The following is a 61,035-nucleotide window of genomic DNA, read 5'->3' as shown; positions in this document are numbered from 1 at the left end:
CACTGCTAAAATTTTTAAGAAATTTCATTCTCTAGGGAAATAGGAGAAAATGGCCTACAATCCAGTGATCACATTAATCAATAGTGAGAAAGATCAGGGAGAATCTCCCTCACTCAGGAGAGAAAAGCTGCTGAGTACATGCTTTGAACAGGTTTTAACTCAAATTCTTGATCTCTGTTAGGTATTCCAAAGTTCATAGACTCATAGAATATCCTGACTTGGAAGGGACCCACAAGGACCGTCAAGTCCAGCTCCTGGACTTGGAAGGGACCCACAAGGACCGTCAAGTCCAGCTATGCACAGTGATTCAAAGGCACCTACTCCACAGCAGGTACTGTAAAGCACAGCACACTTTTATTAGAGCCAAGAGATCATGCAGGGGTTAGCACTCCATGTGCACGTCTGACTGGGGTTCATTTTGCACAGGCTTTTATACTTCACAATTCTGGCATCCGCCCTTGTTTGTTTTCTTATCTAAAAGCTGCAGCTTTAAGGGTTGGGGTCTTACATAGCGTGTGGTTTCTTTATCCTAGGGCTATAAACACAGTGCATAGCCCCTATCTAACACATTCATCACATTCACCTAACTGCTGTTATGCTTTTCTATAACAGTGCTTTATTGATTACATTCTTCTATCTATGAAAACAAACCCTATGACTTTGCATTTTTCTGACTTTTTGTGACAGCCAACATGCCTCTCCTTTCTTACCACTTTAGCCTGCTAGGGCTAGACCTCTGTTTGCAAAAGTGGTTACAGTCAGATGCAGCAGTTACACTTAAATCTTTTGCTAATTCCTACCTATGCTGAAGTGCTTATGTCACTTATGTCAGTTGAGGCCTGTGTTTCAACAGGCCCACCCCAAGAGTCACACCATGTGCCTGGGCACACTGTCCAAATGCTCCTTGAACTCTGTCAGGCCGATGCTGTGACCATTCCCTGGGGAGCCTGTTCCAGTGCCCAGCCCTGCCCCCTGGGTGAGGAACCTTTTTCTAATGTCCAGCCTGAACCTCCCCTGACACAGCTTCAGGCCATTCCCTCAGGTCCTGTCACTGGGCATGAAAGTGAAGAGATCAGTGCTTGCCCCTCCTTTTCCCCTCACAAGTGTGATAGATGAGTAATGATTAACTCTCAATTAATGGACAAATATAATGTATATAGGTTATAAAAAGTTTTATAGATTTTTAGTCATGTTTTACTCCCTCACGTGGTTATCAAGGGACAGCTGGAGTTGGGACATCTGGGAGGGCCAGCTTGTCACTATGGTGACTTCTGACCTCCAATCAGGATTTGAGGACAAGATCTCCACCTCTGGACAGCGAAGAAGGGGTTGATGGACAGAACTCTGGGAGGGGTTACAGGGTTAAAAAGGGAAAACCTCCATTGTGAGGGGGCTGAGCACGTGGCGAGGGAAATCTTTTGCTCACGTGACCTTTTTTTCGCTATTCAGTCTTCTGTTGTATTTTTGATAAGGTTTAATAAACTTTCCTAAACTATGAAAAGTGAGTAGCTATTTCTCATACAAGGAAGCTGCAGACTGCAATGGGGTCTCCCCTCAGTCTCCTCCTCTCCTGGCTGAACAAACCAAGTGACCTCAGCTGCTCCTCATAAGGCTTCCCCTCAAGGCTCTTCACCATCCCTATGGCCCTCCTTGGATGCTCTCTAATAGTTTATTGTCTTTCCTGTATGGTGGCACCCAGAACTGCACGTGGGACTCAAGGTGAGGTCACACCAGCTCAAAGCAGAGCAGCACAGTCCCCCTGCCCTCAGCCAGAGAACACTGTGAGAGATAAACACTGTGAGAGATAGTTTTGAAAGCTTTACTGAAATCCAGAAAAATTACATCAGCTGGCTTGCCTTGATCAACTAGGTGGGTTACCTTGTCATAAAAAGAAAATAAGTTTGCCAAGCAGGACTTTCTCCTCATGAACCCCAGCTGGCTGTGATTGATGACTGCCTTGTCCCATTTTGTGGGGGTGGGTGTGTGTGTGAGCAGAGAGTACTTTTAGGCCAAAATCACTGCTAATGCAAAAACAACCAACAAAAAACAAGAACCACAATATTTAGGTATATATTGACCTCATGTGCCTTTGATCTGTTATCTACCTGACCTAAATGTACCTACTACCATTATCTAAAGCCATTATAGAGTTGCCAGTTCCATCAGGTGTATAGTGTATACAGACATGTGTAAAATTGCATCTCATAGTGTTGATTTTCCAGGTTTTACTAAAAAACCCAAATTCAAATGGATTATGATGCTCTGTCTCCTTGACTAACTACTTATTTTTTAACTAATAATTTATGTTATTCCACAGTAGCCATCTGATTTCCTTTTTCCTGCGCTGCAGAAGAAATGCATACTTTGAAAATCAAATAGGCCAGAGAGTAAGAAAATAAACGTATTCCTTAAATGTAGTGTAGGTAACATGCTCTCAGTCTCAGCCTAAAATTATCTCAGGGAAATGTGTTTGGTTGGAGTTTTTTTTTATCTGAAACCTTATCCTAATCATCTCCTCTCAACTTGGTCCTTGATAAATTAATCAAACCATAATCTTATATCAGATTGTCAAGTGCTGATGTCAGTGCCATTTAAACATTTCCTCTGCATTGTCACTGTCTCTTGATTTATTCTTTCTCTGCACTAAAGCAGCATTTTTCTGCAGGGTTGGTGCAAAGGTTTTATTGACCTTTTAAAGGATTTGGCACAATTTGACCAATAATTTTAGAGCCAGAATGACCTACTGGGTAATTAAGTTATTTGGGTTTAGTCTAAAGAAAATTTTCTAATAAATGTTTCCCCATTTGTACATACACAGGGCAGAAAAATGTGAATTGGGAAATGAACACAAGTACTTCAACTAGCATCTGCTTTCCCTTTTTTTCCTTTTTTTTCAGTCCTTAGTGTAGGTTTCTTTATAGAAGGATAGAAGCTTAATCAGAATTTGCAGTCTATGTGGAGCTCTCATTAAGATAGAGAAAAGGCATTTTTGTTCCAAAGGGCCTCTCCAAGAGAGAGGGAAGTTTAACATCAGATGTTTTTGCAAAGCACAAGAATTGCGTTCCTCCCACATTACCTTTGAACAAGAAGTTTCTGATTTCTTCTGCCTCTTCCTGCAAGTGCAGGATGAATTTAGAGGGGCCAAGTATTCTAGAGTGTCAGCTCTGTCCAGTTATCTCACAAATAAAATTACTTGGCCTTAGGTCAGTGTGGAAAATTTGCATCATCAAGTAGCCTTTTCAGAAATATAAATAGAGTAAAAGTCTTTCCCAGTGATACTGATACAAACCCTCTGGATGAGATATGGACATGGTGCACTGGGGTCCAAACATTCCTTGGTTAAAAATTTTATGACTTGACTCTTTTATTTTACAAGTATGTATTCCCTTCACACTAGTTACTGTAGCATTAGCAGGGTGTCTGCATTAGCTTGGCTTGGAGCAGTAATGCAGTTTTCAGCCAAACCAAGAGCTGCCTAAGGTTGATTAAGTTCTCAGGGTAGTTTTGAAGCATACTCTCTGAATGCCTTTCAGAGAAAATTAAACTGTGCCCTGTGCTTCAAATAAGCTTAATGGGGGCATTGTTTTTGGCTTTGTTCTGTCTGAACCCACCCAGTCATGAGACCAGCTAGCTTGCGCTTAAGACTTATTTACCACTGCTGGGCTCTGAAACCCTAGAAAGCCCCATGACATGCTGAGGAGCTCATATGCTATATAAAGAGGTCAGTGCTCTGTGCAGTGTGCTCATTTACACTGTGTTTATCATTCTTTTAAAATCAGCTTTTAAAGTAACCTTACACTCATAAGAGTCCAGGAAAACAAATAGACATTGATGATATATTTTAATCACTTAAGCCAAATACTGACATTTTGTTGTCATAATTCCACTCCTGTTTAAATGAAACTTTCCCAGTCTCCCATATCTTAGCATAGTTTGTCACAAATGACATGCAGCCGATTTCACTCAAGTCTTTTACAGATGATTTAGATTGACACTGCTGAGAAGAGCAGCACTCCTACTTCCATCTCTCCCCTGCCTCAGCCTCACTTCCACAGCCAGAAGTGAATTCTATCAGAAAACATATCTGGATTAATACTGTCCTCTTGGGTCTGGGGGTTTTGTTGTAGTTGAGGCATGTGTTGTGTGTTTTCTATATTTGGTTTAGTCTGGATCAGTTTTCCAAAGTTTTGTTTTAGATGTTGTGCTGTGGGGTTTTTGTTTTGGGGTTTGGGTTTTTTTCAATATTTTCAGATTATAAATCAGTTAGTGGAAACATGAAATGCAATTTACATTCTTGAAAAAGAGTTATTTTATAATGGTTCTGTGTGAAAGGAGAACTGAAGGCGAGGTTATTGCAGTCCAATTTAAGGTAATTCCACATTACTAACAGCATGTATTAGCAGCAAGAGATTAAGAAAAGAGTTTGCACTTAGTTCAAGCCATGATTTTACTGAAAATGTAGGTCATGCTAAATTTTCCACATAATTAAACAAAATTAATAAAACTGATTAAGATATGTTCCAAGCAGCTTTGAATAGCATGCTGATAAAATGGGATTTGTTTTGGAACTCCCTGGAATTGCAAGAATATGAGAGACTACTAGACTACTTAGGTGGAATTGGGAAACAAAGTTTTCTCAGACAAAAAAAAAAAATCTTTTTTCTTTTAACAGAACAGCAATGGCAATCTTTGCAAACTGTGTGATCTTTATTAAACTAAAATTCTTGCCTATTCAGGAGAAGAGGAAGTTGAAAGCATCCATAAAGGAAAATGGTAGAGTAGTTAATTTTGTGCTGAATAACAAAGTAAGTGCCATACTTATTTCTGAGATTTCAGAAGGAAAATACCAAGTGGTGCAAGTGTTGTAGAGTTTTGCCTTCACGCAGAGAAACAAGAACTGTAGAGATTGTATCTTGATTCAATATTTAAATTAAAATATTCCATTTACATTTTTAATGCATGTGATGCTGTAGTAGTGAAATGTTATATAAAGAAATGAAGAGCAATATTCTTTCTCCACAAAAGAACCAGGGAAGGTTTTTTCCCCTGGCTAAAATTGCCATGCTGTTGTTCTTCTCTCATTGTTGGAGAGGGGAAACTCTGAATAAAAAACACATTACTGAATTGGGTTTTAGTTGTGTTATTGTTAATGTAAGAATTTGGAGTCTGCAGACTCTTATGTCCATGTACCAGGTAATTCTATGAAAGGCCTGGATAATTTAGTTATTGAATCAGTAAACAACATAAGCCTAAATGATGTTAGTTAATTCTTGTTACTCTGTGAGGGTCAATATGTAAAGACTGTTAGAAGTAATTTTTTCCCAGCAAACATGTATCTTGTGTTTCAGACTGGGATTGGTAACTACACTTTTGATACTTCTGTACTTCAGCAAATCCATGGATTCATAGGATTGTTTAGGATTGATTACTGTGTGATTTTTTTAACTGAGTTTTTTTTCCTTCAATTTAAATGCTATTTCTCTCGTAAATTTATCATAAGTGGGAAGAGTTAGTGAAAGCTGTTTTATTGTATTCTTACAGATAGATGCATTGAGATTCAGAATCTTAACTCTGCCAAGTCTACTGCTAAACCATATCCCTAAGTGTCACATCTGCACATCTTCTAAATACTTGCAGGGATGGTGACTCAAGCACTTCCCATGCAGTCTGCTCCAATCCTTGTTTCAGAGACTTTTATCTCAAATTTTGCTTTAGAGTCAGAACACTAAAACCATGCAGTACTTCCCTAGGGCAGATGATTTTTCTATTTTATAGCAATTTACACAATTCTTAGGATCCCTTTCATGAGATAAATCAAGTAAGAAGATCATGTAAGAAGATAGTCACAGAAGGCAGAGCATGCAGCAGGTTTCAACCATCCTTCAGTCAGCCATTCTCTTGTAATGGAAAAATAGTTGTAATTATAGTCCTTGTTGCATTATCAGGTGACATGTAATTAATGCACAGCTACTGCTGAAGGCCTGTGGATATTACAGCTGTTATTAAGAGTAACTGCCTATCCACCCCTTTGTTAAGCCTATGGCTCATTTAATCTCCCTTTCCCACATACCTCAATTCTTTTACTTTGCTGTCTAAATGTTGAAGAGGATAATCTTCATTCATGTAATTTGAGTTCCAATGACCTAACAAACAACTATGGCTTCAGAACAAAAAGAAAATCACCGTTTAAGGCAAGAATTTTGTTAAAACTGAAGGCAAAATTATGTTAAATTTGAAGAGCTTTGCCAGTAGAATGTTTCCCAATTCTGGAATGACTTTGCTTAAATCTTATTCCATGAAACTCACTTTTGATGCTCTTCCTCAATTTCTATATGGCAGAAGAGTATTCCTTTCACTTTTAGATGCAGAAATAATGCATATTTATCTGGGTTCTATTGAGTATGGAGTACATTAGCAATATTGTATAAATGTACTTAGAAACCATAATGACTACCTTGCATAAACCAGCAAAGGCATGAGGAAATGCTGTTTGTGGTAAATGCTTTTTACGACATGCAATTGTTTTGATATTAAGATTCCTGACATATTTAGGTAGGTGAAATTTGATAAGTATTTGGTAAATAATGTTCAATCATTGATAACTTTTACAAGAACTGAACCACAGAGACATAAAAGATTCTGAATCTCAATGCATCTATCTGTAAGAATACAACAAAACAGCTTTCACTAACTCTTCCCACTTTGATTAATTTATGAGAGAAATAGCATTTAAATTGAAGGAAAAAAAACTCAGTTAAAAAATCACACAATAATCAAGAAGTGGGATGCTGATCAGTTAGATTAACCTTTCATTTTGTCCCAAAGGCATTTGAGAGACAGAGACTAGTTCTTGGATCAATATTGAACTGCAGTAAGACATTGCTATGCAGCCTCTTATGTCAACATTTTACTAGCAATTGCCTGTAGTTCATGTAAATTAAAGAGCATTTTGCCTTTTTCGTCTTGCCTTGAGAGGACAAAATAATAGAACATTCATTACTATCATTTCATCTGTAGGTTTCACTTTATAAATAAGACTTCTACTGTATGTTTTAGGATCATGTGGTGCACTGAAACATTTAATAAGAAATTTATTATCTTCTTTATGTTATTTCATCAATACATTAAAGCTGGCAATGTGAATCAACACAATGTTGTTCTCTTTCAATCTGATTTATATTCCATTTTATTTTAGGGAGGTTATTTTACTGTCTCTTAACTCTGTTTGAGGTACTTTGCAAGTAGCCCAGGATGAGGGCAGAATAATATCCAACTGTTAAATACTGTTTTCCTATTCTAGTTGCAATAATATATTACATGGATATTGCACTAACAAAAGTTAAAATTTTATTTCAGTGTGGAATGAAATGATCCATTTTCAGTATTTGTTGCTTTATGCTCTTTCTGCAATTTTGCAATAGCTTTCAGTTTAAAGGTGAGCAAAGCAGAAAGTATTTTACTCCAAGTTAAAAATGCACCTGGATGAGGGACATGGTGATGAGGCACTATAAAAATGCTGATGGAGTTCTATCAAGTTAGATGTCACCAAACTGAAATAGAGTACATAGTTTCCAAACAGTTGTTGTCTAGAAAAGAGGACCTGTGGTGGATAACTTTTCTATATTGCTTGTGAACCCTGTGCTACACACCATTTCTGAACATACTTACTAGATAAATTGACAGGATACTTTGCATAACTGGCAAATTCACAGGCTGTAAGTTTAAAACAAATTAATTTATTGGAATCTTATTATTTGAGTAACACTTGTGGGGGAATTTGGTTCTTCCATCAGGAAGACCAGTTGCTCTCTAAATGGTGATGCTGTAAATCATTGTGAGGGCATCTTCAGCTGGATCAAAGGAGAATCAGGGAACTGTTATAATCATCCTCAGCTGACCCTAAATACTCCACCATATATATAATAAATTTCTCTTTATTAATCTTCACCCATATGCAAAAATATATCTGAGCTGTTGTAACTACATGCATAGACTGTTCTGTGTACCCTTTCCTTTCCTGCATATGCTAGAACAGTTTCCAGAGATTATTTATATTACCAATCCATGTACATCTTGGTCTCCTCCTTTGCCTACAGCATAAACTGCTCAGGGGAGTTCCTTGGACTGCCTGGATTGACAGAGCAAGAAGTCAGCCAGCATATCTAGACAGGTAACACCTGGCTGAAGCACAGCTGGTCTGCCTAGGGCAGTCTCCAAGGAACTCCCCCTAAGCTCCTGTGTCAGTTCCTTAATTTTTAAGCTGGGTAGGAGTTCAGTCAGTCAGAAGGTCAGTTACTGAGCAGTTACTGTGCTGCAAGTCAGTCCATTGCCTCATCTTTTTAGAAACTAGTGAGGAAGTGCTCAGCCTGCTGGGGAGGCCTGGCAGCTGCTCTGGGCAGGCAGGACCCAGACAGGAAGGTCAGAGCAGGTGGCTGTCACTGCTGGTGAGAGCAGCCACCGTCAGTCTCTTTGGCCTCCTCGTGGTGGCTCGTCTGCAGGTCCAGATCAAAGCAGGAACCTGAGTCCATGAGGATCTGGGACAGAACCAGGGAGGTGCAAGGCTGGATGCACACATATTGGCAACATAGTTCAGCTGAGAGACTGTGGGTAAGAGCCCAGGCTCAAAGGCACATGAGCAAAGGAGAGATAGGAATTTTCAGTCTTCTCACAGCTGTGCTGACAAGGCTGGCACTCAGCCCAAGCCATCAGGCCCTCTGGAGAGGTCACAGTCAGAACTCTAACAGCTACATCATTTTTGTAAGTACAGAGCAAACAGAAATTTCCCTCTTTTAATGCAATTACAATATAAACTCCATAGATCCTGCCAGAGGATTTATTTTTGGCAAAGGATATCCGGAAGTCTTGCCTTGCTGACAATCAAATAAAACCATTCCAGGCTACAATTGGAATGGAAGTGGTACAAGAGAGCAATGACACAGAGTCATTGTCATTTTACATTTACAATGTCATTTACAGTATGCAAGTAAGAATTTATTTTTCTGTTTGTATATTGACTTGCCCCTTGAGTTTCATAAATGCTTATCAGAACTCTTTTTTGAGCACTTGTTTGAAGCTAACATAATAAAAAGTAATTTGTCATTTGTTTGCAGATGTTACCAAATTAGTGGTTACCATGTGACATCTGTGTAGCATCTGATTAACAGATTTCCTACAGGCATAATTACCAACAGCAGTTGCAATCCTGCCACAGTATGTTTCAAGAGAAGCAAAGGAAGTACTTGTACATAAATCATCAAATGGTCTTTAAATAATTCAAATATGAGATTCTGAAGAAAGACCTTGTAAAGCTTAGAGAGCTATTCTGAACTCATGATCCCACAGATAGCCTACAGCTCAGCAGTGCACAACACAGAAATGAAGTGTTATCTTTGTGTTCTGAACCTCATAAATAAATGTGGGCTATTGATATAGGATTCATTTCAATAATTCTTCCCGAGTGTATATTTCAAAAAATAGCTTTTTAATCTTTCATAACTTTTTATTTAGCCTACGCATTACCAAATGCAAATCTTTCAAATCCTGTAAAAACTGGTCTTCAGGACAGACTGGGAAATGCATTCCCTCTGGAAAGTGGGAAATGTTTATTTTATGGCAAGGATAATAGGCTTTGTAGCCCAGGTAGAGTATGCTACTTATTGTCCTTTTCCACAACTCAGCCCTGAAAAAATAATAAAAATAATCTATTTGCTAAGCTATTTTTTAGTAAAAATGCTATTTAGTATTCAGTTAAATAAAAATTTTTTAAAAAGGGGGATGTGAAATACAAAGCTGTGTTTCATGTCAGGTACAAACAGGCGATGTGTGTATTTATGAATGCGAAATGTGTGGACCCCAACAGTGGGAGAGCTGTGAATTCTAATAATAACTGAGGAAAATAAAGCATGGAAAAAGGCCTTTGAACATATCTTTTGTTTGCAATTAACCCTGGTTGATTTAGGAGCATTGGAATTAAGGTGTTAAGGATGTTGCTTTTTGCTTGCATTTAATCCATAAAGAGCTCTGCAATAATAACCTTTTGAAGTATAATTTTAGAATATTACTTGTATCCTTGAAACTATAGCTTTAGAATATATATATAGGAAATATGCTTATCTCACGCCTTATGGAAGCAGAGAAAAACAGTTTGAAAAAGGAAGATGACCATCACCTCAAGGATTTATGGTTTTGACCAAGGGAAGCTGGACATCACTGTTGTTAGATTTATAGCCTCTGCAATTAAAAGGTGGACCCACATCTGGGGAGCTGGACTCCACCAGATGGGATTCGTCTTTCTTCTTTTGGAAACTGGACCGCCACCATCTGGGATCCTCCTTTTGAGATACATCCTGAGCAACTAAGATCACAATAGTGTATAGAATTGTGATGTAATAATTTGGAAATAGAAACTGTTGAAAAAACTGATGAGTACCCCTATAAATACCTGTAACCATCAATTATCGGTGTGCAGTTGGAGGGAAAACTTCCCCCACTGTACCCAGCGCTGTATTGCTCATATTTTACCATATTAAATAATAAATTGATTGCTGCTTGAATATTGGCCTAGTCAAGCTTCTTATTCATAACAGGGATGCAATTCAATCTCTAAATGAAGACAAGTCCTGAAACTGAGTAGAAATAGTTTTTATTCTTAGAGATGTATAGTCAAAAAAATACATAAAATTCTTTGGTCAGTGAAAGGCTTGGCTCTATTTTTAAGTCTGTCTTCTGCCTGTGTGTAATCAAGTGACTGTTGTCAAGAAGCTTTCTGCAGTAGCATACACACATTCTGTCCTCTTTAAAAGACCTCCTTGGCTGAACTGTAAACCATGAGGAATACCTAGGATGATAAAAGGTTTCTGGAAATGTATTTGTGGTTTGGTTTTGGCTTTGGTTAGACAACCTAAGTTAGCTGTTACAAGTAAAATATCAATAACCCCAGAATAAGTTGCTATTCTAACCTGAAAATAGGCTAATAAAAGTTAGCCAAGCAGGCTAACTTGGTTTTTAGTACATATTCCCTAAGAACACATTCTGTCAAGTCACAAATCTTTTCCAATCCTGCAACATCATTCCACAATCTCCTCCCCTTTCAACTACATCCTGCCCCAAGCAGTCTCAGCAGGCTGGAGCTGTGGCTTCACCAAATCTGTCACATGTGTCTCTGCACAAGGATCTCTATTCAGGGGGGTTTCAGTGCCAAAGCAGCCTCATAAAAGCACATAATGATTTTTGTACCATTATAGACATACTGCAGTAGTGACTCCTTTTATGGGCAATAGCTTGACACCTTGAGATCTGCCAGTGTATCAAATGACCTTTAGAAGGCCATGTTTTCCTCTTCTTCTGGAAGAGATTTGATTAATGATTTAGAGATTAAAATTCTACAGCTCCTTATATATTTCTGGAGATGTCTATTTTACAAGCACTGATGAATATTTTACCTTCACTTCTAAAGTATAAATAGAAGTTCTAATTGTGGCATGCTGATTGATATTTGGTAGTGAAAAGCAGCATCACACTGAAAGTGTTCATGTTTTAATCACAACTTAAATATTGCACAAAAAATACTAATTTCAGGTAGTGATGTTACAGCCTTACACCAATTAAAACTGTAAATCTATTGAAGCTAAATATATCTCTCCTTTGGAGGATAAAGCTGCTGTTTATGGATTTGACACTTTTATCAATGGAAAACTCATCACTGGAGAGATAAAGTATTATTGTACTTTGCCTTTGATGTAGTTCCTTCAATCTCAAGATCTGAAAACACTTAATTAGTAATGAAGATGTACAATGCTAATCTTAATTTCTCTCACGTCTTTTGTTGTTGCCACTTAGCAGAATTTCAATGTAGTCATGTCATTTAAGAGAATATTGGCTAAGTTTTCTGTCTATAGAGATTAAATTATTTATTTTGGAAAAATCTTTCATAGGTTAAAGAGTGGTGAATCAAAAGAATAGGTAATATCAAAAAGCTATTAGTCAGGGTGATGGAGCTTAGCAAATGGACCAAGATTCACCAGTATGTTCAATATCATGGCTTAGTGCCTGCCAGAAAATTTACAATTGTCCAGTTACAGATTCCTTGCTGAGTCATATCTTTATTGGGAAGAGGACTTATTTAGACCACACATTTGATACTATTCATCGGGTTTTGCCAGAAATGAAGGAATTATGAAAAGTTTGATATTTCGTATTATTATTGTCAATTCATTATCAATTCAATGCTTCATCAAAACAAATAGTAGTTTCTGGTTTAGCTTTTAGTTTCAGTGCCCCTAAACACTAATTAGATTATTGTTTTAGAAAACATGGACTTTAATGAGATCATTAAATCTTGTTTCTGGCTTTTGTTTTGGGGTTTTCTTATGATATTTTTGTAATAAGTGTTGGAAGTTAATCTTCATGTTCTGCAGTTGTGATCTAATCACCTATGTCACTGCACTGAGTTTTCAGAATGGCTGTAGCTCCTTTCATGTGCCAGCTTCTGTATCACTATGGCAACAGGACAAAGCATTGAATGAAAACACGCAGGTTTGTTAAAACACAGTCTTAAAATAACCTCTTGTTAAGAAGCAAAAGTTCCATGCCTGGAGGAATGTAGTTACAAGAGGCTTAAATAAGCTTATGATTGTTTTGCTTTCAATTTCTCCTCTTTTGTCTGAGGATAATTGTTTGTAATAATTCTTGTCATAAAGCAACTTAACCATGAACTTAGGCTTGCTGTGATTGGTAGAAGGCCTTGTAACTATCTCCAAGGATGCATTTGCTCCTGTAGGACTTGGAAAGTTCATTTGTGTTGGCACAATTCTTTTGAGTTATCTGCTGTGTCTGTGCTGCTGTTTCTCCTTTGGCCTGCACCTCTGTCTGCAAAATGGGAGGCGATTCTAACACATCATGTGGTATCTTAGGTCTTTTTGTATCTTGAGTGCATTATTTAACCTAGGAAATTGCTTTTTGTAATGCTATTGCAAAAGTAAAACTAAGAAGCAAGATCTGCAAATGAAAGCTAAAAAATAAAAAAAAAAAAAAGAAAAAAAGACATGCAGTTTTACCAGTGATGTTTGGAACAGTTAGCCAGGGAAAATTATGAACTCGCCTTCTTTGAAATCCAGTCCGGCTGGCTGTTATAAAGCTTTGCTTTAGAAAATAAATGTAATGTGTTAAAGAGGAGATCATGCCAAATCACCTCTTGAAATTTTCTAACCTTTTAAGCTATGAATATCCATAATGAATCAATGTGGTTATTCTTTGGGTAGCCTAGGAACAAAAATTTGTCTTAACAAGTTTGGTATTCCCCACTTTTGTTTAAGGAGTTTAAAAGGACAGAAAACATAGCTCCTTCTCATGGATATGTCATGGCATGCAGATTAAACATCAACTCTCCTGGAGTGGGTCTTTTTCTTTTCTCTTTATTTAGTGGATTTTCCATACCCATTTCCATGCCCATGGATATGGGTATTGACATACCATTCAATATTAAAAACATACATAGCTGTACAGATAAAGGTAAATTAATTTCACTTAGTAGCCATGCTTCTGCTTTGGACGTTCTGTTGTGTATTTTAAATGGAAGTTTTATACTAGAAAACACTTCTGTCTCATCTCTTTGGCTTTACCATTCATTCTGCAAGCAGCTTGGTTCTCTGTTCTTAGCTGAAAATTTCTGTTGTGCTTGGAGCCTTTCTGGTTTATCTTCTTATCTAAAAACTCATTGGGGAGAGTGAGTGATATTTTAAAGAACATAAAATGTAAATGGAAACTGCACCTTGTAGACTTTCTATAACCTCTTTGGGAACAGGCCTTAGGAACTACCTCTGTTAAATCTACTGCTGTCATTCTCTTGTCGTTACAAAACAAGTAATATTCACTATCTTGTTATTAAATAAATATTTAAGTGCTTTTTTTCCTCTTCTAGAAGACAAACTGCCAAGCTGTAATTAAATTAGTTAACGAGGCTTTGTTCTAAATATCTAGGTTTCTCAGTTGTACCTGCCTCAAAAGTGGGTAGAGAAGCATCCCAACAAAATGAGAGATATAATGCATAACCTGTACTGTTCATAATGTAATAATGAATATGCTAAAACATAGTTTTGGTCAATCTCTAAATGAAGACATTGTTTAGAACAGCTTAGTTTTGATGAGGATTTCACACCATGGAAGGGAATGCATTTTGATTAATTTTCCTAAGCTGAGCATTCTCCAGAAATTAATTTTCTTTTGAGTCACACAGAATCTTTTGGAGTTTTTTTATCCTTTGCCTCATACAAGTAAAAAATTTCAACACAGTGTCCAATCATTTCTGTTAAATCACAGTTTTTTCCCAACTGTTGTGCTGCTGTTTGTATTTCCTAGAAATGTGACTACAGTGTTTGATACAGATGTTGCATTTGGAGCAGTGGAAGTGAACAAACAAGTCACAGCTGAGGCTGGAACTAAGAGGCATCTATGAGTCATGTAATTGCTATACTAATTAAATATAAACAAATTATTAAACCATTACATTTTTAGGACTGTATTTACAATTTATGCATAAATATTTATAGAATCTGTCAGTATTTATTCTAAGGCATTTGGCCTTCCTAGATTTTGCATTCTGCTGTAGCTGCTGCTGCTGCAGTGATTTTTCTCAAAGGTATTTGAATCTTTTTCACTAAAATGTGAAAAGGCCATAGGTGGCACTTCTAGCACTCTGAATCACCCACAAACAGAATCCAGGTACGGCTGTGTTACAGAAAAGCTCATTTTCACCACTGGAAAACATTAATAAAAGGTTAGGTAGGAAAGGAGAGATCAATTCAACCCCTCTTACTTTCTCTCACAGAAACCCCTTGCCTGAGAAATACCCCTAAAACTCAAGAGAGTATCTTAAAATTTGTGATTCCAGGTTATTATTGTCCCACATGTTTATGAAGTCCCTGACACTTTTAGTTCTTTTCAGCTCCTTTTTTATATATTTTTTTCCTTACATAAGATAAAATGCTGCAGAGGTAAAAGGCAAAGTCTTCACATGACTAATCTGTCCATCTGCTGTTGAAATTGATTAAAATAAGGAAGATGACAGATAATATTTTCTTTCCAACCATGATGTCTTTTCCTTTTCTTCCTTTTCATCAGTGTTGCTTAGTTCAAATGTATTAGTTTGGGGATTTCTTTCTGCAATAATACAGCAACTCCCTCAAGGAAAGGAGAAAGAAAGTGATTCCTATTTATGCAAACCTTTCCTTCCCTAGTGGAAACACTTCCATTCTTCAGGCATTTCATTGTTCCATTCTTGAAAACCTTTGTTTTTTATAGCATCTCTGTTCTTAGCAAGGACAGTATGCACTTCTGATTTACATATTCTTTTTAATTCTAGTACTTCTCAAAAACTGATGGTGGCAGTGATGACTAAAAGATTATATCTGTGATTTTTTTAAGATTTAGAATCAGTGCTGTTTGCAGAAGAGTAAATTGGATAAGAACATAAAACCACGAAATTCCTCTTTCAGTTTTTCATGTGATACCTGGGATATAGGTAAAGGACAGGTAATTTTCACTTTTCAGGCATTAGAAGTAAATTACACATATATTTGTTAAAACTCTAAAATATAGATGTATTCTGCTCTTATTCCAAAATAAGAATAATGAAGATGTTTGGGTATACTTGTAATGAAATAATATTTGTCCACTGCCCTGATGATTCTGCTTCTCCTCCTGTAAGCTTGCATGCTTCTGTTTCAACCAGAGTTTGAAACAGCATTTGAAAAGCAGCTGTCCAATGAAATTATTATTTTAATATATTGCTCAAATTCTATGGCAGGTTCAGCTCTACACCAAGCAAAGCCAATTGCCTTACATGTTTTGGAATTTTATTTTTTTTTTCAGAGAAAGAATGAATACAGTCAAAATCGGCTTGAAATAGAAGTTCTTCTTGAAATACAGTTCCTCTATTTACTTTTTACCGAAGAGCCAGCTGTTACTTTCTTGTCATGGCCTAATTTTATGCATATTGTTATTATCAAACCAGCAAAACACACTGAACCACAACCAGGAATGTGTAGCAGTTTGTAATACTTCTATTCTGATATTCCAGTCATAAATCTTAAGCTTGTGTTTCCATATCATCGCTCCATGCTTAATATTTTAATGGTCTTAAAATCAGTCTTTACTCACAGATTTCACAGAATTTTCTTCATTTTTAATGAACATCATGCATGATTTGGCATTACTGAAGGGTTTTACTTCAGTAAGTAAATCAGTTTGGTAATATTCTAAAGAATGCTTTGTATGAAATGCTTATCATTGCAAGACTCTAACATGCAACTTTTTTTTTTCTTTAGGCCAGCTTTTAATATTTAGTCTAATAAAATTAGACTGTTAATTTAATTTAGTCTATTTGAAGTAAATTTGTCCTAATAACAAGCACAGTCACATCTGAATATAATTTCCCCCTAAATATATCTTTTGGAGTCTTATACCTCTCATTGCTTGCTCATAGCAGAAATTACTTGTTTTTTTCTGAAATCTGTAATTTGTAACTGAAGGCTGCACTTTGATCAAAGAACATTTGGTGAAAAGGAAAATGCTTTTGCTACCAAAATGCTTTTGCAACAAAAACGTTGTTTTTACCAACAAAGGATCAGATGTAGACTACTTAGGGCAGGAGGAGGTTTTGTTTAGTGCTATGTTTCATCTGCGCCAGAAGTAGATGAGAACCTAAGCAAACACAAACTGCAAAATTCCCAACAGCCCATTACCAAGGTTAGTGTGAAACCCAGGAGCATGTTTGACAAACCACTAATGTGAATTCTCTCCCTAGCAGTGGTTGCATGGTGAAACAATTAACTGGCATTAGGCAAATGCTGGCTTAAAGGCCTTTGCAGAAAGTACCTTTATTGTGGTCAAGAAATCATTTAAACAGTAATGTTGCTTCCCTTTTCTTCTTCCATGGTTCCAAATGGAAATGAAAAGCTACTGCCATTGATTGCTACTGTTCTTGTGCTAGAGTTCACAAGATGCACAAAGGAATTGAAAGGGATAGTTTTCAAAACACTAATGAAATTGGAAGATTCATCTAATTGAAGGTGCGCATTTAAAAAATATCTATAAATCCTCCCAACAGACAAAAACTAGTATCATGATGAAGATTCAATGGCTATATTAAAGAATATTATAACCTATATATAATAGATTCCTTGTGCTGAAAGAGGAAAATGTATACACTTCATACTTTACTGGGCATGTAGGAAAAGGATACAGAAACAGTCAGGAGAGCCCTGGAGATCTTCCTTCCTCTTTTGAGGAATTATATTACTCATTCTGCATCAGATGATATTTTATACGTGCTGGATAAGCATACTATAGAAAATTTTGTCTTTAAAATAATTATCATTAGAAGAAATTATTTTTTCCTGCTCCTTTGGTGGACTTATAGGATTTTATTATAATGATACTTCATTTCTACTCACAGTGGTGTTCATTGGGCTTTTGTGCTGATGAAGAAAGCAATACAGTTGGTAAGAAGGCAATCTCCATCTATTTGCTATCAAGCTGAACTTGGGAAAGACTGGGATTCAAGGAGATAATAGATATCAACTTTATCTAATATGAATTACCTTCTGCATAAAGTATTTAATGCCATCATTCTTTAAGATAATAACAGAGTTAGCTTCTAAATATTAACTTTCAAAGTCACACACTTTAAGGTATGGAAACAAATGGTCTTACAGTTATTAAGTGTTGTTTTTACATATATGTCATATTTTACTTACCTGTAACTGTTTAAAATACCTTAATATTTAATTTTTCATGCTAATTTCTGGTTTGTTGTACATTGTAAAGTACTTTTATAATATCTTTGTTTTGATTTCTTCTAAAATCTCATGTACTTAGATGGCACAGTAAAGAAAGCATAATGTAGCAATTCAGTGAAGTGTGGCAGATGTTTTGGCAGATACTAGAGTGTGATTAACAAGGAACTAATACATATCTTTATAACATATCAGTGTTCTTAATTGGGTGGTTTTGTAATTCCTACAGTGTGCCTCGAAATGCAAACAGCAGAATAGATATTTTTCTACTGCACTGCTTTTCTTACTGATCATAGATTTATTTGTGAATACATAGTTTTGTTAGGAGGAAAGAGTTCTCTCTTTCTTTCCTGTTGTTACTCTGTATTCTGATTTTATGCTGATTAATTAATTTTATTTTATACCAAACCAAACACTGTAGCCTAATAACAAAACCAGACTAACATTTATTTTAATTTAATGGGCTTTTCATAGGTGTTTAATGAATACACTACATATTATAAATTAAGGAGCTGCACAGAAGAACAACACTTTGGTACCTTGTGATCTGATGAAATGTAGTTGGAGACAGCACAATGACTTGCACTGAGGGATCAAGTGGGTATGGGGCATACTCCACACTTGTTTGTCAATCCTTTGAAAATATTCAGAAGCAGGGGATTCAACAGTACCATAGTAATGTCTGATACTGCCCTTGCAAATGAAGAATGCTGCCCAGCAGTTACACAGAACTAAGAGGTTACTAAGCAAAACTGCAGAACCTTTTCCATAGAGGTTTTCCTGAGAATTTAAACAAACAGGCTAAGGGTGGAGTAGATACACTTGACCATGTAGAGGACCTTGCCAGGAGGGATATCCCAATGTCTTTCTGTTTCTAAGGTGCTCTGAATCCTTCTTCTCAAGATGGAAGACACTGGCTCTTTTTAGTAAAAATACAAAGGAAATATTTGTACTACACTATGAGAAGAGCCAGGGTATGGCTATCTTAAAAACTAGAGAGATTCCTTAATAGAGACCATGATAAACTAGCTTCCAAATCTGCTGTTCAGTCTTTGCATGGTCAATTGCTCCATTACTAGAATTTCCTTAGAAAGAAAGTGCTGGCAAAAATAGGAAGAATGTTTTTTTCTTCAGTACATCTGTCACTCTTGCAGCAATACATCCCACATGGGTGTGTGTGTTTGGAAGATACATATTCACACTAAAAGCTGAGTTTTGGGTCAGTGATGTATGTTCCCTAAGGATCTGTTTCTGAGATCCAATTCTGTCACAGACACATTTTACGAAAAATCCTTTCCTTAGGATTTTTTCTCCTGAGAAGCTGAGAGGCCTCAGGAACAAAGTGTAGACAATGGTTATCTGCTGCTGTGGAATGCAACAGGTGCATCTGTGATTGGTCTCATGTGCTTGTTTCTAATTAATGGCCAATCACAGTCAGCTGCCTTGGACTCTCTGTCCGAGACACAAGCTTTTGTTAGGATTCATTCCTTTTTCTATTCTTAGCTAGCCTTCTGATGAAATCCTTTCTTCTATTCTTTTAGTATAGTTTTAGTATAATATATATCATAAAATAAGAAATCAAGCCTTCTGAAACATGGAGTCAACATTCTCGTCTCTTCCCTCATCCTAACACCCCTGCGAACACAGTCACAGCAATACACTGACACTCTGGCTCTAGCAAAAGGCAGTGGAATAAGCAAATAGCGCATGATTTATTTGCTTTTTCTTACAAGACTTCTATTTCCTTCCTCCTACATGTTACATAAAAAAGCTACACTTGCCAAGTGCTTTAACATGTAAAATACTATGAAATTAAAAGCAGTTATTTTCCTTAGTAAAAAACCCTATCAATGCCACAGCAGGACCTTGTCCTGAGATGTCCATGTACATCTTTCTTGTGCATTTCTCCAAAACCTCATCCAGCTGAGGGCAAAGAATACCTTAAATCCAACAAGTCGAAGTGGAAGATGCTGCATTTGAATTGGGGCGATCCCAAGCACGGGAGAAGAACTCACTGAGAGCAGCCCTGCTGAGAAGGACTTGGGGGTGCTGGAGGATGAGAGGCTGGCCATGAGCTGTCAGTGTGCTCCCACAGCCCAGAGAGCCAAACGTGTCCTGGGCTGCATCCATGGTGGGCAGCAGGGCCTGGGAGGGGATTCTGCCCCTCTGCTCTGCTCAGAGCCCACCTGCAGGGCTGCACCAGCTCTGGGGCACCAGCACGGGGAGGACAGGGACCTGCTGGAGTTGGTACAGAGGAGGGGCACTGGGATGATGAAAGGGATGGAGGAAGACAGGCTGAGGGCCTTGGGATTGTTCAGCCTGGAGAAGGCCCCAGAGAGAGCTCGTAGCACCTTCCCGTACCTAAAGGGGAATTACAAAAACGAGGAAGAGTGACGGGCAAATAGCGATAGGGCAAGGGGGGGGGGGATGCTTTTAAACCACAGAGAAGAGATTTAGATTAGACGTTAGGAAGGAATTCTTCCCTGTGAGGGCGGTGAGGCACTGGCACAGGCTGCCCAGAGAAGCTGTGGATGCCCCACGACTGGAAGTGCCCAAGGCCACAGAGAAGCCGCGGCTGCCCCATGCCCGGAGGTGCCCGCGGCCAGGTCGGACGTGGCTGGGAGCCCGCCGTTCCCATGGGAGCTGTCCCGGTCTCTATCCCTGGGCGGAGCCGTCCCCAGCCACGGCCGAGGCTGCACCGGGACGCTCCCTCAGGCCCCTCCCAAACCCCGCCCAGCGGCGGCCGCGCGAAGGGCACGCGGCCCTGTGCGTCACAGGCTGCGCGCGCGGCCATTGGCTGTGGCGGCCGCTGCCCCGCCCCCCGCGCCCGGCCGCGGATGTCGCAGCCGCTTTGCGCCCTTGTCGTTCGAAACTCGGCCCAAGATGGCGGCGGCGGCGGCGGCGGCCGGGAGGGGGGCCGAGGCGGCGGCGGCGGCGGCGGCGGCGGCCAGGCTGGAGGGGGCGGAGGGAGAGGAGGAGACGGCGGCGGCGGCCGCGGCGGCCGAGGATGGGGAGGGCGGGGAGGAAGACGGCGACAGGGCGGGCAAAGCGGGCAAAGCGACGGGCTCTGCGGCAGCAGGCGGCGGGGAGGCTGGCGGCGGCGAGAGCGAGGAGGATGAGGAGGAGGACGGGGAGGACGTGTTCGAGGTGGAGAAGATCCTGGACGTGAAGAACGAGGGGGTGAGTGCGCGGCTCGCTGACACCGGGCCGCGAGGGGCACGTGAAAAGGGTAATCCCGATGGGGGTGCAGTGTGAACCGCCCTGTGCACGGCTCTGCAAGCAGGCTTTCTGTGCCTTGCTCCGGATTCTGTGCCCTCAGCCAAAGATAGGTCTTTACTAAGTTGTTGGATTTTGTCTGCATTATTAAACTGCTCTTGGCTCTAGACGCTGAACTGCGGTACTGTTTTGGTGTGAAATGTTTTAGCGCAGAGATGGGCAGGGTTGGATAGAACTGTGAGCTTAGAGGTGTTTTCAGGGTATGTTGCCAGGGACCATGGTGAAAGACAAAACGGGGAAAGACCTCCTGAAATAAGAGAGTCTTCTCCCAATTGAAATAATAAGCTGTAGTCATCTTGCATTGTTTAAAATGAAATACCAGGCCGTGATTTGTTTCTTTGAAAGCAACCTACACTGGTTGAAGTTCTTTTAAAATTTTCCTAAATCTCAAATAGAAAAAATAACTAACACAGGGGTTTTCTTAAATTATTTTGTGCCTGGAAGATTTTTATTTTAACTAATTGATGCTTTTTAATTTTAGGCTTCAGTCTATGACATTATAAAAATCTGTCAATTTCATGTAAAAGATCAGAGTCTTGAAACCCTTAGTCTGGAGAACCTTCAGATCAGCATTTTCTTCGATACTTCTGATGTTATTAAATTGTACCTTAGCTGAAGTATGTTGATGTCTTAAGATTATGTTGTGCTTTCATAGTAGTACAGTATTTATAGAAGTGAATTGTTGGTCAACATAAGTTAGGCTTGAAAACAAGAGGATTCCCTTTTTTTTTCTTTGTTTTTTTAAATTCTTTTCTTTCCACCCACCTCCAAGTGATGGAACCTGAAGTCTCTAGGTGGTTGTGGTGGTGAGACATTAAAGAGTACTGGGATACATCAAGTACCATCTCTTAAAAATGTCATTGGCACGTGGTGGTAACAGGGTGTCTCTTTTCCCTCCCCTCCAAGCAGCCCATTCTGCAGCACATCTGAGCTCTGTGTGTCTGAGTTTTCCAGGCTGGATCAGCTCCAGCGTGTGGGTGTAGCCAGCACATGGTGATTGTGGCTTTGTGGCCTGAGCTCCAAGCTCATCAGGTGCCCTCTCAGTTGCTCTGCTGCAGGGGCTGTGCTCCTGGGCTCCACAGAGGGAGCCAGCCACTGGGCAGCGTGGCATGGGGTGCTGTGTGTCACGGAACAGAAGTGTCAGAGCTGGAGAGCCCTGCATGGAGGTGCTCTCCCACACACAGTACTGGTGTTGTTGGGCCTGGCATCCCATCATCCCTGGTGATGGGATGAGGGACAGCACCCCTGGGTTGGGATTGGGCTGGGGAGTTATACCTGTGCATAAATAAAACATTAACATGACCTACTTAAGAGAGCAAGCAGTGAAAGTTTGGAAATGTAGTCTCTCAGTGTATCTATAAAGCTTTTCGTTCTGCGCCTCAGTCATACTCCAACAACAGGCTCTGGTGCAAATTGTGATGTTCCCCAGTGGAAGTGGGAAATTGTAACTGTGCTGTTTAATGACATGGTAGTATCCTTTCCATACAAGTTGGTTCTAGCTCATCACTAGTTCTCACAGAAGCTAGAGCAGTATAAAAATGCTTGGAAGCATTCAGTTTTTTCTAAGTGGTAACAGAAGGGAAAAAAAACTAATAGTGAGAGAGTGTTGATAGGTGAGTGTAAGACTGTGCCTCTTAAGTGGGAGAATCACTCTTCTGCCTTCACTTAAGCTGAATTTTGTAAAACTATCCTAAGCTGCGTTTTTCTGTCACTCTCCATGTACAGGATATAGTCATTCAGCAGCCAAATGGTTTGCATTTGCATTAGACTTCATGTAACTTTCTCAATTAATGAAAAAAGGACTTGTAGCTTATTTAGTACCTGAGTTACAAGGATGTTCCTAACTGCAGCTAGCAGAAGTCCTGCATCTGAAAGGGAATAACCCTGTGCCAGCAGAGAGGTGAGAGTCCAGCTGGCTACAACACAGATTTGCAGGAAAGAAGCTGAGAGTCCCCACAGGCAAGTAAGGTGAGCATGAGTCAGCAGTTCTTGCAGCAAAGGAGGCCAGCAGCATCCAGGAGTGTAGCCAGAAGATCAAGAGATGCTTCATTCTCTCTTCTCAGACTGCTGAGAAGCATCCTGAGTAGCATGTGAAGTTCTGAGCTCCCCAGGATAGAAAGACATATACATACCAGAGAGGAGGGTAATGAAAACAGGAAGCTGAGAGCTGGATTTGCTTTGCCATAAGAAGAAAAGAATCAGGGGACATCAGAGTAATATCTGTATCTGACAGGAGGATGTGGAGAGGACAGAATCAGATCTTTCCTGGGGGTGCACAGGGCTGGAAGACAGGGACACCTGCATAGATACACTGACTGGGCAGACACCTGAGCAGCCTGATGGAGGCAGTCCTGCTTTGAGAGGGCATTTTACTTGTTAGTTCTGGAAATCCTTTATAACCTAACACACTCTGTGACTGTAATGAGGAAGTTACTGGTTGCTTATTTTGTAAGTAACCCCAATAGAAGAAAGAGGAGAGGGAATATGATTTTGGGAATTTAACTCCTAAATCAAGAGAGATGGGTTAAGCTAAATTCTAAGAGAAATGTTAAAACTAAGGTGTTTGAATACAGGCTATTTATTTATTTAGATGTCTGTGAAGCAAAATACAGAAGATTATAAATAGAGTTGGTCAGTTGGTTGCTGAAGTTTAGTGGCATGTTTATACACTTGGTCAAAGGTTAATTATGCTCAGGCAAAAATTTATGCATAGACATTTAACAGTAAGTGCCAATTGGCAATTCTTCCTGAAGCTTTTTTTCTCCAGGCTTGGTTAGTGCTGTAAGGTCTTTCAGAGCATTATCAGTCCATGTTTGAAAGTGAGAGGTACTATTTTGCCTCTCCAAAGGTGCTTTCCTAAGTACATTTACTAAAAAAATAATTTTTTAATGGTAAAGAACTTCATAATTTAGTAGAAAAAACTAGATAGAGACTGCAAGGTGCAGCATTTTATCCCTCAGTGAATTTCAATAATGTTGAAACAATTGGTCTCAGATTTTTGTATGTAATCTACCAAATTCTTTGTAACTAACTCCACTGAGATGCACACACTCAGATTTTTGTCTAGGTTTAACTTGATTTCATTACTGGGGGTTTTTTTCCTTATTGTTGGTATTTCAGTTTATCAGAAATAGAATTGATTACAAATATAGCATAAATTATAAATTTCGATATGGAACTTGATGAGTGGTGGTAATTCATTAGAAGTGTTAAGGATTTATTTCAAGTTATTCAGCAAAGAGAAAACCGTCAATCTTGAAATTTTTATGGAAGAAATATTAAAACTTGAAAAAAAATCGTTTCATAAGTGTCAGAAAACCCATTTTGATAAACTGACTGGGAATTTATGATATGTACATTGTAGCTGTGGTTCTGAACAAATGTTAGATACTGGAAGTATTTTGGATAAAACTGTTCCAACTACAGAAATACTGATTTGTGTATTCACAAAATTGTATATCCACTGACATCCTCAGGAACTGACTAGCTGATGCAATACTATGCTATATTGTATTAATGCTGTGGGTTTTTCTTACAGGGTAAAACTCTCTATAAAGTCCGGTGGAAAGGATACACCTCTGATGATGATACCTGGGAACCAGAGGCTCACTTGGAAGACTGCAAAGAAGTGCTTCTTGAATTCAGAAAAAAGATTGTGGATAATAAGCCTAAATCTGTCAAAAAAGAAATACAGGTGTGTTTCAACTTCAGTATCTTACCCTGGAGACATAATCCTTATCTAGACTCTACTAATGAGAGGAGGGGAGAAGGGAATGCATTTGAAACGTGGAATTAAAAAAAATCTCATCCATAACTTCTTTGTTTCTTGTGAAATTTAATATTGTTGCTCTTCTCTGACAATTGTCTTGTCACTGAGGCGGGGCACAGTGTTCAATCATCCTCCTGCTTTCTGTAGGAGATCAGTGAGTTTGAACATGGAATCATTTGGTAAGATATCAGTTTGGTAGGAGAGGAATACAGAAAGATTAGATTCCAGACGGCAGAATATAGCTTTTTCTTTTCTTCTTTTTAACAGCTCAGTTAGCCTGAAAAAGCAGTATAAGGATCCTTTTTGAAAACTAGTACCCTAGTTCTGGTAAACCTGTAGGTAAATCCTACAAAATCAAATAAATTGTTTTTGATGTAAAATAGCTCAGATTTGTTCTGTTCTAGAATATGGTTGTTGGATGTGTAATTGGTTTACTTGAATTGTTTGTGTATTGATTCTCATCCAAGCAGTTAGTAGTGTAATTTAGGTAAGTAAGCTAGAATTGTATTATCACATTTTGCAGTTTGGCAATGAGGAATGATCTTGGCAGGGATCAAAAGATAAAAGTGCTTAAAAATTTATTTTTCCCAAGCACAACCACTACCATTTTTGTATACTTTGTACCAAAATGATAGTTTATTGGGGAAGGAAAAACTTTTAATTTTTTTTCTTTACCTTTTAGAAACCACCTCTAAATGATGATATATTTGAAGCAGAGTCTGACAGCGACTGGCAAAGTGAAACAAAAGGTGATGTTTCACCAAAGAAGAAAAAGAAGAAGTCAAAAGAGGGAGAGGATAGAGGTTCAGATGACCCGAAGAAGAAAAAATCTAAGTCTCCAAAAGTCAAGGAAAAACCCAGAACAGAATGTGAAAATTCCTCAGATATTTTGGTTTTAGATTCAAAGCCAAAAAAAAGGACTTTAGAAACTAAGGAGGATTCAAAGGACCCAAAGAAGCAAAGGAAAGAAGATACTAAAGAAATCAAGAAAAAGAAGGGAGAAGATTTAAAAATAAAATCTAAAGAAGATTCTAAAGAAAATAAAAAATCGCAGAAGGAGAAGCAAGGAGATGTTCAGTTGGACTCAGAATCAAGTCCTGTGGATGATTCAATTTCTCAAGGAACTTATAATGAAAATTCAAACATAAATTCTGAAAATAAAGATGAGAAACAAAAGGTAATAAGTGGAGAAGAGAGATTGGAACAAGAAATTGATGAAAAAGATGGCATTCCTGATAAATATCTTGATGGATCATCAAGTAATGAAGATGATGGTAGTGATACTAGGGCTAAAAGAAAGAAGAAGAAAGTTCAGAAAGCAGAAGACTGTAGAGAAGAGGATGGAAAAGTAGAAATTCAGGATAGTCATTTAGAGAAGAAGAGCATGCACAAAAAGCAAACAGGTCAAGAAAAAGTACCAGGAGAGTTGGAGAAAGTGTCACCTGCTCCTTCACCAGTGCAGAAGGGTGTGAAATTGAGCGCCGATGAAAGGGTGTGCAGGCCCATGGATTCCCCTGGGGAGGTAAGCACGGTTAGCATGGGGGCTGGGGGTAAAATCAGTCATCTTCAAGGTACACATACCTCAAACCATGACTGTTCATGATGGCAAAGAGAAAAGTACAAATTGGAAAGGTACTGAGCTGCATGAGCTTAAAGAAACACCCACTGCACAGTATATAACAGAGACTGGGAAATTTCTGGATTCTGAACACTCTAAGCGGGGGGGAATGCTTTAGGAAAGGAGAGCACAAATGTGAAAGGATAAATGTCTCCCGTTTACTGTGTCTTCTTAGAATGAAATTTCCTGTTCTTGCAAGGCATGCTGTTATTTTTAGCTTTGTTCGTGCCCACCTTCAAGAGTTTCCCCATCTGACTTTTTTCTACTTGTGTAGTAAGGCAGAACAGCATTGAGCAACACTTGCTCTCTCTCAGACACTGGCCATTCCATCAGGGATTACCCGTGGTGACACCTGCCTGAGAGCTGGAATGCTGAAATCACTTCTAAAGCCCACGTCTGTGGGATCGGCAGAAGAAATGCAGCACTCAATATGAGTGATCAGCAAGTCTCCAAGTTTATTGATAGTTCACACATATTTATATTGGTGTTAATGAAGCTTATACATACTGCAAAGCTGAGCTCATTATTGGTTAATTACTCATCGGGCAACCACGCCTTCTTCTATATTCTTATAGTTATTTTGTCATTACTTCTACATTCTTGTGGTTATTCTACTGAAACTATCTCCTTATTTCTGGCAAAAGATCCTCTCCCCCATCCTAATGTTGCAGCAAGGTCGCATCAGTGATTGGACACTGACTGCTGACTCCTAGGCTTGCTTTCTTCTATCTTAATCAGCGGTATCATGTCGACGTGACCTTTCTCAGCTAGCCAACTGTCCACAAAGCTCTCCACACAGGTCTCCCAAATAATTGTGTAACAAGCTTGTCTTGTTAGAATTCTGGAGTGCTTACAGGAAATGTTTCGTTTCATATTAAATTTCATTTCATATTAAATAGAAATAGAAATGCTATACCTATTGTAAGAAATAAGCTAAGCAAATACCAGGATATTTATTGTTCCTTGTTCAATACAGTAGTGCTTTAAGAAAAACAGTATTGTAAAGGCAAAAGAAGAAAATTAGGACCAAAATAAGTATTTTTTGTAATGTTTCTGGGAGTATAATTTCTTTCATCTGCTTCAGCCTGTTCTAATACAGTTTGCAGTTCATAAAATGTTGTCTGCTCAGAGCAGCCATATTCTGATTTAACAGGATTGCAATCAAAACACATTGATACTTACTGGACTATATGCCACTTCTGAGACCATAATTCCATGGTGGAAAGTTACTTCTGCAGGTTCAGCAGTGGTCCTCTGCTTGTGATTGTTCTGTGTATGGAGTAGGTCACCTTAAATAAGTTATTTTGGGGATAGAGAATTATGTGTCATATTCTCAGAGTAGAGCTACACCGAAGAGCGTGTTTGCAGGATCTTAGTGTTGAAAGTTCTGGAAAACAAGGAATTACTGTGAGGCATAGGCCAGTTTCAGAAGGCTATTTAATTAGTTGAAGTGATATGGTCCTTTATTACCCAAATGGTTTACTTACAGTTCATGGCTATAGTGTTTGTGAGAGAGAGATAAGAATAGAAAAACTCTTTGGAATTCTGTTCTATTTACCAGTAGTGTAAAAATCCTGTCACCTTGACTATGACTAAATGAATAGCAGAGGACAGTGGGTTTGCCGTGGCTCTTCAGTCAGCATTCTCAGTGAGTTATCTCTGTGCTTTTCTCGTGGTCGTGCTCCAAGGAAGGTCATGCTCTGAGGTACCAGCAAAGTAGGGAAGGTGTTCTGCTCTTTGCTTCTGAGTGTAGAAGGCTTAAACAGTGTTTCCTGTAACTGGTTAGTTATTATCTGGAGCAGCTGTGGACTTGCATGGGTAGGTTTGGTGGAGAGTTCTGCAGGGTATTTTTTGTTCACTAAATTGTTGGCCCAGACAAGATGATACCTTTCAAAGAAAGTCATCACATGTATTTCCTGTCTTTCCTTATGTAACTCAGCTTATGGAGCACCAGTCATGTCAATTTATAACACAGTATTTTCTGTTTGGGGTCAGTCTGCATGCTGACCCATTCCTTCCATTTCAATTGCCTCCAAAAAAAAAAGGGTATGTTCTGCATCTGATCAGCATTAGAAATCTGGAGTAGAATACTGATTTTAACTGGAATAGAATACTGATTTTAACAGCCCCACTGTAGCACATATCTGGTAGTCCCTTTAGTAAGTTATGGATTTCCTCTTAAAGACTGAGCATCTGGCAGGATGAACAGCTGCCTGTGTTTGCATTAATCGCGTCAGTGATTAAAAGCCAAAGTTTGTGGAGGGAAGGGGGGTGGTGAGGAAAGCAATTAAATGTCTCAGCTCTGCTAATACATAATGATACACCAAATTAATCTGGTTTAATTAAGGTTTTTGCTCTGCCACATGGTAGCATATATGTAAATTTTTGTGAGGACTTCTTTTGGGGCAGTTTTTCAGAAAGACAGTGCTACTCTCTTTGCCAGTAAGTGTCAGAGACTGATACAAAGCCATGCCAAGGAGCCTTGTCCAACCTACTCTGCAGTGAATTTGGTGAGTGGAGAGAGAGGATTACAGAAGGAGAAAGGCAAACTTTGATAGAGAAAGCTGGGTTCCATTTTGGCAAATTTGATCATATATCTACATCTATAGTAAGTTTCTTCTGTGATATTAGATACTGCTAAGCTCAGACTTCTGCACGGATATAATGACTTTGGGTGGATTTTACTGAGTGTCTGTTTTCACAAATAACTGTTGCCATAACATTCTGTCTGTGTAAATTGCAAAGCTTGGAACCTTTTCTGTCCAACTGTCAAGTTTTCTCAGTTGAGGTTCAACTCAATGATATCATAATGCTTCAAATACGGTGCTACCAAATTGTTAAATGCTCTGAAATAATTACATTCTATTCAGGTTTACTATTTGGAACGAACAAAAAGTTTCTAATTTTGAATTTCCTTAAAAATGCTGATTTTGTCATATTTGCAGCTCTTCCATAAGGCAACTTGAATGGCTGGGATGCAGTAAAATTATGAATTGAAGTTACTATGTTCAGGAAATAATACCTCCACTGTTAGGGAAGAAGCCTTCACAGACTTAACTCCTGACTCACCTGTTTAATTCTTAGGAATGTCTACAAGTCTGTTGCATATAGGTTTCAGTAGTTTTAATTGTAAATATACTTTATTGTTGGAGTGGTGAAAGGAGTTAATTTTCCATTTTTTTTCTGCACCACTAAAATTTGGTCTTTGCTTTCAATTTTAGGAAAAAGAAGTAAAGAAAACTGAAATTAAAGAAAAATCTCAAAAAAAGGAGTCTGAAAAAGAAGAAAAAACCAGAAAAGAACAGAAGGTCCTAAAAAGTAAGTGCTAACTTCTTGAAACAGAGAAGGGAATGACCATTCAGGGCATTCTCTTCTTATTTCTATAAGGCAGATATTGTGTAATTTTGCAACACACACACACACAGACACACACCAGAAATAAGGAACTCTGTGTTTATTTTAGGAAGCAAAAGTCTTGTGGTCTATGGCTTTGCTAATACATGCTTCACGAGAATGTTAATATATGCTTCATGTATGAAGCACAAAAGTATATAGAAGTCTCTGACATTTTTGTAGACAAGTTAATTTTGCCCTTTTTAATTTAAGATTGACAACTGTGCTCCTCTAGCATGTAATAGTAGCTTTTTTTAGAGGAATTCATCCAACCATTGGCTATTTTCAGAAGTGTTCTGACAATATTATGAGTGTATCCTTTTTATACTTAAGAAAATTAGTAGGGGCTCCATCAGACAAACATCTTGCCTCTTGCTTCAGCCACAGAGACAAGTTATGTTATACAACCCTAGATAATTAGATACACAACAAAGAATGTCTAGGTTCTGTTTCTGTTCCTAATAGTATAATGGATTATTAGTATTACTGCTCTTCATCTCAGAACAGCTCTGGATTACTTTTTTCAGGATAAATTCTTTCACTAGAGAAGCACCTTTTTCTGAAAGTGGCATAGATGCTTACAGTGTTTAGGAAAAGTAGTAAGAAGCAGAATGAGTAATGATTTTTTTCTGTGCAGCGCTTGTCCTTTGTGTGGTAATCACAGATACTGAACCATACTTCAGAAATAGTATTTATGCAGAATTCTAAGCAGCATTTATTAAAAGGAATGTGGTACCATGTGTAAAGCAGCCAGAAATCAGACTTGCCAGCATAGGTGGAGGTGGACTAGCCCTCCCTGACTTCTGTCTTATGCTAAGCTTGCTACTGTGCTCCAATACCTTACAGAAAGAGAACAGGTCTTTTCTAAATTGATGCTGGTCATTTACTTAAATTTTGTTATGTGATAGTCCTTAGTGGCTCAACTAGTCACTCTTGGTAACTGTCTTAATATTCTAGGATTTAAGGTGATCAAAAGTGCATTTGAGTTGTTAATGTAGCTTCAGAAGAAAAAAAAATTAATATTATGAGAATAACTGCAAAAGAAAGGAATCTTTGCTAGAATGGAAATCCATAAAAGAATTAAAAGAGCAAGGTGTACAAGGAAAAGAGAAATAAAAGGGATGAAGCAAAGAGATGTACTTGCATTGCTGCAGAAGGTGATTGAGAAGTAGTTGATGGGGGTCAAATGGAGAACACTGGTAGTTAAGATTTTCTCCATTCCTGCTTGCATCCCAAGTGCTCCAGTTCTTGTCTCTGCAGGAGGCTGAAATGAAGTTTTCTTTTGAAACTCACTGGTACCTTTTCAGTGTGTTTCCAGTGCTTCTGCTACTACAGTGATGGAGTGTTCACCTTCCCATAATCACTGCACCCTTATTTATTACCACAAATTGGCAGTTTCTTTCAAGTAAAAGCTTTTTGTTTGTTTGTAATGTAGCCTTTGCTGCTGAGAACCATTCCATGCTGACTGCCAGGGTTTATTTGAATGAAAAGTAGCAGTAGCTGTTTGTTAAGCTGCTGATCATTGAAGCAAGGGCAAGCATTCATTAGCTTGAAAATTTACAATTTATTGCTTATTTTACTTTTTTTTTTTTTAATTCCACAAAATTAAATACATGATAGATGGCAAGCAGCAAGTCCTGAGTTTGGGTATGGACATGCAGTTAGAATGGCTGACACTAGAAGAATTCCAGAAGCATCTTGATGGAAAAGATGAGAATCATGTATCAACAGAACCAATATCAAGTGGTGAGTATTTTCTGGCAAGAAGGGGTATTTCTTAGCTGACATTTCAAAGGGAAATATCCTATAACAACACTGAACTTATTTTCTAGCTCTCCTCAGAGATGCTGTTAAAAGTGGAGACTACATGACGGTGAAAATGGCGCTTTCTTCAAATGAGGAATATAATTTGGATCAAGAGGTAATTTTTGTGCAGTAGAAGTATTGGAAGACAGTAGGAGGGAAGAATACAAATTTTGATTTATTTGAAAAGCTTTCCCCTCTTATGTTGTAGCAGATTTCCATCTCACCTAAGTAAAAAAAGCATAGGGGGTTAAAAAGGAGCACAGACTTGGAAGTTTCAGTATTTGTTATCCATTTCTTCTAAGAAAAAATGAAGTTTGATAGAACCATCCCAGTAGCTTTCCAGCTAACTTGCCCAGTGTACTTAACTGACTAAATGTGGAACTTTGCATGCTATTAGGAACAATAACCATCAGTACAAGTGGCTGAACTGTGTAAAACATTGAAAACTCTGAAAAGCCCCAAAACCTGCAAGGTGTTTGACGTACTGGCACCACTTCATAATTAGTTTTCTGCCAGTTTGTTATCAGCTATGTTCTTACTTGGTTTACTTTCAAGATCTATTTTCCTGTTGAATAGGACTGCAGTTCCATTTTTGAGTTTTAAAATCTCCAGTATTGGTATTTTCACTGGTGATCTTGTGTAGTTGTGTTATGCAGCATTTTGAGAACTCAGCATTATGCTGAGTCTTCTGAGGTGTCGTAGGGAAGATGAGAAATAAACTACTGAGGCCAGCATGTGTTCTGTGAGTTGTAAGGTCTGGTGGAAAATGCAGGAAGGAGTGAGGAGACTGGCTGGTTAGAGTGTCTTTGTACTTACACTCTGATAAAAGCAAAAGGCAGTGTTGTGAGAGCAGCTGACTTGAGCCATAGTGGTTTTTCTCCATGGGTGCTGACAGTCTTGCTGTCTTCCCCACCCTCAAATACCTTACAGCCTTTCTTCCTGGTTCATTTTGGTTTTTCTGCTTCTTGTTCTGATCCTCAGAATGTTATGGATTTTGCAGATTATAGAGCTGAGAGTGTGAGACCTGCAGACCAGAGAAGTGGGAGGTGATAGTTTGCTGATATCTGGCAGCCATGTATGTGTGAATTCTTCTGCCAGGAGGGAAATCTTTGTGAAACATGTTGATGCACTTGAAATTTTTGTCTTGCAACTTTGTTTCTGTAATGAAAATGATTTATTTTTTTTTTTCCAGGACCCAAGTGGAATGACCCTGGTAATGCTTGCTGCTGCTGGAGGGCACGACGACCTTCTGCGGATGCTGATCAGGAAAGGAGCTAAAGTTAATGGTAGACAGAAAAATGGAACAACTGCATTGATACATGCAGCTGAAAAGGTTGGCTTGGTTATTGTTCTGTTTGTGGTTGGGAGCTCTTTTACTTATGATTAAAGGCAGTACACAGTTTTTTACCTTTGAATGATGCCTAAAAAGTAGTTAGCAAGATACAGCAGGGTGACTAATAATAATTTCAGCAGCTGTGGTTATTGTAGTATAAATAAGTTCTGATCACAAACCCTGCCCTGAGCAGAGAATATCATAGGAGGAAAAGTGGAGCTGAAGTTCTTGTGGTAGAATTGCCTGTTATGATATCTGGCTACATAGGATCCAAACTGGAGACACTTAGAAAGAAAATCTCTGATGAAACAGGATTTGTTCTTTTAAAGCAGTTGGGCAATGAACACGGTGGCAAGCTCTTCCCAAACTAAGACAGCTCAAGCAGTAAGTTAGAGCAAGCCAGGGTTTCGTGGGTGCACTCCTCTGTTCAGGTGGGTCCCATGAACAGTAGATAGAAAGGCAGCGGGGAGCCTCATTCCCATTTGGTGGCAGATGCAAATACACTGCTTCCTTTCTGTGATGTTTATTATTGCAGGATTTAGGAAAAAAATGTAAGAACTGTAAATAATTAGGACTATCCACTTGCCTAAGTCTGAAATGCTCTTTTTTAGCCATGGGAGAGAACAGTGTTAATTGTGCCATGACTCATGTTTTGAGTTCTATGGATGAATTTTAAGTAAATGTCATTTTATATTCTGAAACAAAATCAGAATATTTTTTACTTACCTGTGTTGTGGGTTTGGTTTGTTTTTTTTCCCCAGAATTTTCTAACAACAGTAGCTATTCTTCTGGAAGCTGGAGCATATGTGAACATGCAGCAGAGCAGTGGTGAGACTGCCTTAATGAAGGTAAATCCTGCGTTTGTCCTTATGTGGTTTATTAGGAATACTGTAGTCAAACTAGTAAAACATAAAAACCTATTTATAGAATTCATTTCAGGAACACATTCCATATTTGAAATAAAAATATCCTTCATAGTTACTCTAAGCAGAGTTCTAATCCATTTCTTTAATGTACTGTAATATCTAAACAAGAAACACAGATGCCTTCAGCATGCAGTGCTAAATGTGGCTCATCATCCTCTTCTGAAGATGTGGCTCAAAGAAATGCAGATGTAGTCTTCGAGCTGAGATAATCAAATTGTCAGCAGGAAGAGAAAAATTCCAGAAAGGATAATCTTTCACTTGGGTGCTTCTGTGATTTGCACTTGCTGTTTTATTGCAGGCCAGAAATAAAATAGCCAATTTACAGTCTGATTCCCAGTGCCTGTTCTGCACCATTATTCCCCCAGTCACAAAGGAAATCTTGATTTTTAAAAAAAATTTTTTGTAATGGGAAAATTCTAATACTCATAAAACAGTCTGTGCTTTTCATATTTTTTTCTTTATGTGGATGAATTTCACCAAAGTTCCCCTTTGGATGAAGTTGCTCTATTTATGTGTAGGCTGTTTGTGTGGTTTGTTTGCCAAAGAGCTTACAGAAGCTTTCCTGCCCAGACAATGTGGTATTGTTTCTGTTCTGCACTCTGTGAGGCTTAACAAGTGGGGATTTCACATTTTCTCTGAAGACAACAACTCACTTGTGGTTTCCTCAGCCACTTCAATCCAAAAATCTCTTCATAATTTGGCTACTTCCATGAACTTCAGTCTTGACCTTCTTTAAAGTTTTTATTAGTCTTTGATGCACAGCTGTACAAACCAATTAGCAGCCTACAGTGATTTATTCCAGGTGTTTGTTTTACAATGCAGATACAAAGAATAGGATCTTCATTTCCAGTAACTTACTGGGACAAAGCTAGTCCTCTGTGGATAACCTATCAAGGTGTTTATCAAGTCACTCTTATTTAACCTTAGGAGTTTGATCATACTTTTTCTAAAAGGAGAGAAAAAAAGATCTTAGCACTCAATTCCTTTCTGTCAGGTGGTGTGAGATTTTTCTTGGTTTTTTGGTTTGAGGAAGGCAGGTGGGTTGTACTGTTTATGGAAGATGATGGATTGAAGGCACAGATCCAAGTTCACAGCAGAGAGAAGTTTCAGAAGCTGTCTTCTGAAAGGTCTTACAGTGATAAAAATGTTTTATCTCTTGTGCCTTTTCCTAATTTATCTGAGTGAAGTGTTTGAAAACAAGTGATCAAGAGCATCTGTTTGCTTTCTTCAAAGTAAAACTTTTTTTAGATTTTCCTGTGCTTTTGCTAAGTTTATGGTTGATGTGCCCTGAAATTCTTGCTGTAAGTAACAGTGCATAGCCTTGAACATTTATGCAGAGGATAACAGTGGCTTTCCAACATAGCTACGTACCAGTCTGAGACAAATTCTGTAAATTAATTGCATACCCGAAATACCATTTTAAACTGAGATGGATAGAAAAACAGGCACTTGAAATGTTACCTCAGTAATTTCTGAATAGTTCTAGAGAAACATATTTACTGAGGTAAACAATTCCAAGAAAATTTACACACTGAACTCCAGCAGATCAGTTGTTTTCACAGAACTTCTGGGATTTGCTTTCTTTATTTTTTTTTCTAATTATGTCTGCTTGGTAATCCTGACTGTTGCTGCTTCTGCCTGGATAAAGATAAAATGTTTATGGAGCGTGTTCCTGAGTTTCAAGCTGTGTTACCGTTCACAGAGCAAATAATTAAGTTCTAAATTGTAACTAATTTTGGATTTTAATTCACTTCTGCAGTTCGCTTGCTGTCAATATATATATACTCTGTTCTGAGGGGTTTGTCGTTGTTTTCTGTCCTTCCATCTTCTCCCTTCCCACCCAGGCTTGTAAAAGAGGGAATTCTGATATAGTGCGGCTCATGATTGAAAGCGGAGCTGACTGCAACATTTTGTCCAAGCACCAGAACAGCGCCATGCATTTTGCTAAACAGTGCAATAACATACTGGTGTATGAGCAGCTCAGGAGCCACTTGGAAACGTGAGTAAAATGTACTTGGAAGTTTGTTCTGCTGAAGTCTGCCATGCTAGGCATGTCATCATTCTGATTTAAGTCAAGGAAGATGTCAGGAAAGAAAACAGATCTGATTTGGGCAGCAAGCTAACTAACAAATCATGTGAAAGCAAAATTATGTGAGCTAGCAGAATGGGCATACACATGCTCAAACACTGAGTAAAAGTATGGAGAGGAGGAAAAAGTAATTCCTAGAAGAGAAAGATTACTTAAGATATAGCAACCATGAAAACTTAGAAGTGTATAAGCACTGGACCATTGAATGTAAGCTCTTAGTAGGGCGTGCCAAATAAAATACCTTGCTAGAAAGCATAGGGGAAAATCAAACAAAAGAACACCAAGCTGAAACATCATGAAAAATCTGTGCAGGCGTTGTGTTGCTGTGGTGTTGTTTGGACCTTTAAACATCAGCTATGAGCTGAAAGTGCCAGGGATAAAGCTTTCATGCCAATAGATGATGGAAATCATCATCATTATCATGCAGCAGAATGACTGAAGAGCAGTGCAGTGTATGCGACATGTAAAGTGTTGGTGTCATATGGTCATGACAAAATATACTGAGCTACACTGAGACAAACATACAGAGAATGAGCAAGCTCTCCAAATGCCCATTTGGAGGAATACTATAGTTAATGTATATGGGCAGAAAATTAAAACCAGCCATCTCTAAATTTGGGGAAGACTTAAGGAGGGTCTCGTGGCTTCTGCAGCAGGTGAGATTTTGCCATGAATGCATAGTTAGTGCTGGAAGAACACTGTCTCAGTGCAAGATTTTTTTCTTGTTTCATGATGATGTAGACCTCTATGTAATCCAAGGCAATCTATCAAGTAGTTTGTAATCCAAACTTACTCTCTTCCAGTGTATAGAAAGCCCTGGCTGTTTTTTGCTTCGTATCTCTTGTGTTTCCCATCAGCTGACTTCTCAAGTCTGTCTTTACAGAAACTGCCTTGTAATGGTCAGTGTGTATCAATCAAAAAACACCTGAAATGACAGGGTTAAGGGGGTGGAGTCAGGTTGTTTTTACTGGTTCCCAGTGACTGGACAAGGGGCAATGGACACAAATTGGAACACAGGAGGCTACCTCTAAGCATCAGGAAATTTTTCCTTTTGAGGGTGATGCAGCATTGGCACAGGCTGCTCAGAGAGGTGTCAGGTCATTGGAAACTTTCTAAAGATATCTGAACATTGTGAGGTTTCTGTCAGCCCACTTCTCAAGCCTGTCAAGGTCTCTTGTGGATATCAGAGGCTGTCAGCCACTCCTCCCAGTTTTGTCTCATCTGCCAAAGTGCTGAGGGTTTGCTGCACCATCCACCAGGTCATTAATTAAGCTGTTGAACAGGACCAGACCCACTATTGATCTCAGAGTGCACCAGCAGTGATTGGTTTCCAGCTAGATTTTGTGCTACTGATTTTTGCTGAAGTAACATGTTTGGATCCAGTTCCATACCAGGAGGAAAGTATTGTGATGCCACTGTTTTTAGTGCCCTGGAAAGCTTGTCTGAGATACTGTAGATCACCAAAGCAAACTTCTGTCATGAGCAGAGGAACACTATAAGGAATGTTTTTCTCTTGAAGAATGCTAAAAGAAAAAGTGCTAAAAGCATAAAAGGTAATAATTATTTTTCAGAAATTAGAAACCTGTTAAAGTGAGCAGGGGCAGCTAATATGGGTGAATGGAGTATGCTGATTCAGGCCTAGGGAAGCAAATCATGACTTGTTGTTAGTTAAGGTTTTGAAGGCAACAGCAAGCATGCAGGATAAATAAGTGATCTGGTATCTGCTGTTCAGTGTAATGAGACTTTGTCACTCATTTGCTATTTGATACCTTTCCAGTTTGTTTCCTATTTGACATCTGCCACCTTCAGTTTTGGCTAATCTAAATAATGAGTTTTTGAAGATCTTGACCATGTAATTTTGCCAGTCAAGTGGCAGTTGAAATTAAATATTGATGATTGCAAAGTCATGTCTGGGGGTATTACTGTGCTGATGTGAACTGTACAGGGAGTAACACAGCTCTTGCTAATTTGGGAAGCTTTTAGACTCACTGAAAATACCAGTTCAGTACTTTTTGTCAGTCAGAGGACAGCATTATAGTAGTAGTGAAGCTGAAAATAAAATTATTAAATGGTCAAAATGTGAAATCAGGAAATAACAACAAAAAATAACCCAAAGCCATGAGACGGGTTCTGCAGGCCATCCTAATAAATGATCTAGTGATAGGTTTGAAGTGGAAGAATATTTTTGCACAGCAAAACTGAATCATGCATCTCATTGTTGCAGAATGCTGTGGTCACAAATACATGGGATTTTAGAAGGGATTAAGCAGATCTAAGGAGATGGGATTTGGCTGCAGTTTCTAGTTTTGGATGGCTCATAATCAGATTGCTAGAAAATAGGACAGTGTACCAAAAAAACCTACTGTTAAATTTCTCATATTTAATATGGCTTTGTCAAGCATCTGGGAAACAGGCTACATAGGCTTTGGGGCTTGCTTAGGCATGGCAGTTCTTGTGGTTTCCTTCCAGTGAAACATTGAAGTTTTAGTTTCTGCAGATGATAGTCCCAGTAGCAGGGTGGGGAAGTGTGTTCTGAATAATAACTGGAAAAGCCATAAAGCCGCCAGAGGCAGGACCTCTGCTGTGCTAAAGCATGTAAAACCCAATTCTGACCAAACAGCTTTCTGAAGAGGATTACTGAGTGGTCTGCCTGCAAAGGTGCTAGACACCACTAGTAATGTGGTCTCTCTTTGAAAGCTGGGCTGCCACTCCACCTGGTTCCCTAACTCTCCAAAAAAAACAAACAAAACCCCCACTTTGCCTGCCTTTTAGTGGTAGAATGGCTACCTTTGCACTGTTTTATTCACAGAGTTTAACTAGGAACTGCATTTTTCTAGTAGTATTGCCAGTAAAATTATACAGGGATGTGCTTCTTTATTTTTACTTGCAGGCAGATTGATAATTCAATCCAGCTGGGAAAGTGGGGATGTCCATTTAGCCACCAAGTATATATTCATGTTTCTGGGATATCTTTCTGTATATAAAGCCTTCAAAATACGTGGCTAGTAAAATCCTTTTTTTTTATTCTACTGCAGTGCATTTGTATTAACATTTTATTTTTTTGCACCCGGTAGTTGAATTTCACAAACAGATTGCTGATAAAATATTTTATTAACAGTACTGGGACCTGTGGTTCATCTATGTATAAATGCTAGTGAGGAAGGCATTCACTCCTGAAAATCAGGAATCTAAAAAGGTGATCCGGAATGCTTATGTGTGTGTCAGCTCTCACCCAGCCTATATCTGGTAAAATAATTCACTGTGTGAAGCACAGGCCTCACTTGTTTGGTCTTTCAGGCTCTCAAAAGTAGCAGAAGATACCATCAGGAATTATTTTGAGAATTGCCTTGCTTTGCTGGAGCCACTGTTCCCAATTGCGTGTCATCGTCTCTGCGAAGGGCCAGACTTTTCTTTGGATTTTAACTATAAACCTCCACAGAACGTGCCAGAAGGTAGGGAGGGGTTTGTTGCTGTGGCGGAGGTTTTGTTTGTTTAAAAAAGGTAGAACAATATGTTTAAAGCATGTCTTAAATTATCTCCTATGCAAAATTATTTTGTATGATTTTGCAGTACATCACATTAAGAACACTCTGATTATGGAACATAGGGAGAGCAATTATATTTTGATGTATTATGGGTAGGGTTTGTCTGTATTTTTTTTAAGGCTTTTTAATTGCCACATATAGAGTGTCAACTTCTTCCTGTTCATGGGTTACATTAGTGACAGGCATTATAGGAAAGGAGTAGTTTACCTTTACCTTAGAATTAATGATTCAGGAAAATCTAGGCTTACTAGATTATCTAGAGAAGGTCTTGTAGTGGATGCTTGTGTTTCATGGACAGTAGGTCATGTGCTGAAGGCTTGGAATGTAGTCCCAGCAGTGCCCTGAGACAAATGCAGTCTAGAAATACTAGGAAAAGGAAGCAGCTGCAGTCGACTTTGTTTTGCCCACAAACCTTTTGAAAAAGACAGGAATCAAATTCCCAATGTATTTGGGAATATTTAGTTATTTTTCCAGGAATTCAGATGCTATTTTCTGCTGCTTGGCTTATCTAAGTCATTTTTGATGAGTATATCAGGGAAATATCTACTGATACTGATTTTTCTTAAAGTGATAAATCAGTGTGACTATTAGAATCCACTTAAACTGAGATTGAAAGTGGGTATGTCTGCTCAGTTTTCTGGTTGTTCAGAGTTGTTGGATAAGTCTTCCAGTTCTTATTATAGATATCCTGTCTTTTAGAATTAAGAAACTTAATGTAAGTTTGTGTATTAAAATGAAATATTTGTGGGTAGCTTAAGTTGCTGCTTATTGAATTCCAGTGCGGTTCATAAAGATCTGTAATGTCTGGGCTCAGTTGTCTGTTCTCTTGACTAGACCCAAACCACACTAAATTCCATAACTCTCTTTGAGTAAACCTGAAACCACAGAAGTGAACTGTGCTGAGGATTGCTGTTTCCATTTTGCATTCCTTTCTAATAGCCACATAAAATTATTTCTGTTGTGAAAAGTCCTTAACTTGGTGACCAAGCCAATTATTTTCTGGATCCACTGGTTTGGGAAATGGGAGTTTTGCATGTTGGTTTGTTAGTATATATATACACCATATGATGGTTTTTACTTATATGTATTTGCACCTGTCTTCAAAGGTCTAGTGTACACAGTTCTAGATAATGGATCTGATTTTAAATTCATGTAACTGAATTGTCTTCCCTTTCAGGATCTGGAATTCTTCTCTTTGTTTTCCATGCAAATTTCTTTGGCAAAGACATTGTTGCTCGGCTCTGTGGACCATGCAGTGTACAAGCTGTGGTTTTAAACGACAAATTCCAGCTCCCTTTACTCTTGGTAAATCTTTTCATATAGCTGATTGACTGTAAAACTACTTCATAAAGTCTTTATAGAGCAGCCTGGGAAATCTCAGTGCCGTAATTTGAATTTACAGTATTGTGATGAAGCATACTTTTTATCATTATGTTTTTCTAAAATGAAAATTAATTTTCTTTGTATATGGAGAGAACTATAATGTTTGCTTGTACTAGGTTCCATAAAAATGTATGACTTAAAAGTTAGGGACATAGTGCTGGATAAACTGATTCTAGGTGGCCCTGCTTGAGCAGGGGGTTGGATTAGATGCCCTGGAGAGACCTTCTCCAGCCTTCTGTGATTCTGGGACTGAGTCTTCTTCTCTAATTGACCAAGCCTCTCATATTTTTGACCCAAGTAAGTTCTTAAATATTTTTTAACAACCTACCTCAAAGTTCTAATAATTATTTTCTAATTTGGTTTTTTTAAATCTATTAAATGCATCACACTGCACAATTTTGAAGTCTTGTTTTCTCAGTCGTTGCATCAAAGGTTCATGTACAATGTTCTTTCCAAAAAAGCATGGTGAAAATGTTGAATTGTTAGTCCTCTTACACAGCTCTTTCAGCCTTGACCTACCATTAACTTTGTCCATTTTCTTTTTCCTTGTAGGATAGTCACTTTATTTATTCCTTCAGCCCTACTGCAGGCCTTAACAAGCTTTTCATACGGTTGGCAGAAGCTCCTACTGCCAAGGTACAAAATGTTCTCAAAATTAAATGTGTATGCTCATTTGTTGTACTCTTCCATTGTCTGAATGCTTCTACCTGTATGTTGCAAATGTAAAACTCAAAGATTTTCCTCTGTCTCCTGATCCCAGTTTCCATCAGTTACTGTTACATCCTGGACACAGCCAGAACTTGGGAACGTGTTAGTTCTGTTATAATTAAACATTTTTATGTTGTGGTGAGAATAATTCATACACTAGGATAAACTGGTGTTCCAGCTAAACATCTTCTCCATCTATATTTTGAATTTGATGACTGAAAGATACATGGAGTGGCCACCTTTTTTTTTTGCATACAGATGTTTTTGCTTGTGTGTTAGAAATACTTACTGGGGTATGCACTCTGCTTTTAAATAGTCTGTTGCATTTTACAGGTGGTTTGGGCAATATTCCCCACTACATGTTGCAAGATGAATTCTGTTCTGGTAGCATTTATTTTATCCTAGAAAGATGTAGCAGTATATTTTCCAGATCCTGTTGAAGGATTGGATTGTTGAAGGATAGTTGAAGTTATAGTCTTAAATGTTTTATTGTACTTTCTTTTTTTTTTTTTTTTTTTTTTTTTTTTTTTTTTTGTGGAAAAAGGTGTATGCAGATGGAAGTATATGTTTGTCTTGTTGTCTGGTTCAGACTTGGGGCTAACTTGTTCAAACACCACCTAACTTGTTCAAACAAAACCACTGCAGTATTCTACTGGAGTCCTCTAACAAACCATCCATATCTAAGTAGGGCTGCTATAAACTGATTTTATTAAGGACTTCATAATTCCTCTTTTTTCCTTTCTTAGTCAGTAGCAATTGTGTGCCTTTCCTTGTGCCACATAGGAGCGTTTAACAGAGTAATCACCTGTCGCCAGCGTTGATATGGAAACCTTTGTTTTCTTTTACAGGTGAAGCTGCTCATAGGAGCTTACAGAGTGCAGCTGCAGTGACCTCTGAGCATGCCATGAGTGGACTGACACTTTTTTGGATATACTTCTGATTCCTCTGTTCAGAGACTGACAAAGCAGTTTGGAACTTTTTGGCACCACACTCTGAAGCCTCAGTTCCCAGCTTGCCGCTCGTTGGCAGTCGCAGGAAGTGTGTGTTGGAAAGCAGTTGAATACGCTGCACTGGTGGGACAGGGTTGTCAGCTTTTTTTACTTTGTACAGATGTAGATGTAAGTATTTGTGCCAATACATATAACTTTGTTTTTCTTTAACTTGTGGAGTCCAGACTGCATATTTCAGCTTTTCCACAATGTGGAACGGTGCATATAAGAACTATTTAAGGTAATTACATGAAATGTCTTTTTTTAAAGATCTTCATTTGTAAACTAAAGTTTTCTACTTACTCTAACATTTCTATGTGAAATGCAGAACTGTCATATTATTGGAGCCATGGGAAGAAATTACACTTTAAAATGACTGCATTAGGTTTAACTTTTAAGTTGCTGAGGGCTGTGTTCTGTTTTAAAACTGCTCCTGTTCCTATCTCTCAATGAAACACCTGTTATGCTTAGAGTGATTCCCTTTGAACTAACAGAGTTCAGTCTGCAGGCATGAACAAAGACATCTGAACAGGCTCCATTCACAGAAGGGTCTCAGTCAGGTTCCCAGTTAAATCTCTGCTTTAACCTGCCTTTGGTATTAGAGAAGCATCTGGTAGTTTTGCAGATATCTTAACTTTTGAGGTCTTAGGTGACATCTAAAAACAAATACAAGCTGAAAAGAGCAAACCAGAAAACTTGTAGCTACCTTCAGTGTCCAGGCAGTGCTTTTTGTAGACGAGAAGATACATAGAGAATTTCAGATGTCCTCAGCCTGACAGGTGACAGAACATGTGTTGTCCTTTACTTCAGAAATTCAGTTCCTCAGTGCAAAAAGCTGCTATCTTTTTATCTTATTATTATTATATTATTTTATTTAAATGACCCGTTTTATCAGATGACAGCAGTTTTGTAATGGTCCTGTGCTGTAAAATATAAATGTAGTACTTCTGCATGGAGTATAGAATATCTTTCTCTGTAAATTAACCAACATCTTGAAAGGTAGGAAAAAGCAAACCAGATCGTGCCTTTGCTGTTCTAGTTGTCATGTGTAGTTTACATGCCACTATGTGCCTATATTATTAGCAAAACTTCTGCATAAATTCTTGATTATTTTGACTGCTCACCATCAAAATGGTGCAGCTGTATGAAGTATCCTTTTAAGAACTGTGATTTTTTAATATAAATTTCAGTTAACCGGTTTTTAATTTTTGGTTCTTAAAATTTTAAATCTTTCATATTTAGGAGATGCCAAATGAGTAACGAAGGACACAATTTTTGTGTAATGTCACATTAAGCTATATAAAACTAGAACAGCAGCATGACATAGAAATACTCGTTTCTGTTTTGATTTAGAATAGTTGCTTATGTTTTTGCACAGTATTGATGAAATCTTAACAAATTTGGGTTTTGAACAGACTTTATACCTCCACCTCTCTGAAATATGTTAGATACCTCACTTTGCTAAGTGTGAACACCTGAGATGCATGAAAAGCACTGGCTGAGAATCAGGTATGTCACTGCCAACACTTGGGACTTTGTGTAGCTGAAATTGTAGTCCCTGTGCATAAGCCTGGATGATGCATAAGGAAAGAGGACACTTGTGTTTCCTTATGCTGAAGTGCCAGGTTTCATCTGCATGGCTGCCTCTTGCAGTCACTCCTGCAGGACGTGTGGCAGCACAGTGTGTGTGGCACAAGCTCTGTACAGTACCTGCCAGTGGGAAATGCTGGAGCTGCTCCAGGCGGGGATAAAAGGTGTTTTGAACAAATGTCCAAATGATAGAGATGCTATTTAGAAACTGTTGTACAGTCTAACCTAAAAATGTCTAGTAATGCTCCAAGAGTTGATACAGCAAGTAGTTTGTCAGAGGCTGTTGATTTGGGGAGTTGTTTTGTTTTTTATCTTGAGGCACTTGGGAGAGAGGGAGGAGTTTTACAGAACATGGGAATGAAATCTGGGTTTCATGATGCTTTTATTAGGGATGAATATTTTGCAGCCATCTTTCTCTTTTAGTTGGCAGTATAAATTCAGAATCCCTATTGAAGATGCATAAGAAGTGTATGAAAAGCTGTTTGAAGCTGGGTTTTGTCGGTTTTTATTGTATGGGTTTTGTTCGATTGCTGAAAAAGATTTTGGTGGACAAAGGATGAAGAGAAAGTAGCTACAATAAAAAACAATTACTTAGGCACTGTGGAGAAATACCTGTGAAGTACTTGCTCAGTTTCTTCTTGCTGCCACCAGCAAGGGCTGCAGCTGCAGTTCCCATGAACTGCAGTGGTAGCAGATGGTTCTGAAGGCTCAGGGTTTTTACCTTCACTGTACCAGCACCTGTACTGCTGTTCTGGCTTCTTTCACCAGTGCTGAAGGTTGGTGGGTGGTGCAGTTGACCATGTCACAGGCTTCTGTGCTTTCTGCACCCATTTGCAAAAACAAAATGGGTTTTGATCAGTCTGAATTTAAGATGTGTACTTTTCACCTTCTGAACATGGCTAAAATGTTTGAGTAAGGGACAAAGACAAGTTTGGAAAAAAATACCCAAAAAGACACCACACACTAGAAATTGGAGCAGAACTGAGGCAGCAGGAAAAATTAAGCTTTAAAAGGGTTTCTCAAAGCTCAGATACCTCAAGTATAGCAGTCAGCAGGAAGGAACCAGGCAGAAAATGGTTCTTTCTGACTTCAGGTCTCCTGTTTTTCCACAGCAAACCAGTCATGCGTGGTAACTACAAATTAATCCTTTTCCAGAATGTCTGTAATACTTCCTGCATGATCTGAAGTGTAAGGAACTCCTCTGATCAGTTACTGGTTGCACTGGTGCAGTTATAGTAGAGGGGTCAGACCTTCCCATTGTCTCCCTCTGCTGCTGTGCCTCTTGCTCTTAAGGGAAGGCACAGCTCTGCTGCTGAGAAATCCAAACCATGCGTATGGGAACTGAAGACATTGTCACACACCCAGGGAGATGAGGGCCTGTTCCAAAACTGGAGTCACTGCAACTGTGTGGGCATGGGCCACCAGAGCTTGAGGAGGCAGGGTTACCCATGTGGTGACATCTCAATCTGTAGCGCAGACTCCCACTTCTGATGAGAAGTCTTGCACCCTGTAACTGTTACTTGTATGGACTTTCCCTAGCCAAGAACAGTTTGATGAATTCGGGAAGAAAGCCCTGTTTGGCATCTTAGAGCAGCTGCATGTCCTACACTGAATACAGCCCTCCAGTGGGGAAGAGGGGAAGGTGCTGGTCCCAGCCCCTCCCACCTGTAAAGGTTGTGCTGGCAGTTTTTCTCAAAAAGGCTTTACAAGGTTGCACGGGACAACCTGTATGCTTGCACAGGAGATATAAAAGCTTTGGGTGTTCCCTCACCTTTATAGAACTGTCAGCTCTGCTGCGTCAATATCAGAGTAGTTCTTTCAGTGAATAGCAGGGTTAAGATCCCTAAAACCACAAGAGAACCTCCAGACCAAGTCCCCTGCATCCACCCTTCCTGAAACCAAATGATTACCAGGAAGCCCCCAATGGTTCCAGAGTGCAGGGACTCCAGGTAAGTACAGCCACACAGTACTGCCTTGTACTGTTTTTATTAGTGGTATGGTGCGCCACTTCCATGCACTGAAACAATGGAACAAAACTGCCACCATACTGTGTACCACTGCCATGAGCCTGGCTCCATCTTCTCTATGCACTTCTCTTACACAGCCAGGTTAACAGGATCTCTTAACCACCCCTACCTCCTGTTCTCCAGCTGGCAGAACCCCTGCTGCCTGGCCCTGTGGCTCCTGTGCTCCACAGCCTTCTGATTGCCCAATGGCTTCCATGGCGTTTGTTACTACATCTTCTTGTCTTCAAGAGCCCAGAACTGGGCACGGTGTTTCAGCAGCAGTCTCAGAAGTGCTGAACTGAGAGATTGCTCTTCTGGCCCCTGCTCAGCCATGATCTTCTAATGGAGCCCAGTATGGGGGTGGACACCTTCATCTTCACTTGTCCCTCAGGACCCCATATCAGCCTCCGCAAAGCTGCTTCGCCACCAGGATCTACAACTGCATCAGCTTAGTTCAGTTCCCACTGCAGGATTTAACTGTGTGAGGTTCCAGTCAAGTCTTCAATTCATGTCCACTGCATTGCTGATTTCAGGAAATAAAAAATAAACATCCTGTTACTCATTTAATTTTAAACAGTTTTACAATAGCTATAGAAATTTGAAAAAACCCTTCATGGTATGTTACAGGCCATTGTTCAAATCACATGACGTAAAATTAATTTTTCATTCTTCGTGTTTTTTTATCTTTTTATTCAGCTACATTAAGACAGCTGGCATTTGCAGCATAACTCCTTACTCAACAGCACAGACAACTTACTGCAGCTGTAATCTCCCCTATGATTAGCATTTCCTTCCAGTTCTTTTCAGCTGTCACTGCCTCAATACCATTTTTCTCCAGGTAATTAATACTTTCATATTCTTCTAAACTACTGCAACATAAACACAATCCACATTACTGCTTTTTCTTTAAACCCTACCACTTTCCTGTTTTTTGTCATGTATTGTAGGGCTCAAAAATATTTTCTTAAATTTTAAAAGGCTTTTTTAAAGGCCAACAGCAATCAGTTAAACCGAGGAGCAGTCATTTAATATATCATTTACTCTTATTATCCTTGTAGAACATACAAACTTTAATCCTTTTAGTTACACCCATTTCCCTTAACACTGCTGTTTCTAAAAAGAAAATCTGCCTGGAGTGCAGTCTAGATGAAAAGGGCATCAGTACCTCAGTTACACATCAAAGCAGGTCAACATCAGCTCTGCTATGGACTGGCACCACCTTCTGTGCCAGAGGCTGAAGACAGTAACATCACAAAAGCTGTAACTCGTCTCCTCATGTAGGAAGAGGACTTGGAGCTCACGAGCAGATGTATTCACATTCTTCTCATGTCTTTTCCAAGCTGAGGTATTGGTGGGGGACACCACCTCCAGGCTGTGTGTGTTCTTTTTTGTCATTTCAAACAGCCGTTTTCCTTCAGGTCTCACAGGTCTGGCCTTTCTGCAAGCAGAGAGAGAAAACAGCTTAACTGAGTATGATCAGTTTGTCCTTCTCCTACCTTCAGCCAGGTGTGACAGATTTAGTTACTATTTTATTAGATTATTATTTATTAGCATTATTTGTTTGCCCAAGAGCACTGAGAGAAGGAAAAAAAAAACATTCATGCATTAAGCACAAAAATAGTACTAACAAACTAAAAACTGAGTAGAAAGTGTACCATCATAGGAGTTTTAACAAGTGACAACACCCTGATGATATTCTCACCCTGATGGTCCAAGGTGCAGAGCAGCATTTTGCACATCATCACAACGTAACAGCCTCAGTTCTGAGGGTGGGCAGCCACCAGCAGCTTCCATTGAAACCTTATGCATTCAATGGAGACAAACATTTGCAGGAAGTAAGTACGATTCAGGCTGAGGAGTTACAAGAGACACTTCAGTGATAACTTCCTTGACAGTGTGCTTTTGTCATCAAAGTAGAGCACTTAAATGGCAAATAACAGAGCAACACATCAGCAAATGTTGTCATCTTATTACAGGGGTTCCATACTATTGTCTCCTTATCACAAAAATTTCATACCTTCTTGGTGTTTCTCATGGGCAGCTCCTCAGAGCACTGACACTTTCTTCTTCACAAAGCAGCCAACTGAGTCCAGTTCCCTTCTCAACCAGCCACCCCATTCTTTTATAGCATCTTCTTCTCATTGGTTACAGCTGTGGCCTATTAAAGTCAGGCCTGTTCCTAATCTTTGATAATTGGCCCAGCTGCAACTCCTTAGGGGTAAGATTACTTTCTACGCTATCTTTATTTTCTTATATTCTATCCCCCTACAGCAAATACAGTTGGATAAAGAGCTGAGCAATGCCAGCAATTTTTCAGACAGCCCTGCCCCCGCCAAGGCAGCTGCAGCTCCCTCTGTTCAGGAAGCCCAGGAGCAGGCAGCCTGGCACAATACTTAACACAAATTCATTGGGCCATTATACTTGGTCAGCCAGGTTCACACTGCAATCTGAAGCCACCATACATGTGAGGAATGGGGGAAGAGGAAGAAAGGTTCTTATCACTTCATTGAGACAAGGAGTTGTTATTTAGCCAGTAAAAGGAACACTTGTATCTCCAAGGAACCTTGACCATCCTTTTTTTCCTTCACAGGAAGGAAACTGTAAGCTGACAGAAAAATTCTGAGATGCCTGGGAAACCTGCCAAACACTGAGGTTCCCAAATGGCTCTTGTGCACAGAAGCACTCTCATATGTAATAACAAACAAGACTGAATTCCAATGGCTACATGGTCAAGACAAAATGTCCTCTGGATTAAAAAAACCCGAAAACATTTGAATCAACTCTGAAAAAATTAGGCAGCCTTTTTCTGTTTTACTTTACTTTTCTGACAAAGAGCTTTAGCTGCTTGTCTTTTTTAGATTTTGTGAGTAAATGCTTGTAGGTTGCTTATTTCAGTAGTCTGGTTTATATTGCCAATTGTTGTGTGATAATTCTTATACTGTGAACTAGAAAATAACAGGACTCCTTAATAAAGGGCAAAAGCAGAACCATAAAAAGGTGTGCAACAACTTTCCCACCTCATCAGTGCCCTTCCCAGAACCAAGAACATCACAGGGTCCAGCTTAGAGAACACAAACTGGACAAGTCACACGTGCTGAGCTTGCTAGGATGCTCCCATGAGTGCTGAAGGAGCTGGCTGCTGGGCCTTGCAAGGCCATCCTGCATTGCTGACAGAGTGTGGCAACTGGGAGAGGTGTGCAAGCATATCAGGGGAAAGCAAAAGTCACTCCAGTCTTCAACAATGGCAGGAAAGAGAACCCAGGGAACTACAGGCCCTCGGAAGGTGATGGAACAACTACTCCAAAAAAACGTTTCCAGACCAAGAAGGTAAGTGGCAGCAGTCAGCATGGATTTACAACAAGGTCATTTGCAAATTCTTAAGGATCCCAACTGGAGAGCCTTTCTGGTGACGTGACCAGTTCAGTGGACATGGGGAGAGCAGTGGATATTATCTGCCTCAGCTCAGGAAATCTTTTGACACTGCCATAGTATCTCCAATTATCATTTTGATCCTGTCATGATACTGACAGACTACTGATAGGCTCAGTGGACCATGAGGTGGACTAAAAACTGGCTGAAGAGATGGGCTTAGAAGGCTGTTGGTGACATGAAGTCCTCTTGGACATGAGTGAATAGCAGAGTATCCCTGCACTGAGGCCAGTCCTTTTCAGGATGTTCATTTCTGCCCTGGTTGATGGGACAACATGTCCTCAGAAGTCTGCAGGTGACACAAAGCTGAGAGGAGCGGCTGCTAAGGCCATAGAGTCATGCCACCATCCAGTGATCCCTCGAGAGGCTGGAGAAATGAGCTTACAGGATCTCATGAAATTCAACAGAAGGAAATGCCAAATCCTGCTCCTGGGGAGAAATAATCCCAGACACCAGGACAGGCTAGAGGCCAGCTGGCTGGAGTGCCCCTTTGCAGGTAAGGACATGGTGGCCCTGGTGTACACGAGGTCCAAGAACTACCCTGATCAAAGAGTGCAATCTGGCCACAAAGGCATCCAAATGGCATCCTGCTTTACAAAGAAAGTTGCCAGCGCATGGAGAGAGATGATCAGCTGGTCTGAACCCCTGCCATGGACAAGGACACCTATTACATGTGATTATAAAACAGATAAATTGTTCTGGTCCTTTATATTCCCAGTTCTCTTATTTACTGTTAACACAACTACAGAGTCAGCTCTGAGTCCTTTTGCCAAGCCAAACAAACACAGAAGAATTAACACAAGTTTCTCTTGCTTTACCACTAGAACTTGCAGAAGCTTTGTCAAATCCCACTAGTGTTTAAATTTACTTTTGCTTTATAAAAATAACTGGTATTTTTGAGTTACCAGAACTACTGAACTTAGCTGCATACAACTCCCTTTAAAACCTTGCTATCTGTCAGCACCATTGAAATGCTGTCCACAGTCAGGGCAGATGGCACAACACACCTGTGTGCACACAAATCAAACTATGCCCCAGGCTTCCCAGAGTGCACGGACACCACCTTCCAGACCAGAGCCCTCTGATTAATGCCAAAGACTGTTCAGAATCAGTAACTACTGTGTTGGTTGTACAAACAATCAGGAGTCTGAGTGCAATGTATCAGTAACATCCAGCAGCTCAGACATGGCATCATATTAATGTGGCACTGTGGGGTTTGGATGGCTGTCCAGAGCTTGAGCTAACTGCTAGAGGCTGTGTGCATATGCTTGAAGTCCTTTAAAAACATAACACATGGCAGGAATTAGGCCAGGAATTACATTATCTGAAATCAAGTATTACTTGAAGTGTACAAGAACAACTACGTCAAATCACAAATCTGAACAAAAAGTGGGGGACTGATTTCAGTGACTGCTGGATAAAGCCATATACCTTAATACGTACCTTGTACTAAAACCTGGTTTAGGATTCTCTTTTGTCTGCATAAGATACCAGAAGGATTCTGCACAAGCCAGTCTTCATCTGCATTTTTAAGATTTTAACAGTAACCTAAAAAAAATAAAGAGACAGTAAATAACTGACATTTCAAGCAAAAGGGAAAATGCAGTAGCTTCTCTTTTCAGAAACCCATAATATATGGAGTAATAAACCATAATAAAACTTCCCATTACCAGAAAAAAATCAATTTATTCTCTACCCATTCTTACCACTTAGTTGTTTCTCCACAGATTTTATTTAAATTTTTACTACTCAGCAGTTAAACAACAGCTGTTCCAAGAACATTAACAAGTTCCTAGATTTTTATATTTCTGCTTGGAGTAGATTAACTGCAGTTCTTATCCAAAGAGCCCCAAGTCATTTCCCTTTGGAGGTTTTCTAAAACATATGTATTTCATGTGACACTAGACATTCTAGAGATTCTAGGCCTGCCAAGGCACATGGCGAAAGCGGCATTTCATCCTTCTAATATTAGTGCCACTAAAATGATCAGGATCCCTGCACACAACACTGAGTCATTAGTGACACTTGAGAACTAACAGCTCTCACTGCAGTCTCCTCCTCTTTCTGCAGCGTGTTGTTGTACAGACATTATTAACTGGGGGCAAAGTTATCTATCAAAATAATATACCTGAACTGACCTGGAGTAAAAAAACATCTCACAACAGAACTGCATACAAGTATCATTCTTAAAATACAGTTTAATACTGCAAACATTAGAAATTGATGCAAAAGTTTAGGACTTCCGTAATTTTACAACTTCTGCAACCAATTGGCTTGTATCTGCAGTAAGTGGTATCCACCTTGCACAGTGTCTTCTCAGAGTACACATGCAAATCAACTATCCAAAATGTTTAAAATTCAACAGCTCCATGCCCCAGCCATTCAGGCTTTGAAATAGCTCTCACCTGTCCTCCCAGAATTAAAATCACCTCTTCTCCATAACTGTCTCAGACTTAAAGTAAGATGTGAGCAGTGCAATGTTTGACAGGCTTATCATAATCCCTTACTCAGGCACAGAAACGTGTTTGCAGAGCCTGAGAGCCCTACGGAAATGTCTACAGAGAAGACTGCCGGGAAAGGTCCTCATCACAGCAGTACAAAGGGGTGAAGAACTCCCCATACTCTCAAGTAAAGACTTCTTAAAATGATTTTCCAACATCTTGAGGTCCTGTTTTGATGACCATAAAACTTAGCACACCCTGCAAAGCATTTATTACAGAAAGAATTCCTTTGGAAAGCCACACATAGGTTACACCTTTCAGGCTAGCTTCACTTTAGGAGCAGTCCCAAAAAGCAATTCAAGAGGTGACATATGTGCAAATTACAACACACAACCACAAATGTTTACAATAAAGTTAACATCTACCTTATCAGACACAGCTGAAAACAGGCTGAGATGTGCAGCTCAGAATAAATACCATTTTAAAGTTGGCATGATTAATGTCTGAGCCCTATTAAATCAATTCTCCCATTTGGTTCTTTTTTATCTCCCTTCCCACACCATGGTGAAACTTGCTATCTATCAGATTTACAAAGTTCAGTTATCTATTCTGCACCAGACATTCAGCAAGATAGATACTTTCTTCCTAAAGCACAAATGAAAGAGCACAGCCCACTAACCCTTTCTAACTGTGTTGATTCTACAATCATTTAGCAAGTCAAATGCAGTAATAGCTGTAGTGATGAACTGCCAGTCATAGGGAGCTGGCTGAAACTGTCATCTGGAGAAGTGTTAGTGTCCTGGGACATCACCTCAACATGGTGCAATTAATGTAGCTATTGATAGGTATGTACCCATCTAACAGGAAGGCTAAAATTAAAAACGGCATAGTTTTCAGTCTGTATTTTATTATTAAAAAACCCCAATAATTACTTTCTCCTCCCCACCCCCCTCCCAAATCAAGAAAGCTAAAGCATCAAGGCCTAACACAGTCTCTCCAGTTTCTGTAACTGACAGTAAATATTACTTTCTCTTTCTTTGCCACCTAGATTTACTGAAGAGAAAGCAGTGTGCCATATTCTTGGCAACCAGTAGATATTAGTGACAAAGCTGTAGCCAAATTATTATCATCCATTTTTGATTACAGGCTCTAAAACCACACAGTAAGACTGCTGGGAGTGTTAAAATGCCTATAGTTTCTACTAGGAATGTGCCTCTGCACAATTTATTCACAATTCTCCCTCTTCTAAGATCATTCCAACCTCTCTACCCTATATAAACTCTACTGTTTATGATTAGTAGTATTTACTTTGCTAGAGCTGAATGCATCCAAGCAGCCAGTGATGAAAAATGTGATTTCTAAGAGTGAGCTGGAACACAAGCAAAAGTTGTTTTCAAAGAGACTGAATTTTCATCCATATGGTAAAGTTCTTCTTTAAATTAAAGCTCAAAGTGGGTATGGTGGGTATGGTAAGCAAAATGAATCTGACCTAGTCTAAAAGGCTTACAGCATGTTAAACATGCCTGTTCTCGAGAGGAGAGAGGCATCACACACAAATGGAATGATATTGTGCATATATTGTGCTGTTACAAAGGAAAATTGAAAACCAACTCCTAAGTGCAGCTATCTCAAGTAATGCATGCTCAGCTTAGCGGGATATCCGCAGCACAGACCGGCTGTGTGGGACAAGCTCCAGGCTGCTGGCGCCAATTCGGAGGAGGAATAGCTGTGACACTCCAACACCGAAGGACACTGCACATGTACCTTGCACACGGATGCATGGCAGCTTCACTGGATTGACTGACAGAACAGGTTTTGTGGTTTGGTTCAGGTTTTTTTTTGTTTTCATTTTTTAATTAATGGGCTTTTTGGTGGCTATTGTAAGTAAGAGTAATAAAACCCCACTAAGTTTCCCCTTTATTTTAGGTCTACTTTAAAAATTACCTAGCAACACACAACAGCAGCACAGGTAAATTTTGAGTTCCACTGAAGTGACCATATGGCATTTTGCACCAGCGGGCACAGGTATGATTTTGAGAGTAGCAGAACCACTATCCAGCACACAGAAAGAAGAACTCCAATGCCGAGGTGTTCTCAGGAAAACACACAATCCCTTGTGGCCACTTATTTGGGGTTTCCAAAGGGAACCCGAGATGATCCGCAGAGCTGTGTTCATGTTTGCATTTGTTCAGGCTTACCTATCAAAAGGTAACAGATAACAATGTTGGCTGCTGACATACTAACAGAAGATACAGTGCTATACATTCTTAAATGGTCAGGCAATCTTATCCTCCCCATTCTTCTCTTAGTTTTAACTTTAGTCTGGCCAAACCTGCTCATCTTAATTATGAGTAGTCCCTACTGAGGATAATAAAACCATTAGAGACTAAAAGAAATTGTTACCTGGCATCACTGCATAGCTGCCAGGGATTATAGGAGGCAAACTGCAACACATTTTTTCCAAATCCTGTGTTTGTCAAATTCTCTTAATAAGTGCATATTAAGTATTTGCAGAGAAGTAGAAGCAAGCAAGTATTTAAGGGAAAAAAATACCAAATTAGAGCTCAAAGGAAGAATTAAGTTCCTAGAAACAAAAGGGAAAGTACTACTTGAGCTAAGCCAACAAGGCATTCAATTTCCTTTGCAAGATCGTTAAAAATATTTTACATCCATTTCACAACTTAAAGTTACAAGGAGTAGGGTACCTGAAGTTAGCATCTTACACAGAATGAGGAATGTGAATGCAGTAATATTCCTCTTCTGAGATCAGATTTCAAAAAAGAACAAATGGTGGCAGTTACTAGTGGCCAGGCAATGAACACATGCCAGTGACAATCTGTGATCAAGGGACATTAGTTTCTGTTTTGCTTGGATTGCAGATCTTCAGCATACAAAAATTAGATGATTTCTTCAGTATTTAGGGAATGATGAGCATGTCTGAAAGCATTTAAACAGAAGACACAAAAGTTTTCATCTGTACAGCTTCAGCAAGGTCAGAATTCAAAGATACTAAAATTTGTAAGCACTTCATAAAAACAATAAAATTGCTCATTTGCAAGTCATTACATTCCTGGATGCAAGACACAATAGCATCCAGTGGGTTTTATATATATATATATATACACACATTATATTTTTTGCAAAATTTTATGCATTGGAAGACAGTAGTCCAAGTCATTAAGACAATCCTGTGTGAAACAGCAACAAAATCCTGTATTTTTGAATACAGCCCCCTCCCCTCTATGACACTCCCATTTCAAGTTGAGGAACCTGCACCACCAGAATAGCTGGCTCACTGATTTTCATAATTACCCATTTTACAAATGTTGTCATTGAAGCAGCAAAAATATCTTTCAATGTTTAGATTTTTACATTCAATGACTGTGTTCATGCTGAGCATCTTGGAAAAATGTCCAAGTAATGGTGTTATTTTCTCCATTCAGAACTCATATGACAGGTTACACAGATGTGAAGTTCTGAGTATTTTGTGATACTTTATCATGAACAGCTAAAAAGTACAAAACTGTTGAAGGAACAAGAGAATAACCTTTAACCCTCATCATCTCTTTCCACTAGAAATAATGATGTATAGATGTGACTTCACAAAGAAAACTTAAGAAACGTGACAGATGAAAAGCATCTGATAATGCTGCACTTGGCACTGGAAGCTAGAGTTAAAATTTCACAAGATAGTTCTGCCAGGTTCTGGAAACTCTGAGGTCACCTATCACAGACATAGATTTAGAAAAGTCTGCTGTAAACAAGATATCATTAAACCAGCACAGCTAGCACAGAGTTAAGTAGGATCTCAGTACAGGTCTACTACTTTAACAGAAGTCAGGATACAATTGTGCTACACACAATGCAAACAAATATGAACTTATGCAAGGAGTTAAGAGAACCACTAAGATTTTAGGGATGTTTAAATAGGCATACTTCTATTAAGACTAATTTTTTATTTCAAAAATATTTAAAGTTGTTTTAAAGTAGCAGAAATGTGCATATGCAAAGCCTAAGAGATAATTTTCTTATATCTTAGTTTTAAGACTACAGAAAATCAGCATAAGCTTTGTATTATAGAATAATTCTTATATATAGTAGTGATAACCTCACTAGCTTGAGGATGTTTTCTACCTTCCAAAACCTAAGAGGGAATCTAGTTTCACACAAAACTTCCTATACTGTGCATAGTCTAATTTTCTCTAATTAAAAAAAAAAAAACCACAACAGTATTCCTAAGGAATTGTGAAACTCACTAATACATAGCTTCTGAAGTGTTTGCAATTCTGCTTTACAGAACTTCACACAATGCTCCCCATTCCCTCCTGTAAGGTTCCTTACCTGTCATTTTTGCAGCAGGTGCCAAGTTAGGCCAGTGTCCTAACCTCCTCTTCCAAAATAATGACAGCAGAACTGATTATCTTTGTGGGGCTAAAATCTCTGAAGCTGTAAGACTGTGCTGGGGGAAGGGCAGGGCAAGATGTGGTCACACAGTCTTTATTAACATCAACTCATTCACTCCAAGAGCTTTCATCTTTGACATGCTTCATTTGAAAATGTAAAATTTAACAATACTACCCAATACATACAACTACATTGAAATGACACCTAGTAAGGAAGGATTCAAATACCCAAGCATGTAATAGGGTTTAACTGTTAATTCATTCACATAAAGTTTAATGAATTCAAAGTTTTGCTTAGATGACAGAATCGTGGACTTGTTAATGTCAGAAGGGATCTCTAGAGATCATCTGGTCCAACTCTTGGCTCAGGCAGGGCCACCTAGAGCCAGTGTCCAGGACCACATCCAGATGGCTTGTGGCATCTCCAAGAATGGAGACTCCACAACCTCTCTGGGCAGGCTGTGCCAGTGCTTGGTCACCCCTCACAGTAAAAAAGTTTCCTGATGCTCAGAAGTAATCCCCTGTGTTTCTGTGTGTACCCATTGCTTCTGGTCCCATCAAAAGATCTGTGATTCTTTGTGCAGTTAAGTCATTTCCCTCCTGTACTAACTCTACTGGGTGACAACTTCCATCACAGATTACTCTATAAGAAATGCAGAATTATCAACTTCTGGCTTCCACCATAATAAAATCATAATTGGTAGAAAACAGAAAATCTTACATTAGATTTGAAATACAGGAAATGGAATCTGTATTTCAAGTCAAAGACAACAAACAGCATTAATAAACTGCAGGGTATCCTATCTACCCCATACTGGTATACTGACATAGACTTACCTGTTCCTGAAAAAACTCACAAAGCAATGTTGAATAAAGAAGCCATTTCTCTATTTGCTACTCTCTGCCTGGCAAGCTGGGACTCAAACTTGGCTCTTTGTCCTTTCTTTGCACAACTGGACATATTCCTGATGCTGCACTATCAGGATTTATTTCAGCTTTATAGTACCATAGAATGCTGTAAATTCTATGTACAGCATTCCTTATTTTAGTAGATGTCACTACTACCTGCAAGATAAAAGCTGTTCTTCCTACCCACAGTGAAATAGCTTTCTAAGTTAATAGCAAACATTTTTTAAAAGCTTTAAGCTCAGCTGTCATACATAGAGCAAACCAAACACCTACTAACTTGTGGGAGAGGACTGAAAAGCACTATATTAGAAATAATTTCAAGTCTGAATAACAGATGAGGCATCTTAGTGAGTGTTAGGAATACTATTAACCATTCCACCATATACCCTCCATAAAGTCGCTCGTTGGCTACCATTTTCTCCAACTGAGAGCAAAGTAAAGGCCTCAGTGATGACACTCCTTTGCACAGGACTAGGCCAAGACCACAGTGTGAGAAGTGAGGAACTCCCTTTTGATATCATCTTATATACAAAGGCAGTAACTTGGCATCATATTCAAAACTAAATATTTTTAATCAAAGAGACTGATTGCTGGTACTGTTTTTCATCATAGCTCATTCAGATTTCAAGATGCAAGCTTGCACTATAGTTCTCACATTAAAAATACTAATTTACAAACAAGCTATCAAAATTATCTTGGGTGCCAAGTTTGTAAGTATCAACACATTAATGAGAAAATGGTTACACACACAGACAAAAACATAAAAGCTGTTACCTGTTTGTGACTTTTGATGTACACGAATAAAAAACATCCATTCTAATACACTACAAACATTACTTGTAACATCTTGAAAAAGAAATTCCGCTTAAGCAAGCAGCAGCTTCTCCAAAAAAGTCTGCATTTCATACTGAAGTTCTGCATCCTGATGCATCCATTTCTTTGTAAGATTAACAGAACATGTACTTGTTATCAGATTCTTTTGCACTATGTTTTACAGACCACCTTCAAAGCAGTTTGCTCTCCTATTCTGCTCAATCTTGTTCTGGTCTTCTCGTAACTTACTTTCATCTTATTTAACAACTTTTACACTTACTTTCATTCTGGACTCTACAAAATCTTGCATCTGATCAGCACCTGACTGATGAGTATGCCCTGACAGGGTATATTTATGCATAAAGTTTGAAGGACTCTAGTTTACATCAAGCTGTGAAAGCTAAAATGAATGCAGATGTCCAAACAGTTTAAAGATGAGCCTCAGAAAACGGAGGTAGAACAAAATCCAAGTACCTTTATTACAAACTTGGGGAATTAGAACCATCCAAGAGATTAATTTTCCATAACACACCTGGAATTATTAAAGGAATTTGTCTCATTGACAGTACAAGTGTAACTAGTTTGTATTTTCTCTATTTTCTTAAGCCTCTACTCAAACTTGCCCAGATCAATACCTCATTGAGAACACAACTTTCATTAATGAAAAGTAATATTTGGAAGTGCACTGTAATGACTGAACAGGTATAAACTAAGCTGACTGCAGCTGATAGGAGCACATGCTGATTTAAGCACCCCATGACGGCATCACTCTCAATCCACAACTGCAGTGGCTGTCACTACCTGAGAGAATTTGCTAAGCAGAAAAGATGACTTTGAAAAGCATCTGAGTGGCCATAAATAAACCTCATTAACTGAGGCACATGAAGCAACTGCTGAAACAACCAAAAGCACTACCATATTCCAAGTCCTGAGAAGGCTGTGACAATCATGCAGCTGTACATATACCAACTCAGCAGACAAACTTACCTAAGATGCTGACTCTTCAGCTATTCAAAGTTATCACTGTGGCAAGATAACTAGGTTCTTCATAAACTTAAATCCTGATAATCCTATTCTTGGTTTGTCACAATCAAGGCAAAGATGACATTTTCCTGCCATAAGAGCAGGACTAGATTTGGCAGCACCTGTTTCTAAGCAGAAGCTTTCTGAACTTATGACAGAAGTCCAGTACTGGTACTTAAGTTACACATATTTGAACTTCAGTCCTTTTCCAGGAAATTATGTCCTGTATATTTAGCCTTTTCCTGCATGTCATTAATTTCACTTTTATTCCTTTAAGGTTATGTAGTCAAAAATAAAGATATGAGAAAATACACCTAACTCCCCAATAACATTACTCTTCTTACCTTAATAAAACACAGGCTTTCAGAATTACTTTTTCCATTAAAGCACGTATTTTATTTGAATGTTAACACTGAATTAGTTTTGTTTATAGCAGAACTCTGAAACAACACTTAAGAATTTTAGATGAAGTTTATAAGAGTCATACTTGGGGTCTTTAATTCTATGGTAGTTCTTAAATTATTAAAAGCTGCAAAGTGAAAGATGAGATAAAGCCATGTTTTCCTGCTCTTCCACAATATTATCTCCCCCATCTGTAAATCCATGAAGAGCACTTATCTAATTATACTTTTCTGTATTAGTATTTGCACACATCTTTGAGTTCAGAAAGAGTAACTATCTATTAAGTTCTCATGTACTCTTTGTCACTTCATTATTGTGTAATTACATGAAAACGAAACAATGAAATGAAATTAATCCAGAACAAAATTTTTTGCCCCCCATAGAAAGAGACATAAATCCTTTTTAAAGGCACAATAGGTTAAGAAAACATACATGATATATACTAACAAAACACATATGAAGAGGTATATAACAACTTGTCAAATCATAGACAGAACTGGGTTTTACTGTGCATCTGACATCTTCCCTTGCTTTAAACCATTTCCATCAAGTTTAGTGTTAGAACCCCCAAATAAAGTTTCATACAGCTCATATCTTCCACATTATCAGGAAAACATAAAGCATTTTAAACAAAAGAAAACCTAGAGTACAGAAAAGGAAACAAAATCCTAAAAGGAATGGATTAGGATAACCAGAGCAGGCTGGTGAGAAGCATCAAATATCAATAATTTGGCCCAATTCTACAGTCAGTATGTCACCTTACATCCTCACATCACTTCTAAGGCTTGGCAGAAGCTTGCATAATTTTTCAATATAATTGTAGTGTAAGGTTAGTTAAGACACCATGTCCTCAGTGTCAAACCAGTAAATGATTTAGAGCTCAAGTAAGACCTCTAGCCAAATTGCCTTCCTACATTCTTTAAAGATACATCATTTGGCTTCCTTCACACTGGACAGTTTTAAATATACAAGACAGTTCAAAAAAAAACCAGTAGGTTTTTAAGCAATCGTATAGAAAAGATTCTACAATACCAGTTTTCCCACACAAGACCTCAAAACCAAGCAACATAGAATAATAATCCTTTACTCTCCTCCATATATCTAGATGTAAACTTTCAAACCTGTGAGTATTTTGTTATTATCACAGCAATAGAGCAGAAATGCAAATTCAGCATCAAGGTTCTGGGCACTGAGTTTTAAGACATTGTTATGCTCAATATATATCAGCTTTTATCCAACTGGGCTTAAAGGCACAACAACATATCACCAGTAACTATCAACACTTGAATTATCCTATTCCTGATATTTATACTACATGCCATAATCTCCAGTAAAGTAAATGAGCCTAAACTAACCAACTCTGACTTTTACAATGTAGCAATGAACTTATAA

The 61,035-nt window shown here is 38.8% G+C and overlaps 1 protein-coding gene and 1 long non-coding RNA gene across 2 annotated transcripts; one reads left to right on the top strand and one right to left on the bottom strand.

The window, feature by feature from the left end:
• Positions 1 to 20,072: 20,072 nt before the first annotated feature.
• Positions 20,073 to 44,828, top strand: MPHOSPH8 (M-phase phosphoprotein 8). The gene is made up of 14 exons (XM_036404045.1): positions 20,073 to 20,182; positions 20,342 to 20,972; positions 24,607 to 24,762; positions 25,520 to 26,359; positions 29,677 to 29,773; positions 31,469 to 31,594; positions 31,681 to 31,769; positions 32,847 to 32,987; positions 33,749 to 33,835; positions 35,758 to 35,912; positions 39,300 to 39,454; positions 40,725 to 40,852; positions 41,483 to 41,566; positions 42,487 to 44,828. The coding sequence occupies exons 1-14, from the start codon at positions 20,073 to 20,075 to the stop codon at positions 42,526 to 42,528; spliced, it is 2,841 nt and encodes a 946-aa protein (XP_036259938.1). The 3' UTR covers positions 42,529 to 44,828.
• A 1,359-nt stretch (positions 44,829 to 46,187) lies between these two features.
• On the bottom strand, positions 46,188 to 51,055 carry LOC129047163 (uncharacterized). The gene is made up of 3 exons (XR_008509160.1): positions 47,926 to 51,055; positions 47,389 to 47,661; positions 46,188 to 46,746 (listed from the first exon to the last, which is right to left on the bottom strand). It is a non-coding gene; the product is annotated as an uncharacterized LOC129047163 (long non-coding RNA).
• Positions 51,056 to 61,035: the final 9,980 nt, after the last annotated feature.

This window comes from Molothrus ater, chromosome 2 (assembly GCF_012460135.2).
Source record: "Molothrus ater isolate BHLD 08-10-18 breed brown headed cowbird chromosome 2, BPBGC_Mater_1.1, whole genome shotgun sequence".
Lineage (NCBI taxonomy): Eukaryota > Metazoa > Chordata > Aves > Passeriformes > Icteridae > Molothrus > Molothrus ater.
The sequence above is the reverse complement of the archived record's forward strand: the minus strand, read 5'-3'. Positions and strand labels throughout refer to the sequence as shown.

Excerpts from the sequence above, each read along its gene's own strand:
- MPHOSPH8 (XM_036404045.1), top strand. The coding sequence starts at position 20,073 with ATGGAGGAAGACAGGCTGAGGGCCTTGGGATTGTTCAGCCTGGAGAAG. Across the intron at positions 20,183-20,341 it reads AATTACAAAAACGAGGAAGA|TGCCCAAGGCCACAGAGAAG; the intron begins GTGACGGGCAAA and ends CACGACTGGAAG. Across the intron at positions 20,973-24,606 it reads TGGACGTGAAGAACGAGGGG|GGTAAAACTCTCTATAAAGT; the intron begins GTGAGTGCGCGG and ends TTTTTCTTACAG.